Here is a 71672-nt window from a genome sequence, read left to right as displayed (position 1 = left end):
AAAGCTGGGGAACTTCTGACTAACTCCTTGCATAGCCTTGATTCAGGGTGTGAGAAGGAGCCAGGAGGGAGCCTGGGCCTGTGCCTGAGCCTCTAGGCTGACCACAGTCTGGGACTCGCAGCATGGAGCAGTGCCTTCTCCATATGGCCCTCTTGAGATTTCTTTGTGCTCCCTCTCTTAACACTGACATTTTTGGGTGTCTTTCTGAGACGGGTCTTGAACTGATCCTCCTGCCTCCACCTCCGGAGTGTGTGTGCATCTGGAATCAAACCCAGGGCTTCGTGCATACCAGGCAAGCACTCTGCCTGCTGAGCCACACCCCCAGCGCTAACAGTTATCTCCTGAGTGGCTTCTCTGAACCTCTGGCCAAAGGCTGAAAGCAGAGAGGGAATCCCCCCTCAGCAAATATACTTCTTCCTGCAGCCTCGGTGACCCTTGTGCAATGACCACTCCCACACTGAGGCCTCTCTCAGAAGTTTTGTTAGTAGTTCTGAATGGCGACATTGACTTGATAGGTAGCTGCCAGTATCCTGCCTGTCTATGTGGTGCCTGGAACCCTAAGCAGCATTCTCTCTCCCTGTTCCTGCCCAACTCAGGGAAACTTGATTGGATTTGGATGGACAGTCATTCTAGGACAGAAGCCACAGATACCTAAAGTCTGTGTCCTTGGGCCATCCCACTGGGCCAGGGCCTTTGTCTAGGCAGGGGTGAGGTAGGAACTGCTGTTGGATTATAAGGGACCAGCTGCCATTGTTCCTTGAGTAGAATTGATGAAAAAATTCCACAGCCTTCCCAGTGCCCTACTGAGAGTGTTAATAGTTGTTGTTGGCAGTGCTGGAGGTCAAACCAAGGGTCTCACACATGTTAGACAAGCACTCTGCCACCAAACCATATCCCCAGCCCAGTGGCTGCATAGTGAACGCACCACGGGACAGCCATTTGTATTATTTCTCTTACCACTGTACCTCACCCCCTTTAAAAACTACTGAATTGAAACACAGAAAAGCCACAGGTGTCCACAAGACCTCACCACCAGCAGGTAGTGAGGTCAGGAGACAACCACTAAGTAATCTGTTCTATTGTCCTTCCCAAGACGCACTCTACAACGGCCCTTCTATTTGTGGGGCCCTCAGGGGTCCTCTGAATATGTGCTCACAAAGGCCATCCAGGCAAGCTGCATTCCAAGATCAAAAGAAAAAACTTTTTCCTTTGTCACTCACAATGAGGACTTCAGCAGTTCCTTGACACTGAACTGTGAGCTCTTGTCCAGACCACACCCTCTGAAGTTCAGAGAGACAGTTGTGGGCAGCCTGGCCCCGGTCCCGCCCCTGCTTCTGCCTGCAAAGTGGAGAGTCAGGTCCACGAAGGGAAGCACGTCTTTCCTAATTGAGGTCATGGGGGCCTGGCCACTGAGCAGCAGGGACAAAGAGTTCCAATTAGGACTCAGAGAGCCACTGATGAGACCAGCTTGGAAGGCAAATGACACCGTGCAGCCGGACACTCTTTTCCCAGGGGAGGAGCTGGGCCATCTTCCCATTTTGTGAGCAGTGCTGGGCAAAGAGGAAGGGCAGGTCTCTTTCACAGTTCCTGTAGTGCGGTGGCCCCACCTGTGCCTGCTGGGGTCTCTCTACCCATTGCAATAGCCACGAGGTTCTCACTGTGCTCACGTCTTAATCAAGGAAATCTGAGATATAAAAAGAGCCTTGAGAAATCTAGAAAGCTCATTACAGGAATAACTCACAATCGTGACTCAGCTCCTCATCTGTAAAGGAAGCCAGAAGTGTCGCAAACGCAATGCTCTTTGCCCTAAATAAGTATATTAAACAAGATCCTGGCTCCTGAACTCTGCAGAAACCCTAGGCTCTGTTCTCAGACACTAGGGGTTGTGGCAGGAATACCACCGCCCCCTTTTCAGACAGCTGGGTTTGGAACTAAAAGACCTGAAGTGCTTCTGTGTATGGAGTAGTGACTAGTGCAGGCCCAGGGGTCAGCACGCTCTGGAACAGTAGTGTGTGCAGAGGTATTCCTTCGTTTCAGGAACCAGATGCAACATTGCCAACTAAAATGCATCTGCCCACTGCATAGGCCATGCGCAGTGTGATCGGTGCGTCCCTAGTCATCCCGCCACCCCCACCCCATCCCACTTGCTTTTACAAGTGCTCTAAAACATACGAGCATGAGGTGGAACTAGCAGAGAATTTGGAAGAATAGAAATAAAGTTTTTGTTCTTTTTGGTTTTGTTGTTTTGGTTTTATTCTTGTTGGTTTTGAGACACAGCCTTGCTGATCTTAAGAGATCTTCCTGCCTCGGTTTCCCAAGTGTTGGGATTACTCGCATGTGCCAGTATGCTGGGCTGTTTCGTGTTCTTAAAATAGCTTGTTTTGGCTAGATAGCTGTTTATTTTCTTCTTTCAAGTCTTTCCGAAGATGTCATACCCTCCTCACCGACACTGTAATTTTCTTAATTTTGTCCAGGCTTTACATAGAATGGGTTTCAACCCACAAAGCTCTGTCAACCTTAGGCCTACCAGCTTTGTACATCTCATTGTCCCTGACTTGCCAAAGACAACCACAGTGTGGTTTGGTCTGAAGCTGAGCTAAGAGTGTAGGAAACTCAAAAGTCAGTTCCAGAGTCCCAGGGAGGATCCAGAGCTGGGACAGAATCCAGCCCAGCTCAGGAACTCAGGGGCTCAGGGGCTGGGGGGCTCAGGAGGTATTTTTCTTTTATTATTATATATGATGTTTTCCCCCTGAGACTAGGCTAGACTAACACACACACACACACACACACACACACACACACACACACACACACACTTTTGTTTGGTGATATAATTCCTTCCTCACCCACAAACACCATTCTATAGAAAGATGATGTCACGACTCTGTGGATATCACTCTAATTTCAGCCAGCTCTACAATGTCTATTCAAACCTCTTTGTTCTGGGAACTCTCAGCTTTTGCCCAGAGCTGCCTGGAACTACACTTCCCAAGGACTGGAAATTCTGAGAACATGAGCCAGGTTCAACTATTTTTTCATTTTGGTGTTGGAAACAGTCTCATGTAGCTCACACTGGCCTCAAACTCCAGGTCCTCCTGCCTCTACTCCCCAAGTGCCGGCATTACAGACATGCACACTCATGCCCCATTCATACCTGACTTTTATGAAATGACACTTTGGCACCTGCTTTGATTAGTTCTGCTGAGATAGGGTCTCATGGGCCCAGGCTCATCTGGAACTCACCAGGTCGCTGAAGAAGATCTTGAAATCAAGATCTGCCCGTCTCAGCTCCCCAGCTCTGAACTGAGTGGGTGAGCAACAGCAGCGCCACTTGGCTTACTCATAGTTCTTTGAAAATCTACACTAAAGAGGAGCCCAATGAAGCTGATGTGGTGGGAAGACCGGGAATCCCAGCACATGGAGCTGAAAGCCCCTGAAAGATTAGGAATTCTAGGTCATCCATAGATTACTCAGGCCAGCCTGGGCTATAAGAGAGCCTGTCTCAAAAAACAAAAACAAATGACCCAAGAAGTAACCTAATGAGCATATTAATTTTATTTTCTTAAAAAATGTTATGTGTAGTGGCACGTGCCTTAAACCTCAGCACAGGGGAGGACAGAGGCAAGTAGATGAGCTCTGTGAGTTCAAGACCAGCCTGGTCTATATAGAAAGTTCTAGGTGAGCCAGGGTTACATAGTGGGACCCTGACTCAAAACACACACACACATATACACATACACACACACACACACACACAAAACTAAAAATAAATAAACAAAAACCTACATTTTATTGTTATGATGTGGGTGGGGGAGGGCACAGGCACACATGTGGAGGTCAGAGGTCAACTTTGTAGTGTTGGTTACCTTCCAGAGACCAAACTCAGGTGGACAGGCCCCCATGGCAAATAGTTACCCAATGAGCCATCGAGTCTGCCCCAGAAAACACTTTTTATAATTTTGTTTCTGTGTTCCCCCAAGCCTGAGCCAGGGTCTTATTATGTGGCCTACGCATCCTTGAACTCGCCATAATCCTCCTGCCTTACACACATGGACCACCATACCCAATACATACTTTGTTGGTTTGTTTTCCAGACAGGATTTCTCTGTGCAACAGCCCCAGGTGTCCTGGAACTGACTTTGCAGACCAGGTTGGCCTTGAACTCACAGAGATCCACCTGCCTCTGCCTCCTGAGTCCATGCTTTTAAAGTGGCTTCTATTCTAGTTGCTCTATAGGTATAGGCTTTATTTGTCCTCTATGTACATTTTCTGTATATTTTCTCATGCTGTGGTATACATTTTGTATACATGCCACGTGATTCCATTGTCCATGGCTGTGTACCAAACTACTTCTACCTTGTGAAGCCTGCCATAGCTTTTGTTTATTGTTCCTCAGGATCCTGGGGGTGGGCAGGAAGGAGTCCTCTGCCACACCTGTTACTCTGGTGGCTGTGTTCAGCGGGGCATTCAGCCGGGCACCTCTGTTCTTCTCTGTCTCATTCTAGAGTGGCTCCACACAGTAGCGGGCTAGGCAGGCATCCTGAAGGCATGGATCTTATTGTATCAGGCCTTAAGACTGGCACAGGGACTGCAGGAACCTACAAGAGGGTATGGATTCCAGGCAAAAACATCTGATTGGGCAGCATGCTAAAGGTTTATAGTTCACCACAACTTCCTTGTTATTCTAGGAGACCATTAATAGTGTGACCTTTTCCAGCACAAATATTTGAAGGCAAACTTGATGTCACAATTTTGACTTTGTGAGAGGACAAGGTTTGTTCTGGTCACCTCTAACTCACGGGCAGGAAAGGAAGTGTTCGCTGGTGAGTGAGCCACCATCCACCCTAACTCCTGTCTCTAAACAAGGCTTGGTTGGTCTCTGCTCCGCTTGACTGAGGATGGTGGTGTCATTGCCAACACATTTTCTCTTTGTGAAAAAAGAAAAAAGAAAAAGAGAGACATTATGCAAGAGATGGCTGAAAAGACATAAGAATGGACACAAGACACACAAGAGACTTCTGAAGATATGACTCTCAGTTTAAGAGACTCTATGCACACTTCTTCTCCAGAAAAGCTTCAGACATACCTGTTGCAAATACCACTGTGCCACACAATAAACATTTACTGATACCAATGATTAGAATTTAAATATTCAGGGGAAATAATTCATCCAGAGATACCCTCTGATACTTCTTTACATTGGCTGTTTGTTTCACATTCCTTTGATACAAGATCAATACTGGCTGATCTGGAACTTTCTATAGAGCTGGGCTGGCCTTGAATTTGCAGCAATCTTCCCATCTCTACCTCCTGAGTGCCCAGATTAAAGGTGTGGAAACCAAGCCTGTTTGGTTTTTGTTGTAGTTTAGATAGAATTTGCTATGTATCTCAGGCTGGCCTCGGACTCTGCATCTTTCTGTTTCTGACTCTCCAGTGCTAGGATGATAGGCAGGCAACCCCGTACTCAGCTTGAATACCTCTCAAAAAAGAGACACAGGCACTGGGCATGGTGGTTCTCCTATCTCCACTAACTATCACCAGTTACAGGTTTGTGTTGGCTTGCCCAGCTTTTAAGTGGCTGCTGGGGATTTGAACTCTAGTCTTGCTTGTATAGCAGGCACTTTGCCCACTGAGCTCTCTCTCACAGCCCCAAAAGCCTTTTATTTGGGATTCCTTTCTTTTTCTATGTTATTTGGGGGGGGGTTGTTTGTCTTATTTTTTGTTGTTGTTATTTTGCTATTTGCTTGTTTGTTTGTTTGTTTGAGACAGGGTTTCTCTGTGTAGCCCTGGCCATCCTGAAGCTTGCTCTGAAGACCAGACTGGCGTCAAACTCAGAAATCCACCTGTCTCTGTCTCCCCAGTGTTGGGGGACTGAAGGTTTGTGCCATCACCACCAGGCTTATTTGAGGCTCCTTTCTTGAAGGTTAAGCCACTAAAGAGGGCCCAAGAACACAAACAGCTCTTGAAGCAAATTTCAAATTCTAGATCTACTTCTACCAAAGCAAATTCCAAACAATTGAAGTTTTCAAAACCATAGCTGCTCTATCTTCTTCTCCTTCTTCTATAAAAGAAGATGAGTAATCCCATTTCTGGAGGTGAGAGGACTTTCTAAATTTAAAAAGCATAATCATATAAGAAAAGATTCGCCGGGAGGTGGTGGCACACACCTTTAATCCCAGCACTCGGGAGGCAGAGGCAGGTGGATCTCTGTGAGTTCGAGACCAGCCTGGTCTACAAGAGCTAGTTCCAGGACAGCCCCAAAAGCCACAGAGAAACCCTGTCTTAAAAAAAAAAAAAAAGAAAGAAAGAAAGAAAGAAAGAAAGAAAGAGAAAGAAAAGAAAAGATTCAAACCATGTTAGGTCACATTGAGCTGAATGAATAAATTGCTGTTCCTCTGTTGGCTCTGGTGTTGAATTAAAGTGCAGCTGACGAAAAGCCCAAGGACATCTCAGAAGCTGTCTTTGTGGACAGAGCATACTCTGCTTACCATACAGCTCAAAACACAGTATCATCAGTATCATGATTGAGCATTTCAATCAAGTCAAATCATATATATATATATATATATATATATATATATATATATATATATGAGAGAGAGACAGACAGACAGACAGACAGACAGACAGACAAGGCTTCACCATTAGCCCTGACTGGCCTGGAGCTTGCTGGCCTCAAATACTCGGAGATCTTCCTGCCTCTACCTTCCAAGTGCTGGGATTAAAGGTATGAGCCACAATGTCTGGTTTGATTATGCTTCTTTCTTTCTTTCTTTCTTTCTTTCTTTCTTTCTTTCTTTCTTCCTTTCTTGTTAATGTGTATTAACAAAATATGTATTTGCCTGCTTGTATTCCAGATCTTTGAGTTACAGGTAGTTGTGAGCTGCCATGTGGGTGCTGGGAATTGAACCTGGGTCCTCTGAAAGAACAGTCAATGATCTTAACTACTGAGTCATCTCTCCAGGCCCTGGTTTTCCATTTGTTAAAGAAAGTTCAGTCCAGTTTTCTCTACTTTGGAGGATATTTTATTCAAGAAAATACCTTTGCAATGAAAAAGACTTAAATTACAAGGAAAAAAAATGTATCCATGACAACAGAGAACCTTTCTGTTTCCAGGGATTTGATTGTTTATTAGTGACTGAAAAGGACTCTTTGGTAATCGTTTTATTTGTATTTTTCAGACTTTTTACCCAATGTTGAGCAGAACTGAGGGTATTGGATGAGGATCACAAAGAAGGGAAGAAGACGTGGTGTGTTGGTTTTCTTTCCTTTTCTTTTGTAGATTTATTTTATTTTGTGTGTATGAGTGCTTGGCCTGCATGTATGTCTGTGCACCACACATGTGCCTGGTATGAGAAAGTATTGAGACTCCGTGTGGCTGCTGGGAATTGAACCTGGGTCCTCTGCAAGAGCAACAAGTGCCCATAGCTCCTGAATCATCTCCAGCCCCTGCCCCCACCACTTTTTGAGATGGGTTCTTGATGGGTGAAGTGCTTCTGTGTATGTGTTTGTCTTATTGGATGATAAATAAAGTACTGTTTGGTCAATGAGGCAGCAAGTTAGGTGGGACTAGGAGGATTCTGGGAAATGTAGTAAAGAAGTAGTGATCCAGGCAAGAAGTGACATAGCAGGGAGACTCATATATAAGCAAGGGCAAGAAGGAAGTCATCCCTTTTCTCTTCCTCCTGGTTTCCGCTCTAGAGTCACCATGTGATCTGCTAGCAAGAGAGGGTGCCAGCGGAAGGCATCCTCGGTAAGATAAGTCTTATAAAATATATGGATTTATGATAATTAAGACTGAGCTAGCAGATGAGAAATCCTAGTCTTTGGCCAAGGAGCATTTGTACCTAATATGAGTCTCTGTGTGTTACTTGGGACCTTAATGTGGCAGCGGGCAGAACTCAGGCGGCCTGGCAGAAAACGCCCACGTGGAAGCAGGGCTTGGTGGCTTGGAATAAAGATTTATTGTTACAGGTTCTCATTATGAAGGTTGGCCTAGAACTTGTTAAGTAGACCAGGCTGGCCTTGAACTCAGAGAGATCTACTGGCCTCGGCCTCCCGAGTGCTGGGATTAAAGACATCTGCCACCACACGAACATTTATTAAAGACCATTTTCAAGCACCTCACCGGAAACAATGAGAATAAAAGGCACAAACTTTGCCCCCTGATGGGGTAGATAGACCAAAGAGGTGGCAGGTAATCAACACAGTGAGCCAACCGCCAGAGTGATACAGTAGGAGAAAACGATGGCCCAGAACGGTGCCTAGGGTACCATGAGAACAAAACCAACCCTGCCAAAACCTGGGACCATGCCCTGGACATGTATCCTAAGTAACTAGCTGATGACCTGGAAGGCTGCATGCCAAGTTCAGAACTAGGAGGGAGGGGAAGGAACCCTGAGTTATTAGAGGGGATACCTCCCTTTGCAAATTCCATATTTCCAGGAAGAAAAAAAAGTCTCGGTTAAGATGTACAAACATAGTGGGATTCTGGAGGAGTGTTGAATAACCATAAAGAGAGGCCAGATGATCTGTAGGCAGTCTGCCTACCCCAACTGAGCCTGGGGACAAAGGGAAGGTTGGGGAGTGAATATAGTGACCTTTGGGACAGAAACAAGACAGGTTGGTAGAAAGATTGACTACAGGTACCTGAAAGGTTTCACTCCCGACCCTCACCTCCATATCCCTTCCCAATCCCCACCCCCAGTTCTACCCCCACCCCACCCTACCCCACCCTCAACAAAGGACATTTACACATCTTATTGTATGTTACTTAATTGCCCATATTTAAAGGAAAACCTCATAAACTCACATGTTAAAATATTTCTTTTGTGTATTTTAAGCATGACAGGGACAGCTATTTCAAACATAACTTGCACCTTGAGGGTGATGGAAGTTTTGCTCCAGGGCTTCGTGAAGGGAGGGACCAAAGAGATACAGCAGTGCTCTGCTGGTCAGGATGAGCCACCATCACAGGAGCATCAAATGCAAGGGAAGGTTGTAGGGCAGAGACCCAGAGAGGCCCTGGTGGGTGGTAATTGTGCAGAGAGAGTTTTGAGAGGGACACTGTGGTGAGAAGTGTCATCAGGCTAGGGGATCAGCAGGGTGGAGACAAAGGCCAGGTAGAGACTGGCTGCCATTGTGGGGTACCCACAGCCCAATGCCAACAGCTCCTGGACCCTTTGGGGGAGATCACCTCTTACCATTTCCCTCCAGGACAGCAGAAAAGGTCAAGTCCCCGCCTCTCCTGACACTTGCCCCAGCTGGTAGGAATTGGACTGTGGTATCTACAGGCCAACAGGATGCCTAGGGATTTGGCTCCTGGGTGAGTGAGCTGAGGACACTGTGGCCAAAGGTCATCTACAAAAGCAGGTGCAGCAGATAGGGCTGCCCTATGAACAGCCTGGCCACAATCACCTCTGGTCCCCAGAGCCCTTCCAAGCCCTGTGTCTCCTGTCCATCCAGTGAGGCCTCCCTCCACCTCTATGGACTTCCACTACATTCCTTGGTGCTGAGGTTAGCCGGTCTGGTTATTGCTCATGAAGTGAGCAGCAAGTTGGCATCTACCACTTAGCTGACAAATGTTATCCTGCAGTTTGCTCTTCACACTGAGTTGTGTTTGTATTTCACCCCCATGGACTTTCTCTGTGCTTTCTCTCGTGTGGACGATTGCAACAGCTTCCTCTCCAGGCTTCCTCTGCACCCTTAACTCCTTTAAGTATCACAGACATTCCTTCCTTCCTTCCTTCCTTCCTTCCTTCCTTCCTTCCTTCCTTCCTTCCTTCCTTTTTTGGTGGGGGAGGGAGGTGGTTGAGAAAGGGTTTCTCTTGGTAACAGCTCTGACTGTCCTGGAACTTGCTTTATAGACCAGGGTGGCCTTGAACTCACAGAGATCTGCTGAGTGCTAGGATTAAGGGGTACGTCATCACCACCTGGAGACACTTTTTCTTTAAGTTTTATTTTAGTTTTAGTTATGTGTATGTGGGGGTGGGAATATATGAACCTGAGTGCTGGTGTCTGCAAAGGAGGCTCAGATGAAGTTATAGGCAGTTAGGAGCTACCCGACCTGGGTGATGGGAACCAAATTCAGGCTTTCAGTAAGAGCAGTGTATACTTGGAACCACTGAGCTATCTCTCTATCTCTGATAACACTTCTTTTTGGAGACAGGGTTTCTCTGTGTTACAGCTCTGACTGTCCTGGAACTCGCTCTGTAGACCAGGTTGGCCTCGAACTCACAGAGATCCACCTGCCTCTGCCTCCTGAGTGCTGGGGTCAAAGGCATGCACCATTACTGCCCAGTTACACTTAAAAAAAATTCAGTGATTTTACTGTTCAAGAGCCTAGTGTAACCTGGAAAAAACACCCACAATCCTAGTGCTTAGAAAGCCAAGGCAGGAAGGTCTTGAGTTCAAGGCCAGACAAGCTACTTAGTTGGGGAGATGGCTCAGTAAAAAATCTATTGCGCTTGCAGAGGACTTGGTCCCAGCCCCCACATTGGTTGTCTCACAACAGATGAATCATTCAAACACTCCCTTTCTTTGTCTCCTTCCCATGGGGTGAGAGTCCCTTGAGTTAGGTGGGGCAGGTGGGCTTGTACCACCGAACCTCAACCCTGCTTCCTGGGGCAGGAAGGCACGGACAAAGCTCTGCATGGCTGCCGCTCTGCAAGCAGGCCTAGCCCAGGACACAGTCTGGGATTCTGAGCTTCCTAGGACCTGCTGCTGTGAATCACTGTCCAGGCCACCTGTCCTCTATATTGTGTACACAGTCCAGCCCTGAATCACTCACTCTGCCCAGCTCTGGCTCTGAATTTTCTCCTCCACCAGAGCCCATGCAAGCACAGGCCTATTTGAGACAGTCACCCATTGGGCTGTCTGTCCAGCTTTCAAAGCTGTCCTTCCTTCTTGTCATTGCCCTTGATCTGTGTAGACTCAGCCAGGGTTTAGTGCAGAGCTTTTAGGAGTTAAGCATGCCCTAGTTCTTGGGCTATAATTAGACCTGTCTGAATCCTCTCCCTGGGAGGGAATATTGCAAATGTGTGGGGCTGGAGGTGTAGGGGGATTGTAAGTGCTGGACTGAGGGTGGCTACATCTCTGTTACCCTCTTGTCATCCATGAGTGTTTGACAGCTCAGTTGCACTCTCCTGCTGAGTGGCACGACACTGAGGCAGGGAGAACATAGGAAAGGCACCCTTCGGGATCAGAGCAGGTGTGTGTGTGTGTGTGTGTGTGTGTGTGTGTGTGTGTGTGTGTGTGTGTGTGTGTGTGTGTGATTCCTGAAGTCCTTCTAAGCCTTCTGGTTCACCATTGCCAATTCTAACATCCTTCCTGAAGTCATCACTGAAGGGCCAGGTTACTTTGATGCAAACAATACCCACTAAGATTTAGATTTTGTTCTGTATGCCTTTCACTGTCTCCTTTTCCTAAGCACTGGGTCTATGGGTTATGTTCAACTGTGTGTTGTTGTTTCTAAGAACAAATTGAAAACAAATCTTGTAATCATAGCATCCAGGCAACTAAGGCAAGAAGTTCTTGGATTCAGAATCACACTGGACTACATAGAAAGACTCATCCTAATAAAATGAAGATAGGGGCTGGAGAGATGGCTCAGTGGTTAAGAGCACTGACTGTTCTTGCAGAGAACCCAGGTTCCATTCCCAGCACCTACATGGTGGCTCACAATTATCTGTAGCTCCAGTTCCAGGGTTTCCAATGTCTTCTATGACCTCCGAGAGCATCAGACACGCATGTGGTACATAGATAGACACACAGGCAAAATACCCACTCACGTAAAGTAAAAATAAATCTAAAAAAATAAAAACTGAGAGTGAGGAGAGCTTTATTATTTTTATAGATGGAGGGGGAAAAAGCCATGAGTAGAGTTGTCTCTCTCTGATTTTTTTTAACTAGTGTAAAAATTCTACTATTATGTGTGGGGAATGTAACTGAAGGGTAGTGTGTGCTTAGTATGTTTAAGGCCCTGAGTTCACTCTCCAGCTACTCTCTACCTCCAGAAAAAGTTAACATAATCCTTAGCCAGAAGATGTGGTGGCTTGGGGCTGGAAAGATGGCTCAGTGGTTAAGAGCACCGACTGCTCTTCCAGAGGTCCTGAGTTCAGTTCCCAGCAACCACATGGTGGCTCACAACCATCTGTTGTGAGATCTGGTGCCCTCTTCTGGTGCGCAGATATACATGGAAGCAGAATGTTGTATACATAATAAATAAATAAAATCTTAAAAAAAAAAAGATGTGGTGGCTTATTTTACCATCCCAGCACTGGAGAGTGGGAGGTAAGAGAATCAAGAGTTCAAGGCCATCCTCAGTAATATTAGAAGTTTGAGACTCCTCTGGACTTCATGAGACAGTATCAAACAAACAAGCAAGCAAACAGGCAGGCCTTGTGTTTCATACCTATTATCCCAGACTTTGGGAGATGGAGGCAGGATAATCAAGTGTTCAAGGCCAACCTCAGCTGCATATCTAGTGTGAGGCCTGGCCTACTTGAAACTGTATTTCAAAAAACAAAGAACAATTTAAAAAACATATGTGTAACCCTTAGGTTCTGGGGTAAGTGGTTAAATATTTAGGGTTGGCTTTGATATTCTGGCTGGTTTGACAGTTTGAAATTGAAGGAGGCAGATTCTCGTATAAATGAAACAAAACTGGAGTATAAATGAAACAAAATTGCTCATGAACTCATAACTGAAATTAGAAAGGGGGTTATCTTACTGTTCTGTCCACACTGGTATGCATGTCAAGCTTTCTATATTGAAAATAGCAATGGCAAAAAGAAAACTAGAATACAGCTACCCAAAGACAATTGTTCTTGAAATCCTAAGACATCGTCACTTAAATCTGTGGTCTACCGTTTCTGTGTTTGAAAGCTGTGTTAACTTGAAGAAATGCCAGCCGCTCCCTGCCCTGGTCCCAGCCTCCTCATGTGGCCTTACCGGAGCTTCAGCCCTCACACTTTTTCTAGAACTTTTAATCAATGGGTTGTATGGAATTCATGGTGGCACAGGGTCGTAAAGGCCAGCCATGAGGGGCTGGATGCCAGCCACACTGTAAACTTACCTTTCCTCTAACTCTCCAAACTACCTGGAGATTCTTAGGGCTCCCTGGAATTCTTTCTACAAATCTTGCCTGCAAGTAATTTCTTTTGCTATGACCTGAGTTTGGATAGTAAAACAATTGAAGGACAGATAGTGTTAGATTGTGCAAATTACTTGGCACACAGTTTCCCCCTTCATATTGCTCACTGAGGGAGTGTTTATAGCTTACAGATCTCCTCACCCTGGGTCCTCAAACACCTTTAGTGCTGTAACAGGGATGAACTCTCTCTCTCTTTGCCCCTCCCACAGTGGGAGAAGGAAAGGAAGGTCTTCATAAAAAAAAAAATCCCTTTCAGGAACTGAGGAGTTAACTTAACATTTAAATGTTTATTGTGCTCCCAAAGGACCAGAGTTTAGAGTCCAGTATCTACCTCAGGTGGCTCACAACTGCCTGCAACTCCAGCTCCATGAGATCTGATGCTATCTTTTGGTGGGGGTGGGGGGTGGGGGTTGGGGGGTTGGTTTTTTGAGACAGAATTTCTCTGTGTATCCCTGGCTGTCCTAGAACTGACTCAGTAGGCTGGCCTCAAACTCAGAGATCTGCCTGTCTCTGCCTCTCAAGTGCTGGGATTAAAGGTGTGCACCACTACTGCCCAGCATGATACCGTCTTCTTGTCAAAGGTACCTGCACCCATGTTGCATATACTCACAGATAGACACATAGATCATGAATAAAAAAAAAATCTTAAAGGAGAAAAGTTCCTTTCTGCATAACTAAGGGGAGGGGACAGGGCCTCCCAGCCTTCCTAGGCATCGCCCACCACCATGGAGGCGCTAGTCACTACCCCAGCAAAGTGTGCGCCTCACTCAGGCTGTGCTGTTTCATGAACATCAGTGTTCTAGTGACCTGGATCACTGTAATAGGACCAAAGGCTGTTTCCAAGGCCTCTCAGAGATCAAACGTCTCTCAGAGATCAAACGTCTCCCTGACACGGGCCCATTATGACCCTCAGTTTCCTACCTCCTGTGAGCCTCATGGCAGCTCCTGTGGACCCACCCTGAGTGGGACAGGCATCGAGAAGCTGAGAAAATATGGGCAAAGAAGCCCTTTCCACCCTCTGCTGGAGCAAGGTCATCTTAAGTCAAGAGGGAAGACTAGAGGCCCCAAGTGTCCTGGGGATCTGGTTCCTCTGCTCTTGGGCAGCCAAGGGTAGAGGAAGGACAGTTGGCTGGAGAAGTGACTGTCAGATGCTCGTCACAGCATTAATAGACCTCTCATTAGACGCTGTCATTTGCTGAACACCTACTATGTGTCAGTCCTTCTGCAGAATTTTATTGACACCATGAGTGATATTTGGGTTTCACCGTAACTCTGCCAGCAGGGTGTCAGGGTGACTGGGATACCGAGATGACGCTAGGTTACACCTTGCTTCAGCCAGGTCAGGTTGAACCTCCCATGGGTCAGTTGCCGCCCTGGAGGCCACTCAGTCTTGGCAGTGCCAGGGGTGTGTTTGAGGTGCCTCATCCCGCTCAGGTGGGTCTGTGGAAACACTGTCTACACTTAATCACAGAGTCTCTCACTAGGGTTGCCCTGAAGCTCTGAGGAACTGGCTTTTTTTCCCCTGCTGCTGAGTTCCTGCTCAAAAGTTCCAGGGAAGGTGGACAGGCAGAAGCATGGTTCAAGAGGTACAGGGATTACATAGGGCCTTGGATTCATCCATAGCTTTGCAAAAGTTAAAACATGCATAGGTATAGACACACACACACACACACACACACACACACACACACACACACACACACGCACGCACGCACGCACGCACGCACGCACGCACGCACACGCACACACCACTCCTGAGGCAGTTCCTGAGCAGGGTGCAGAGCTGGCCTGGAGTGCCTTTAACGATAATCCTCACACTAAAGCTCAGTGTCTCAGGACTGTACCCATAGCTGTTGCAATGGCTACATGCTTATGCCCCTCTATTAGTCAGGGTTTCTATTGCTGCGATGAAAGGTCATGACCATAGAGCAAGTTGGGGAGGAAAGGGTTTATTCAGCTTACACTTCCACATTGCTGTTCACCAATGAAGGAAGTCAGGACAGGAACTCAAACAGGGCAGGATCCTGGAGGCAGGAGCTGATGCAGAGGCCATGGAGGGGAGCTGCTTATTGGCTTGCTTCCCATGGCTTTCTCAGCCGGCTTTCTTATAGAACCCAGGACCATCAGTCCAGGTGTAGTGCCACCCACCATGGGCTGGGCCCTCCCCCATTGATCACTAATTGAGAAAATGTCTTACAGCTGGATCTCATGGAGGCATTTCCTCAACTGAGGCTCCTTCCTCAAGTTGACACACAAAAACAGCTAGTAAAACCCCCAAGCTCTCAAATGATGGAATCAGGACATGGGCTTTGGGTAGGAGATTAGGTCATGGTATTAATGCTTTGTAAAGAAGGAACCAGAGAGCTAGCTCTCTCCAGGACCCAGAGGGGGAAATGGCATCTATGAACAGAAAGCAGGTCCCTACTATACACCCAAGGTACCAATTACTTATCTTCAACTTCAGCTTTCACAACTATAAGAAATGGATTTTGGTTGTTTATCTCTCTGTGGTATTTGGATGCAGGCAGCCAGAACAGTCTTGGACAGCTAAGTGGTGTGGTTTCTTATGCACTGTCACTGGGACTGAGGGCATGGCTCTGTTGCCCAGTATGTGTGGGGCCCTGGCTTATAGCCTCAGTCCCTCGGAAATGGGGCATGGATGTTTGTCACTATAATGCTGACATTAAAGAGGTGGAGGCAGGAGAGCCAGAAATTCAAGGTCCTCATCAGTTATGTGGTGAGTTAAGGACAGCCCGAGACAACCAACTATCACTTCTTCAGACACTATGAGGCAGTGTTCCAGCTTCTTCAGTAAGGGAGTTGTGACCATCGAAGTGCAGCTGAAGCCAGTTAGGGTGACACAGGCTTATGCCGCCCGCCCTCCGGCCCACCACTGCAGTGACTTAGATTAACAGCAGCAGTAGAGAGTGCCAACTGTTGAGCTCTGACTGTGCTGGCAAGGATGAGGAGGCTCACCCTGATCAGCTGAGAGCTCCGAGATGGAAGGGGCAGGGTCCGGAGCCAGCAGTGCCCCGTTGTTGCTGCTTCTCCTTAGACAAGACACTAAAGCTCTCTCTGAACTCGAGTTTCTCATTAAGGCTCTCATGATTTCATATGCCTGGAGTAGTTATGCTTTGATAAATGACACCTACGGCTCTTATTCTCTAATGGCCAATCACCTGGCACTTTGCAGTGTGAATTAACACTTGTCGGTTGCAGGTGAGATTCTAGAGGAGGTGAAACATGTTCCTGACCCTTCCTCCACGTTCCCTGTCCTGGCCAGCTCGCCCCTCTCCTCCCTTCCCACATAACTTATGTGTTCATGAATATCTGATCTTCTACTTTTGTCGTGTGTGTCCTACTGCTCTCGTCTTTAGGCTTAATGGCTGGGTAGGCAGAGGCTGCCTTCTTCTGCCTCCAGTTCATGGTATACGTCAACATGACCTTATTTTTCCATTATCTGCATCACAATAACTACCATTCCAGGAGACTCTTGCCCAGGCAAAGAACAGATTATTCATTACAAGGAATTTCCCAAAAGACCCACTGACTCTTTAATAGGACGCATCAGTGAACATTTCACACCTGTGACCTTCAAAGCCCTGGCTTTGCCCTTTCCTTCAACATGGTGCTGTTAAATCTTGCCCTAAACCCAAGGATGCCCCAGCTTTTGAAAGTCCCTTTTGTAGTTCTCAGTGAGACCTGAGCAGCCCCCCCCCCCACCCTATCCCTGCTAAGCCCTTTGCTGTCTTGGCTGGCTGGAAATGCTGCCGGGAGAACCAGTGCCCCAGATCAATGACCATGGCCAGCCATCATCTCTTTCCTCTTGAGCAGATCTGAAGCACTCCTCCCAGAGAGCTCTTATGATTGCACTGAGTCGAGCCAGGAGCCTTCTGGGGCCAGGATGGCCAGGGTCCTTTATGTTCTCTGAGCACATGGAGCTGCTCTTGGGTGTTTCGGGGACATGAGTAGGCAGCCACGTACATAGAGTCCCTCATGACACTGCCTGGCTGTGAAATACTACTCTCCGGCCCTCAGAGACTTTCATGGTAAGTCATGGTGGGCAGTCACTTCCCATTTTAGACCCAAAGAAGACCTGAAAGGAGAAAGCTCCCAGTTCCGTTGTACTTGTACACTGCACACTCACAGCTCCGGTCTCTCCTTAGCCCAGAGATCACTCTGTTTTAAGAAGAGAGCAATTGAGTGTTTGTAGACAGAAAGGTCTTTAGGGAATGGAGAGATGGCTCAGTAGTTAAGAGAACAAGCCGCTCTTGCAGAAGCCCTGAGTTCAAGTGTCAGCACCTATGTCAGACAAGTCATAATTGCCTTTAACTCCAGCTCCATAGAGATCCTGAATCTCTGACCTCCTCAGGCACCTGACACATACACAGACTCACACACACACATAGACACACGGGCAGACACATACAGAGACACACACACATACAGACACACAGAGAAACAGAGACACACAGACACACACACATAGACACAGAGAGACAGACACACACACACACATACACATACACACAGAGACACAGACAGACAGACAGATAGACAGACAGACAGACAGACAGACAGACACACACACACACACACACACACACACACACATTTTTAATTTCAGAGCTTGCCATGAAGCAGGGGCCTACTTTGGGGAGAGTGACGATGACAAAGGTAAAAAGGTAAAAAGGCATCCAAAGGAAAACAGTACCAAGAAACTTAAACCAGGCCTGGGGCACTTGCTTTTAGTACCAATGCTCAGGAAGCAGAGATGGGTGTATCTGTGAGTTTGAAATTAGTCTGGTCTACTAATGGGTTCCAAGCCAGCCAAGGCTACACAGTGAGACCTTGTCTCCAAAATCAAATGAGCAAAAGAGACAGCAAATTAAACCTAATCAGCACTGGACCATTCTCCTGAAAGAAGTCGTTCCCTGGTCCTCACAAAGTTGCTCTTGTCTCTCTGTTGTTTGTCACTTTTGTCTCACACACTCCTCTCTGTCACACTTGCATCTGTCACACTTGTGTCTTTGTCACACTGGTCTCTGTCACACTTATCTGTGTCACACTTGTCCCTGTCACATTTGTCTCTTTGTCACACTTGTTTCTGTCTGTCATATTTGTCACTCTATTGCACTCATCTCTGTCACACTTGTCCCTGTCACACTTGTCCCTGTCACACTTGTCTCTGTCACACTTGTCTTTGTCACACTTGTGTCTGTCACACTTATCTATGTCACTCTTGTCCCTGTCACATTTGTCTCTTTGTCACACTTGTCTCTTTGTCACACTTGTCTCTTTGTCACACTTGTCTCTTTGTCACACTTGTCCCTGTCACACTTGTCTCTGTCACACTTGTCTCTCTGTCACACTTGCCTCTAATTTGGGCATGCCTGGAGATGGATAGTGAGTGCTGTGAAGGTTTTAAAAGTCTGACCAGATTGTTTAATGTGGTGGCTTTGGGTGGACCTGAGCCTCAGTCAGACCACATGACTGGAAACTCCTGGAAGGAGACAAAAGCCTCACTTCCTTTATTTAGTGCCATTAAAACTCAATGCTAAAAATCTCAGGGGAGGTGAATGACAATTTGGGGCCATATTTGTGTTCCAAGTGATTACTCCATTACTGTGGCCTCCTAAGATCTCAACCCATTATGGTACAAAGTAACAATATGGTTACGTTGTTGTTTGTTGTTGTTTTTGTTTTGTTTTTTGAGACAGGGTTTCTCTGTGTAGCTTTGCAACTTGTCTTGAAACTTACTCTGTAGACCAGGCTGACCTCGAACTCAGAGAGATCATCCTGCCTCTGCCTCCCTAGTGCTGGGATTAAAGGCCACCACCTCCCAGCCAAGGTTTTACACTAAATTTTATTTTGTTTATTATTATTATGTATTTTGTTGAGGGAGGGGCACATTATGTAGCCTTCACTGGTCTAGACCAGCCTGACCTTGACCTCACAGAGAGACCCACATGCCTCTGCCTCCCAAGTACTGGGATTAAAGTAGCCACTATGTTTTTTTAAAATATTATTATTATAATGTGTGATGGGGGTGTGGGTATTTGCACGTATGGTGAGTGTGTGTAGGTCAGAGGACGTATTTGTAGAATTGGTTCTTTCCTTTCACCTTTGTGTGGGTTCAGGGGATCAAACCTAGATCATTAGCTTCTTCAGCAAGTGCTTTGCTCATTCAGCTGTCTCACTGGCTACATGCCTGCTTCTTAAATTTTTCTTTCTTTTTAAAAGACCTTTAAAAGTTACTGGACATGGCGGCCTGTAGAGGAGACTTTTCTCCTCGTAGCCCTCAGAGAAACTTGGACCAGTTTCTCTCTGCCTACCAGATCCCCAAAACCTATTATAAAATAACCACTCGGAGACTTTATATATATTTATAATTGTTTGGCCAATGGCTTAGGCTTGTTACTGACTAGCTCTCTCTCTTATAAATTAACCCATTTCTAGTAATCTGTGTATCAATCACCACATGGCTGTGGCTTACCGGTGATACCCTGCTATCTTGCCTCCCTGGTGGCTACATGGAGTCTTTGTGTCCCCGTCTTCCTTCTCTCTGTATCTTTGTTTGGAATTCCTGCCTGCCTATATTTTGCCTGTCCATTGACTGAAACAGCTTTATACATCAACCAATAAAAGCAACAGGTATTCTCAGCATACAGAAAAACATCCCACATCAGCACCCAAGCCTGAAATCCTAAAACTCAATCCGGCGGTGGCGCTCCTGTTTAATCCCAGAACTCCGGAGGCAATGGCAGGCAGATCTCGGTGAGTTTGTGGAAGCCAGCCTAGTCTACAGAGTGAGCTCCAGGACAGCTAAGGCTACACTTAGGAACCCTGTCTCAAAAAACCAACCCACACAAAAACAAGAACAAAAAAGAAAGAAGTCCTAGCACTCATAGGAAATGAGGTAGAAGGATTGCCATGAGTGGACGGCCTCAAGCTTGCTATGTAACTCAGTCTTTAGCTTCTTCCTGCTCCTCCTGCACCCACCTCCCATGCTAGCATTATAAGCATGTAGTTTAGCTGCCTTGCTTTGGGTCCTGTATGAACAGGACAAGAAGTGCTTGTCCTGGTTTGAGTGCTGACACATGTTAGCAGAGTAACACTGTCTTAGTCAGGGTTACTATTGCTATGATGAAACACCATGGCCAAAAAGCAAGATGGGGAGGAGAGGGTTCACTTGGCTTACACTTCCACATTGTAGTCTATTGTTGGAAGAAGCTAGGACAAGGAACTCAACCAGGACAAGAACCTGGAGGCAGGAGCTGGTGCACAGACCAGGAAGAGTTGCTGTTTTCTGACTTGCTCCTTATGCCTGGCTCAGCCTTTCATATAGAACAATGGGTCTCAACCTGTGGGTCTTGACGCCTTTGGCAAATCTTTACTTCCAAAAACTATTTACATTATAATTCATAACAGTAGCAAAATTACAGTTATGAAGTAGCAACAAGAATAACTTTATGGAGCCGGGTGTTGGTGGCGCACGCCTTTAATCCCAGCACTCGGGAGGCAGAGGCAGGTGGATCTCTGTGAGTTCGAGACCAGCCTGGTCTACAAGAGCTAGTTCCAGGACAGCCTCCAAAGCCACAGAGAAACCCTGTCTCGAAAAAAAAAAAAAAAAAAAAAGAATAACTTTATGGCTGGGGGTCACCACAACATGGCGAACTGTATTAAACGGTTGAAAACCACTGTTTCAGCACCCAGGACCACCATCTTTGGGGTGGCACCACCCACAATGGGCTGGGTCCTCCTTCATCAATCACTAATTAAGAAAAAGCCCTACAGCCTGGTCTTATGGAGGTATTTTTCGCCTCCTCTCTGACTCCAGCTTATGTCAAGTTGACATAAAACCGTCCAGCACAACCGTGAAGGCCAAGTTCTTGTCTGGAACTGCAGAACCTCATGCCACCTTCAAAGCACTTGAACGAGAACCCAAATTTCAACAATTTGCTTAGGCAATTCAAGTGCACGTTGTCTGAGAAGCCCTGTGCAAGCATTAATTGAGACAGGTTGCAGACTTCCTCCAGACTTATCTCTGGAATCTGCTGTCACCCACAGATATAAAAATGAACGGTGAACATGCTGTGGACGCTCCACTTAATCCCAGACTGGAAGTTATTTTTGCTCTGAACTCAGCTTGCTTTCTTGTCCCCGTCTAAGGGGTGCTAACATGGTAGATAGCTATCTGGAGCAGACGCTCCTGGTCCCCTTGCTACCCACTCTGTACTGGTAGCCCTGCCCAGAGCTCTGGTTCTCTCTCCTCCTAAGCAAGGGGCCCCGAGGCAGAGGCCTAGGCCACCTCATTTGTGTGCCTCTGGGCCGCCTGGAGAATAATTCTTCATAATGCAAACGAATGAATGAGACCGAGAGTCCCACTTCTCAGGAGGGGAACACACAGAATAGCAAGTTTCGGTTCCTGTAATGTTCCCTAACTTAAAATGTGGAAACAACCTGGATGTTTTTGTACAGGGATCAGTGTTCGGGGTTCTTCTCTGGGTGGGTTCCTAAGTGAACTTCGAGAAATCTGACCTTTCTTGTCTAACAAAACTTACCTTAGGTAGGCTAGTGAAGATGTTGGGTTTGGAGACAGGAAGAATGCACCTCCTTGCGCAGTTCTGCTTGTCATCACTTAATCACTTCCAGGAGATGAGACGTTTCAGTGTAAGCCACTCGCCTCCCCCCATCCTTCACTGTTTCCAGGCCTTAGATTGCTCAGACTGGAATTTCTTTCCTGCTTTATAGAAAAACCCTTCCTGATGGAAAAAAACCGGTCCACCTGCCCTGTCAAGCCAATGTGTCTGACTGCAGCATGAGGTACAGGCAGAATGAATGGAGGAAAAAAATTCACGGAAGTTGCCCACATGACTTTATTCCCCTCTTTCCCAGGCTCCTTTATCTTTCCCTGTCCTGACAAAACTTTGGCTTCCAGGATAAAATCAGGGGTGTGAAGGAGGGCTTTCTGTCCAAACTGTCCTGTTGGAAGCAAATTGAAGACTTTCTATGAGTTACTTCTGTTCTACAATTTTCTCTAGCCATCCAACCAACAGGCATGATGGAGACGGAGAATAAGGAACAAGGGTGAACTTCAGTCCTTCACGGGCCTAGCTACTTCAGGATTTGTGCAGGTCATGAAACTCAGTCACGTGACTCAGAAGGGGACCCTCCCTCTGCCACCATGGAGGATGATACTCCTAGCCAAGAGATGGTCTCTGAGGTCAAGGAGAGGCAGGCCACTTCCTCTTGTTCTGTTTCTCCAACCTTCCACACAGAACAAAAGCGAGCCTGTATAGGTGTCTTTTGGTTTTATGTGACGTGTTTTATGTGAGACCCTCCTGCCTCAGCCTCTCAAGTGCTGGGATTATAGGTGTGCACTAGCAGACCTGGCTTTAAAACCTAAGTAGGAAGCACTTAGGGCATCATTCCAAAATAAACAAGTTTCTACCTTTTGTTCTTTAGAACATAAGGGTCGCCAGGTGGTGGTAGCTCACACCTTTAGTCCCAGCACTCGGGAGGCAGAAGCTGGCGGATCTCTGTGAGTTCAAGCCCAGCCTGGTCTACAAAAGCTAGTTCCAGGACAGCCTCCAAAGCCACAGAGAAACCCTGTCTCGAGAAACCAAGGCAGAGTGGGGGAGTGGGGGTGGGGTGGGGGGTCCTCGTGGGGACTCACGTTTCCCACTTAGTTGAAGGAGTCTAAATCAACATTTCTGTGGTCAGCACTGAACACCTATGTTCAGGTGCTCTGGGGTAGATCCTGGGCCACCTGGCAGGGAACACAGGAGCTATCACAGTGCTTAAATCCAGATGAACCAGGGTTGCCCAGTTTGCAATAGTGCTTTTTATATATGAAAGACATTGAGGGCTGGCTCCCTTTCGGTAGAAGAGGAAGGTGACCGCCATACTTATTTGACATCGTATGTGGATCCAGACCAGGATAGTGAAGCATAGTAGCAATATTTTCTTAGCTGAAACACATTCATTTTATTTACCTATCATTCTGCATTTGACATACTGTCACCTTACTCCTTTCTCCCAAAAAACATTAAGTACCAAGCACCTAAGTGCAATTTTCACGTTACTGACTTATTGTGAAATTGACTTTGGCAGAATCATTCAGTAGAATCAGTACACTGCCCTGATGAAAAGATTTCTCTGAGCTTACTAGCCCTGAGACTACAGTTAGGCAAAACAGATGCATGGCCTTATGGTTAACAGCCTAAAGACAAGGACTTAGGTAAGTGAGCCAGCTTCCTCTCCTCAGGGTGTCCTTGCACAAGCTGTTCTCTGGCTCTCTTGCTTCCCCCGTGAAACACAGGATGTTGTACAATAGCTGTGTACTTTTTTTTCCCTAAGCACTAGATGCCTGATACTGTCTGTATTTTAGTCTTGTGCAATGTCTACAACAGCCCAGTCAATAAATAAGAAGTCTCAGAGGTTGACTGTCTGCTAGATGGCAGGAGTACTTTCCTGAGCCCATGTCCACTCTTGAGAATTTTCCCAGCTATATCAAATGAATTCAGCAGATTCCCTCTTGTCCAAACTCAGTTCAGTGACAAGTAGGGTTCTGGAACTGCTTAAATCAAGGCGAAAATGACAATAGAGCCTTCAGTGACAGGCCAGGTGGTTTGTTGGTACCCCAGCCCAAGGCTGGCATTTCCTGTCACCCTAGCAGCCTCCCACCCACACAGGGGTTGGAGGGCGGCAAAGCTTTGCTGGGGAAAGGCTGGGCTTACGTGAGGAGCTGCTCTGGGCTTCCTTAGCTGACTGGGCATCACCCCCTCAGCTCTCAACCTCCAGGAACAAGCTACTCTCAAAATAGAAAATGAGCAGGACAATGCTGTCTGTAAAAATCTGTTTAATAAATATACATCTTAGAAGTACCAAAATAATTACCAACAAAATACACCATATACAACATTTACAAGAGGGTAACAAAAACCTCAGTCGGGAGTGACTAGCACATACCACTCAACACCTGGTTCTACATGTGAGGACATACCAGGCTCAGCTACCAGATCTACCGTTCAGTCAAAAGCACAATAAATAGAATGTGGTCCCTTTCATCAGTCTGGAAAACCACCTCCCAAAACCTCACGAATGTGAGCTTTAAAAGACATTTTCTTTGAATTCCAATGATCTGTTTCCCCATTTCACAAAAATAACAATCTGCCATCACCAGAGTAAGATGCTTGGGGGCAGGCTGTGTGCAGTGTGGTGGTAAGTATATCCCTTTCTTTCTTTTTTTTCTTCTTTTCTTTCTTTTTAGAAAAATAAAACTCTTGTTTTATACAAATATACAAGTCCATGTTCTTTTTGACACTTTCCACTCATAATGTCAGACGTTGGCCTCCAAATACACAGTCATCATAGGGCAGCTAAAACAAGAGGGGAAAAAAAAAAGGCATATTAAATTCCTAGAACTTTGCCAAGACATTGGGATGAGGGGAGGGGACTGCTTCTGCAAATAACTCACAATCTTGGACTCTTTCCTCCTTAACCCAAATAGAATGAATCCCCCATGCTGTCGGAGTTTTCCTTCATTGATTCTCTCCCTTAAAAACAATCTAAGCTACGGCAGGAGGTGTAGTTCAATGGCAGAACACATGCCTGTTACCACGTGTTAAGGCCTGGGTTCAAACTCCAGAACCTCCCTTCACCTCCAAGGGTTAAAACAAATCAGAGAGACAAGTTCTTGGGATACTGGTTTTGCAAGCTGCGTTTCGTTAAATAATTATGTTGAGATCCCTATAATAAAGACTAGTTCTGCTCTAGGGACGGGAGAGGGGTGAGGGAGAATGGACCATTCTGGTAGTGACGAACACTCACCTCATCCTCCGTGAATTCTGACTCTGTGTCGTAGCTCTCCTCATCCTCACTCTCGGGCAGCATCTGAAGATTTTCCCGGGTCAGCTGGCCCAGCTGCTGCTGTATCCGGGTACTTGGTCGGCCCCAGGTGAGCTGATAGGGGGAGTAGCCTTGGTAGGTCACTCTATTGACGTCAGCACCACACTTCAACAGGAGCGACACCAGTTCAGGGTTCTGCAGGTCCACTGCCAGGTGGAGGGCTGTCCGGCCATTGCAGGGCTCCTGAAACCAAAGCAATCAGACATGTTTAAGGCCACATCTGGAAATCCACTTGCAGTAAGAACAAGTCTGGAAGAGTTCAGGAGGAACCTGACTGGCTCCAACTAGAAGGGAACTGCACTCACCTGGGCATTGACATCGGCACCCAAAGACACCAAATGCTCCACGATGCCCAGGTAGCCATGGATGGAGGCGAGGTGCAGACACGTGTGGCCTAGAGGAATAAGAGACAAAAAATATAACTACTTGTTTCAATTGTCACACAACTCGTGCCCTATTTTCTTATGGGACAACCACAAATATCCTCAATTCTTAAGAACTCAGAATTTGAGTTTTGACTGAACATTATTATAAGGACATCAAGAAGGGATTTTTTTTAAAGTCCATATTGTCTGAACGTTTTATGTTGAGAGTTTAGGCTCTAGCCTAGACTCAAGTGGGCCCACCTCTCCCTTCTCTGTGTCCTGGGATGGACTGATAGACCTACCATTGTAGTTGGTGGCCTGCAGGATGGAGTGGAGATGCTGAGGTGTGCACGTCTGTGTCAGGACTCCTACACTGGCCAGGCAGCCCTGCTCACAGGCAAGATGTAGAGGGGTATTTCCTCGAAAGTCTCGGAGCTCAGGATCACAGCCAGCTTCCAAAAGTGCCTCAGCAATTCCTGGCTGGTTGGTGATCACAGCCAAGTGAAGTGGAGTCTACAAACGGAAGAGGAAACAGAACGGGGATAAGTCATGGAGCAAATCCATAGTCTTGAGTTTCCTGAACCCCAGACAACTCCTTGTGAATTCTGCTCCTCCCTGATGGCTACAGGGGACCAGGCAAACATGAAGCCCCAGTTGGGTCGTAAAGACCTCACCAAACCCCTGGGATTTTCTTCAAGCTCTAAGATGTTGGCTAATTTGAATGTAAAAGGCCAGGGCAGATAAGGGCTCAGTGACTATTAATTTAGAAACACTTTGGGGGCGACTGAGCTAACATCCAACTCCACCACCAGGTCAAAGAGGGCACGGCTGGGGCAGCGCGCACCTGCTGCAGGTTGTTCTGGAAGTTGAGGAAGGCCAGGTCTCCCTTCACCTGCCGAATCACTTCCATGGTCAGAGTCTTCTCTTCATGGATGATTGCCAAGTGCAGGAACCTGAGGGATGACAGGGAAAGCCCCCGAGGGGCGGTGAGCGCACTGCGTGGGGGCCCCCAAGAGGCGCGGGCTGCGGGGGATTGCGCAAGGCCGGGGTTTCTGGAGGCCGCGGCCGCGGTGTTTTCCGCGAGGTTATTATGAGCTGAGTGTTCCTGGCAGGGGCCCAGGGACTTTCCGTGCCCCACCCCCTCCGGGCGGGCGCCGGCCAGACCGGCCCGCCCTCCGCCGCCCGGAACGCCCTGTACTTCCCCTCGCGGCCGCGCGGCGCCCGGCGGCTGCGCGCACAACTGCCAGGCCGGGACTTGGCGTCCCCGCGGCCGCCCCGCCCCGCCCCCGGCCTGCGCTCGGCTACGCCGGGTCCCTGGCAGGGGAGGAGAAGGGGGATGGGATGGGGAGGCAGGCGACCTGGGCGCTCGCCATCCCCGGGAGCCCCGTCGTGCTCCCTCCGTGCAGAGCCCCGAGCGCGCTGCAGGTCCCCACCGCACCCCACCCCAGGCCTCCCGCGCGCGACCCCGCCGCCCGTGCCCGCCGCCACTTACGAGTCTCCGTCCTCCGTGAGCTGCTGCTTCCAGGGCTCGGCGGCCAGCGGCGCCTCCTGCGGCTGCAGGCGGATCTCCTGCAGCTCCTTCACCATCTGCTCGTACTCCTCGTCCTTCATGGAGTCCAGGCCGCTGTCGTGGCGATCGTCCACCAGCCGCTCCTTCTTGAGAGCGTCCCGCGGGCCCTCCATGGCCCAGTCCTGGCCGTGGCCGGCTGGCTGAAACATGGCTGCGCGGGGCTGCGTGCGGGGCTGCGAGCTGCAAGCTGCTGGCGGCTGGGCGGCGAGTTGCGACTGTTGTGGGCTCGCCAGCGCCGCCGCGCCGCCCTATAAACGCTGGCAGGGGATTTCTCAGGGGCGGGGTCAGGCTCGGGGAATTTCCAAGCCAGTCAGACTAGAAAAAGAACTGGCTCGTCCTCGACTGAGAAGCCTAAACCCAGGGCCGGGGTTCATTGGAGAAACTCCCTGCGATGAGCCACTGGGGTCATGCACAGGGAACTTTTTGATGAGCCCTGAGTGGCTGGAAAGTCCTCCGGACCAGGCCCCCTCCCTCTAGGTACTTCCCTGCAGCCTGCACTCAGTAACCCCAGGCCTCTGCAAGAACCCTGCTTTCCCTGGGGTTTCCCACCGTTGTCGATTGGATGTGGGGTCCTCAGCTGTTGAGATCCCAAGGACGCAGACCCGCTGGGCGGTTCCTCTTAGCGATTTGCCAATTTGCAGGTCCTTTCCGGTTTTTGATCTTTTGAAAACCCACGAGTGGAAATGCTGGCTGACTGCAGGGATTCGCTTCTCATAAATTTCTTCGAGGAAGGAGACATGAGTGTCACTAGGCCGTCTGTGTTTTGCCCATTCCAGGCTCTAGGCACTGCAGGGACATTTGGCCGTCCCTCACCCCCACCCCATGAAGCTGGGAAGCTTTGACATTAAAAACACCCAAGCGCTTGGAGAACCCCTAGAATATTAAATAGGGTTCGATAATCTTGTCTCCTGGGGGAGGGCGAACTCTAGCTATGTATGGAAAAAGTGTTAAATAGAAACCACATTTTTTTTTTTAAAAAAAGTAGAGCAAGGTGTAGTAGTGTTTGCAGTAGAAGTTGTAGCTTCCTAGCAACAGTAACTGTTGAGTTCTTGTGTCAGATTTACCACTTGCTGCAGAGAATGGAGTCTGAGTTTATGGTGAGTGCCTAGCGGAGCAACTGGCTTAGTACTTTAGCCAAGGCTGGCCCTTAATTATAGCTAAGAAAGTAGCTGCAAGGCATCCTGTAGGATGCTCAAGGCAGTCCTCACATTGACCACATCTGAACCCTGCTGGCTCTTCCAGGGTCCTTGCTCCCCAGGGAAGGCAGCATTGTGGGTAGCTACTCCCCAGAGAAAGGGATTTGGTCCTGTGATGCACTAGTTTTACCTGCAGAAATAGAATATCTGCTTTCACCCCTTCTCCACTTAGGAGCCTGCAATCTGTCAACTCCCTCTAGAATTAGCTCAGGAGAAGTAAGGCACCTTGGGTCAGACTTTGTCAGAAACAGACCCAAGAGGCCTCTGTAGTTCCTCAGATTTCTGGTGAGACTTGATCTTTTTCTTGATGAGCCATATACCAACTCTCCTTTCTCTTCATAATTCCATCCCCTTCCCCAGTATATGGATGTGAGGACACTGGGGGAAAGATGTAAAATCCATGAAAAAACAAAACAAAACCTCCAGATAGTAAGGATCCCATGTTAAAATGAAACTTTCCCAGTGAGTTCTGTTCATCAACCCTGCAGGCTTGCTCTGCACATATACAATTATTGAGGCCAAGTGAGACTGATTGTAAGTAGGAGATCTCAATTCCAGGCTCTGTCTTTCATTAAATACATTAGTGGGAGAAGCCATTTGCCTTTTTGTGTGTATGTGGTATGCTTGCTTTTATAGTAGTGGGGTTGGATTTGTGCCCATGAGATAATTAGAGCCAGGGTTCACATTGTAGCCCCAGGTTGGTCTGAAACCTGGTTGTCCAGGTTAATCTGTTGGTAAGACTTCTGCCTCAGCACCCCCCAGTGCTGGGATTGCAGCTGTAGACTGTCAGTCCTGACATATTTGAGATACTCTGTGGCTTCAAAATTGTATCATTTGTCTACAAATACATGCCCCGCTCTGCTTTGGAAGTATGAGCATGGGCTTTTGGAAAATCACAGTATAAATTTTTGGAGGAATCCCAGCCCTTTATGCATCACACTGTTAGTTCTCAGAATTAATATTGTAAGCTAGGTATTGTTTCCATTTCCCTAAAGAGAAAGACAAAATACCTAGAAATTTACCCAGGCACCCAATGACAGCTTGTCTAATTTCTACCACAATATAGTAATCATTTTGCTAAAGTGGATGTCATGTTAACACTTGGAAACACCTTGTAAAAATGAGACCAAATATAGTATAATTTGGAATATACTCAAAGTATTTAGCTGAGTTCAAGGCCAATGTGGGCAACATAAGACTCTGTCTCGAAAAGCCCTTTCCCCTCCTCCCAGGCCTCCAAAAAAGTATTTTCTCTTCCACCTGGGATGTAAAGTAGAGGGTACATGTTTTTCCATCTGGAGATTAGTTCTTCAAAATGTATAGCAGGAGCCAGGTGGTGGTGTTGGCAGTGGCATCAGAGTGGCTGGGAGGTAGGAGCAGGCAGATCTCCAAATTTGAGGCCAGCCTGTTCTACAGAGTGAGTTCCAGGACAGACAGAGATACACAGAGAAACCCTGTCTCAAAAAACCAAAAAGAAAAAAAATGGATAGCAAGGGCTGGAGCAATGCCTCAGCGCAACTAAGAGCACTGGCAACTTTTGTAGAGGACCTGAGTTTGATTCCCAGCACCTACAAGGTGGCTCACAGTAGCCTGCAAATCCAGTACCAGGGGATCCAACACCTTTTAGCACCAGGCAACAAATGTGGTATACATACATACATGCAGGCAAAACATCCATGCACATATATTTTTTAAATAATAAAAAATTTGAACAATGTATCCTATTTTAATGTTTAATTTTAAACAATGTATCCTCAAATTTAATTAAATTTTATATTATTTTAAACAATGTATCCTAAATTAAACTTTGTAAAAAAATTTTTTTTACCCCATTGTGAACTCAAAGCCCCGGCTATAAAAGGTACATCAGAGGATGATCTGGGGCTGTAAGTGTAAAAATGAAGGAGTATGTGTGTTTATGTGTCCTTTGAGATTTCCTGTCCCCACCACCTGAGGCCTTGTGATCTACCTCTGTATTGTTTAGTGTGACACCTAGTGGTGGAAGTCAGGCTCAGGCCCTTCTGGGTTTTGGCAAAACCCTTTGAAACTTTGGGAGGTGCTGAGCCTGGATGACTTGTCCCTCCCTGGGAATTCCCAAGGAGGTACCTTTTGTTTACCTGCATCCCAGGGAGATGGTGTTGAATAAAGTGAGCCGACAGGTATTCTCCCCAGCAAGTACAGCTCAAGATAGCTTAAGTCAACAAAGGTTACAACTCGGGGGAAAAGAATATCAGACTCATAAGCAGGTTTGGGTGTGGACACACAAAAGGGGAAGATACTAGTCAATGAAAGTGTCTGGCTTTTACAGCACTGAATTTGTGGACCCTTCTGCACCTCAGTTTTCTCTCATTGTCAAACATTTTATCTAAGTTTAACAACTTTTAAGATGTTAATACTTTATATAATTTTTTTTTTTTTTTTTTTTGAGATGAGGTCTCACCATGGGGCTCTAGCTGGGCTCTAGGCTCTTGCCTTGGCCTCCTGGGTGCTGGAATTGCAATTGTATGCCACTAAGCCCAGCCCTGGCTCTGTGTTTGTGGGTACAGTGCTAGGAAATGACCCCAGGATTCCTTGAAAAGATAACAAACACATACTTCACACTTTTTTTTCTTTTTAATGCAGAATGCAAAGATAATAAGTTGTACCTTGTAGCAACTTAGTGCTTTAGGCCAGGATGCAGCCTCAGGAGGTGACCAGTGACGCACTGGGACTTGTGGACTGAGCAACCCCATAGGTAAGGGGCATTGTCCAGGCAGATGAGACTTCTCGAATCCTCCCAGGTGAGACTCAATCTTCTATCTTCATGGGGTTTCTTCACAAGTTCAACCAGGGCCTCCAACCTTTCTCTTCTTCTGTGCCGCCCCCCTCCCTACTATGGGCAGGCTGGCAAGTGTCAGTTGGCCAATTAGTCCTAAATTGTCCTCAGACAGTAGAACTCCTGAATGAGACTATCCCTCCGCAGAGCCGCTGGGCTGGAGGATAGAGGGGCAGGAGACCTAAAGAGCAAGCATGGCAGGCATGCTCTATGCCCAGCGCTGCTGTGGCCGTATGAATGCAAACGTGCCTTCTGTTTCTAACCCAGACTTCTGTGGTCAGACGCTGGAAACCCCACCCCACCCTCACCCCCACCCCCACCCCTACATCCCCACCCCACCCCCAGCCAAGTATCTTTTCCCACAGAAAGGCAGCTGTCAGGACTTCCATTTGCACTGAGATAAAAATAAACAGCCAAAACCTCAGTGGGCTTCCTTTGCTTCAGATCCTGAATTGTAATGGAGATCAAAGCCTTGGAGGATGTCAGCCTCCAGCACCTACCCACGGAGGCCAGGCAGGTCTCACAGGAGGGTCCGGAAGGTGGGTCGCACCTCCTTTACTTCACTCACTTTGAGGTTAGGCCATGGTCCTCTGTTGTACTGGCTGTTCAGTTTGTCTCCCATTTGTTGAAGAAAGAAACAAACAACCAAAAAATAACCCCGAATATGGATGTGCAGTTTTCCAGGGTTTTTTTGTTTGTTTGTTTTGTTTTTTGTTTTTTTTTCGAGACAGGGTTTCTCTGTGACTTTGGAGGCTGTTCTATCTAGGCTGGCTTCAAACTCACAGAGATCTGCCTGCCTCTGCCTCCTGAGTGCTGGGATTAAAGGCGTGTGCCACCAACGCCCGGCTTTAGTTTTCCAGTTTTTAAGACACCACACAGCCAGGTCTGGTGGCATGGGCTTGTAATTCCAGCTACTCAAGAGGCCCAAAGAAGGAAGATCAAAAGTTCAAGACCTGCTTGGACTACCATTGAGTTCATGGCCAGCCTGGACTAGTGAGACCCTGCATCAGAATAATAAGTAAAAAGGTGCCTGGGAATATAACTCACAGATAAGGCACTGGCCTACCATGTGTAATAATTCAAAATCACACTGAATTGAAGCTGATTTAATCCCAGCACTCAGAGGTAGAGGCATGCAGATCTCTGAATTTGAGGCTAGCCTAGTTTACAGAGTGAATTCCTGGATAGCCAGGGCTACACAGAGAAATCCTGTCTCCAAAAACACAAAATGAATGAATGAATGAATGAATCAATCAATCAATCAATCAGTTCCAGCACTGAGAGGGGAAGGGGACACCAGGTCCCAGCCTCAACCAAGAAACTTTTTGCAATCAGTTCCTGCTGGCAAAGGGAAAATCAGTTTTCTTCAATGGAGTGTCACTGGTATGTTAGCCACACTCCAGGGCAGGAGTAGTTGGTCAACACAAAACAAAGTCTCTGTTTTGTTTTTGTTTTATTTTCATTGTATGTATATGGGTGTTTTGCCTGAATGTATGTCTGTGTGCGCCACGGTGTATGCACTGCCTACAGAGGCCAGAAGAGGGCATCAGATCCCCTTTGGGACTGGAGTTGAGCTGTCTGTGGGAGCTGGGGATGGAACTCAGGTGCTTTGGAACCATCTCTCCAGTCCCCATGTTTTTGTTTTGTTGTTGTTATTTGTGTGTGAGAAAGGTTTTTGTTTCACTTTGTTTTGGCATTTTTTGTCCTATTGTTTTTCATTGAGACAGAATAGTTATTCTTAAAAAAAAAAAAAAAAAAAAAAAAAAAAGACTGAAATGGCTATGTGGCCTGGAAGGTGTTACGTTTCCTTTAAGAGAAACCTCCAAACTCCAGTGCAGAGTGGTGCCTTCCAGCCAGCAGCCTGAATTGCAGCTGCCCCCAGCCTATTCAGAGTTGGTGAGTTAGGGACCTTTTCATTTTAACCATTCTCTTAGGTGTATAATGGGATCATGTGTAGCTTTAGTTTGTACATCTGTAATGACTACAGCTTTTTTTTTAAAGATTTTATTTATTTATTATGTATACAGTCTTCTGCCTGCATGCCAGCAGAGAGTACCAGATCTCATTCAAAGTGGTTGTGAGCCACCATGTGGTTGCCGGGAATTGAACTCAAGACCTCTGGAAAAACTGTCAGTGCTCTTAACTACTGAGCCATCTGCCCAGCCCCTCAAACAGCTTTTTATAAGCTTATTTGCTATCTGGATATCTTTCTAGATAGTTTCATACATATATATGATGTAGTGTAATTATAGAAAGATTATAAAAACCAAACAACATCTTTTGGCTAAGTTAGTGCATAGACCCTGAGGTAGCCTCTTTATTTAGCAATGGTATGATGTGAATGATTGTTTGGGGGAGACAATAACTTTTACTCCTGTGTCTGCTTCTGTGTGTGTGTGTGTGTGTGTGTGTGTGTGTGTGTGTGTATGTACATGAATTTTTTTTTGTGTGTATGTGTGTGTGTGTGTGCATTCGTGTGTTTGTACATTGGTGTGTGTTTGTACACATGTGTGCATGTGTGTGTGTGTGCACATATGTGTGTATGTGTGCCTGGCAGGCAAGGTTAGAACTAAAGTCTCTGAGTCCTGAAAAGTGTTCTCCCTCCCCCTAAGCAGCCTTTAAATCTTGCACTGTAAAAGAGGACAATTGCAACATTTGTTCTGATTTTCTCAAGAGAACCACTTGTATCTACTTTAAGGTCTCCGATGCCCGCCCGGGCATGGCTTCTCTCACCCGGGGTAGTTGCTGCAGGGGTGGGAGGAGGTCTGCAGTGTCAGTCCTGGCCAGAACTGGTTCTCTCTTCTCTGCTTGTTGACTGTAACCCGGCAACAGGTACGGTTATGTAGGGTGGTTCACCTCTGTTGTGTTCCAGAAGGAGTGCTGGGGTCAGGAATGCCCAGGGGCTTTCACAGCACGGGGCTTTGTCACGTGCAGGTGCCTCATTCTGAGTTTAGTCAGGGGAGGAGGAGGCTTAGTAGGAAAGTGGATCCAGAAGAGGAGCCTGGTACCTGCCAGCTCTAGTGTAGACAGAGGTCCCTGTGTATGGGCCGCAGGGGCCTATTGCTTCTTCTCAGCTCCAGGGGCATAAACCCCGTCCACCACTGGAAACTGCTTGGAAAGTCTGCCCCTCCCATGCTCCAAGTTTGGGGAATGGTTTGGACAAAGAAACAGGATGGAGGTTGCTGACAGGTTGTTTTAGATTACAGAGTAATGGGACCTTGGCCTCAGCATGGTCGTGTGAGTGGCTCCAGGCCTCTCTTGCCACACTGTTTTCTGAAGCTGGCCTTCCCATCGCTGGGTAAGCAGTAGTCTTGTCTCTAAAGCTACGGTGGGGAGGGGCACCTGTGTAAACAGAGAGTCTGAAAGTAATGGTTAGTTAATTTTTACACACTCAAGGCAAGGTGCAGGCAGAATAAGAAGAGTCATAGCTGGAAGATATGAGCAAGGAAGGCATACCTCGGCCTGGAATGTTTTTTCTTTGTTGTGAGGCCTCTGCTGTTGGAGTCCAGTCTCATGACTGTCATATTCTCTCTGGATAAGTCATTTAGCTTAGCTCAGGGATGCTCATCATTTCCTATGGACTAGGGCAGCTTCTACGCTGAAGTTCAGGGAATACTTTTATTAAAACATTGACATTTTTAGAAATACAGGTGAACTGGGATGTCTGTCATTAAGTCACTTGATGCTAATATTTGAAAATGGAGCCAATTTGCCAGACTTGGAGAAACAGAAAGCAATAACTGAAACTCCAAGAGGTCATGAGGAAGCTGGGTGGGGTTGTCAACATGGGCATGGATCTTGACAAATAATTTTTGTGAATTAAAATGTGAAGAGAGAGCAGCAGGGGAGACCTGTAGAATCTGGTTCCCATGCTGATACTGCCAACTTGAAGGACTCAGGTTCACCCTCAGGGTGTCAGGACATCTAGAGAGCACCAAGTTGAACCTGAGGGTTGGGAGCACGGGGGACACAGGAGGAAGAACATTTACATGAGGAGCAGAATCATGGCTTTCCAGAGAGGGCAGAGAGCCAGGGTGAAATTCAGGCGCCAAGAGGCTCACAGTGCAATGGTGCTGTCTGCAGCGACATCTTCTGTTCATTTGTGGAATAACCTTTCTTTGAGGCACGGAAGGGATTGGGGTCCGGCTGGATAGAGGATGCGACTCTAGGCCAGATACCTGGTTGAGAGAATGCTGTATTTATCGTAAACCGAAGAAAATATCTCGTTTTGCCTGAGACACTCTCCCTTCAGCTTGTAGCCAGCCATCCCAGGCCACTGACTATTTTGAAATGGCACCGAAACATCATCTCTATCTGTTTCCACTTCCCTGCTTGACAGGGCTGTCCGTATGTAACCCAGGCTGCCCTGGAACTTGTTTCTCTTGCTACAGCTTGCCGGAATTGGAATTACAACACTTGGGGTGACAGGTGACAGGAATAAGTTATCATGCTTAGCGCCCCCCCCCCCGTGTGTGTGTGTGTGTGTGTGTGTGTGTGTGTGTGTGTGTGTGTGTGTGTTTTAATTTGTTGTTGGCTTGTTTTCAGTTTTGTTGAGTCAGGGTCTATTTCTATACACTAAGTTGGGCTGGAACCCACTATGTACCCCAGGCTGGCCTCAGACTCACAGCAACCCTCCAGTCTCCGTTTTCTAAGTGCTTGGATTAAGGTGTGAACCACCGTGACCAGCTCATTTTTTTTTCCTGTTTTAAAGGAAATAGTTGAGAACTCACAGGCATCGCTAAGAGATCTCAGGTCCAGTGTTCAAGTCCATCCCTGGTATTGCCGTTCCTATGGTTTCCCTCCAAGACCTACAGAAGCTGGTGTTGTTGCTATTTTATTTGTTGGTTTATTTGTTTTTGTGAGTCTCCCTGTATAACCCCAGCTAGGTGGAACTCACCTCAAACAGAGATCCACGGGCCATTATTTCCTCCACCCTGAGTGCAGTGACAAGAGGATCTAGCCACTATATTCCAGTTATAATGTCCTTTATTATTTTTATATCAAAGGTATTTTGATTTTTTTTTTTTTTTGAGAAAGGGTTTCTCCTGGCTGTCCTGGAACTCACTCTGTAGACCAGGCTGGACTCGAACTTGGATATACCACTGCCTCTGCCTCTGAGTGCATATTTTGATCATTTTAAAATTCAGGTTTTGGGGGCTGGAGAGATGGCTCAGAGGTTAAAAGCACTGACTGCTCTTCCAGGGTCCTGAGTTCAATTCCCAGCAACCACATGGTGGCTCACAACCATCTATAATGAGATCTGGTGCCCTCTCCAGGCCTGCAGGCAAACATGCAGGCAGAATATTGTATCCATAATAAATAAAATGTTAAAAAAATAAAATTCAGGTTTTGTGTAAACATAACACCTGTATGTGGTTGAAAACTTCAGATGGGGAGGTTGAGGATGTGGCTCAGCTGGTAGAGTGACCATCCAGCATGCACAGATTCGGGGTCAGTCCCCAGCATGGCATAAAATCAGATGCAACGGTGCACAGGTATAACCCAGCACATGGGAGGCAGAGGCAGGATAAGCAGAAGTTCAAGGCCATGGTCATCTACATAGTGAATTGAAGGCCAACCTCGGGGTGTCTGAGACCCTGCTTTAAATGAATTAATTAGGTGGTACGAAAAGTTGCAATTATTAAATGGAATTTATTGGGGCTGGCAGTGTACTTAGTGGGAAGTCACTGGGTTCAATTCCTTAGTGGGAGGTCCTGGGTTCAATTCCTAGTAATCTAAGAAAATAGGAATGCATTTACTACTGTTTTTTTTTTATTTAATTTTATTCATTTATTATGTATACAGTCTTCTGCCTGCATGCCAGCAGAGGGCACCAGATCTCATTCAAGGTGGTTGTGAGCCACCAAGTGGTTGCTGGGAATTGAACTCTTGGACCTCTGGAAGAACAGTCACTGCTCTTAACCACTGAGCCATCTCAACAGCCCTACTACTGTTTTTTCTTTTTTTCTTTCTTCTTTTTTTTTTTAATTGAGCTTTACATTTCCTCCAATCCCTGTCCCTCCTTCCCTCTCCCCTTCCATTTACTACTGTTTCTAACACACATTTTCATCTTATCATTTCCTGGGCAAGAACATGCGGTGAACTGCAGGCTTCTGGAACAGTGTGGCCTCCTCAGTCCACACTCAAAGATCTCCAGTTTAGCCACTGCCCGTTGCTCCCCAGCAGCAACACTGGGGCCCAGCTCTGGCCTCACACGGGACTAAGAGTACAAGTGCCACCTCAGCTCCCTTCTAGGACCTTTCCAAGACTCCCGCCCTGCTGCTTCTCCTGGGGTGTGCAGCCCTCTTCCAGGTCCCCTAGTTCCTGAAGTCTGTTTTGTACGTCAGTCCTGTGTTGCCCCGAGCAACTTAGTTACAGCTTGTGAGCTATTTTGACCACATTAGGTGCTTCAGGGTATAGAGTGGTTTCTGTTGGGTGGGGAGAATGTTCTGAAGGCTCCAGTATCTCTTCTTTCATTATGCCTGTCATGACTCTTCCTTGCCTGCCATCTATCATCCAATCAACTCTCCATCTCCGCCCGGAAGTTACCTGCAGGGGTTTTCTGGCCTGCTTCTGCCGTCAAGTGAGTGGATTGTCACCATGACCACAGTCACCACAACATGAGGAACTATTAAAGGGTCACAGCATTAGGAAGGTTGAAACCACTGCTCTAGAGGTGAACCCTGCTAGCTCCCTTCCCCTTTCCTTTTCTGTGGCATGAGAGTCACTTCCCAAAAGGATCTGGAGAGACTCTTGGGGGACTTAAGGTGGTGTCCCTTCTTGATGCTTTCTGGGACAAGAGAGAGACGTGGAAAGATGGCTTCATGTTTAAGAGCACTTGCTGGTTTTGCAGAGGACCCAGATTTGGTTCCCAGCGCCCACATGGCCGCTGACAACCATCCCTAACTCTAGTTCTCAGGCATCTGTTGCCCTCTTCCAGCCTCTATAAACACTGAGCACACAAGTGGTGCACATACATACACACACTCAGGCAAAACACACACACACACACACACACACACACACACACACACACACACACATATATATAGTAAATAAAATCAAACTCTGCTTTAAAGAAACAAGAACATGGTTTATTCTGAGCCAAATGTAAGAGCAAGGCACAGCCAGGTGGTAGGCCATTTGTCTAACATACAGGAGGCTTTGGGTTCAGCCCCTAGTACTGCCAAACAACACAAAATTCCTATTGAAATATGAGTAACAATGGCTAAAGAACACATTTAGCCAAATGACACTTCCACCATGGAAATGGGTGCATGAACTTTTTTTTTTTTAAAAGCAAATTAACTTAAAAAATATCCATTGTTTATTTTGTGTGCATTGGTATTTTGCCTGCATGAATATCTGTATGAAGATTTTGGGCTCCCTGGTACTGAAGTTACAGACAGTTGTAAGCCACCATGTGGGTGCTGGGAATTGAAGCCCAGTCCTTAGGAAGAACAGTCAATGCTCTTAACCATTGAGCCACCTCTCCAGCTTCTGGAATCAACATTTTTAGTCACAGGAAAGAAAGTTGTGAATGAGTGTTTCCAAAGCACATGTGTGGAGTCTTCAGAGGTTACAGCAAAGCAGGTAGACAAGTGTTGCCCTTCAAACGCTCTTAGCTTTAGACAGGGGAGAGGTGAGGGCTGTCAGGCTGAGCATTACTTTCCAAGGGTTTTAGGAAAAGCCTAGAGGGGACTGGAGCTATAGCTCGGAGAGCTTGCCTAGCCCTCTCAGGGCCCTGGGTTCAACTTCTAACAGAAAGGAAAAGGGAAAAGCCAAAGGGTGTTATGCCAGACACAAATTGAGGGCAAACGGCTATAAAAGGATCTAACGATGACTCTCGATGACGTGATGTTGGCTTTGGACTGACGGCTTTCCTCTTCTCAACAATGACTCAGCCAGGGTCTGGGAGTCAGCAGGATCTTGATACAGTTGCGTGCAGTGGCTTCAGCGAACCTCACTTTGCAGGGAGAAACTCTATTTTATAATTATTCTTGTTGATTTTTTTTACATTTTAGACAGATTCTTGTTATGTAGCCCAGGCTGGCCCCAAACTCAAGATTCTCTCCTTTCCCCCTCCCTCATGCTGGGTTACAGGTGTGCACCACTGTGTCCCCCTGGTGGAGGTTCTAGAATGTGTTCTCAGTGGTAGAGATGCTTTGAGGACAGAGCATGCTGCTAAGGAGGGGGCAGACCTCAGATTAGGTTGATTGGGGAGAGGCCAGGTCGCTGCATAGTCACAGCTCCTGTCACGGGCCATGTACATCGAGCTGGTGAGGTCCACCAGCCAGCCTTCCAGGTGCTTGTTGCTGCTTTTCGAAGCAGGGGCATGTCTAACACAATCCACCAGGCTTCAACACTGTGACCTGATTTAAAAGCACACACAGATAAATGCACTTAGAATTCCAAGCGAGGAGCCTGATGGTGTATGAAGAATGGTTTTGGCTTTCTAGTTAGATAAGATCTACAACGATTTGTTTCCTACATAGGCTTCCCGGCAGAGGAAATCCCAGGGAAAAGGGCCCCAACTTGATCACCTTTGCCCCACAGGAAAAAGGTCAAGGTGACAATGAGTTAGGTGCTTTTCCCCCCATCCCCGCTTCCCTGCTGCAGGCTGTCCCTCTGGGTGAATTCTTTTTCTTAGTTCAAGTACCATGCCTATCCCTAACTGCCTGAAGCTGAGTTTTGCCAAGGGACTGGGGAGAAGGAAGAGAATGTGTACATAAAGTCCTAAGTTGCTCTTCAACACAGCCTCCAGGTGTGTGCTTGTGTGTGCTTGTGTGTGTGCTTGTGTGTGTGTGTGTGTGTGTGTGTGTGTGTGTGTGTGTGTATTCATATGCGTGCATGCACTCCCATTTGCATGTAACAGTACTTTACAGTCAGGACCACCAGCAGGCAAATAATGACACAGAAACTTATTATTAATTATGAAAGCTTGGCCTTACCTTAGGCTTGTTTCCAACTTGCTCTTATAACTTAAATTAACCCATTTCTGTTGATCTGTGTTCTGTCTCATACCACCCAGCCTGCTTCCTCCGTGTCTCCTGGTGTCTCTCTCCAGCACCCAGATTCCTCTCCGTTTTTCTCTCTCTACCTGGAAGTCCCTCCTAAACCTCCTTCCTGGCTATTGGCCGTTCAGTTTTCATTACACCAGTCACAGCAACACATCTTCACACAGTGTACGTGAATATCCTACAACATTTCCCTCTTTTGTCTAAATGAAAAGAAAAGGCTTTAACTCCAATACAGTAAAACTATCTACAGTAAGAACAATCATTAGTTAAGAATTACATTTACAATGCTTAGTCCATATGCATTTGGCAAATTCAAAGAAAATACTGTATTATCTAGCCTGTCTTAGTGAGTCCAAAGTTTGTGCTTACTCTACTTTCTATCCTAACTTGTATTACCAACTCAAAACTATCTTTTTAGAGCTCAAAACATTTTCTTAGATAAACAACTTAAGCTTTTATGTGTCTCAACCTTATACACTTAAATCCCTTTTGTGAGTTTTTTTAAAAACTTGGTAATAAGAACAATTGAAAATATAACTATCTAGTCTTCAACCCTGAGTATACAGAAAGTTCAGAGCAAGCAACTTCTAAAACTATAGAAATGACAGAAACAGCTGGCTGACTGGGCAGTCACCTCAGGTTCCTCTGTAACATTGAGGCCATCCATTTTTGTCCTACAGGCCTAGAATACCTGACAGACTTTTCTGTGAAGCAGGAATTTTGAAGGATTGTCCTATCTTGTTTTGGCAGTCACCTTCCTTTGTATCCTGGTTGTCTAATTTGGACAGCATCCTGTTAGCAGTCTAGAAAAGGACAGTTTCTTGTCCAGTGGCTAGCTTTGCCACAATGAAAGCAAACTCCATATAGAGGTTCTTTGATGCCCATCATCCTTTTATGAAGTAGATTGGTGCTGCCAGGAATAGATGTGTCTGAGTTTCATGAAAAGCCTTATGTTATTAAAACATCTTAAATTCCATATTCTGTAGGTCTCTGAAGTGTTTGAAAATCACCTGTCTAAAAATATGTCTCTGTTTAACCTTGAAAAAAATACCTAACATGACTACAAGTTTGATTATTGTAGATGACTACCTACTAACCTGTATTTCTTTTTTTTTATTATTATTAATTCAAGTTAGGGAACAGGCTTGTTTCACATGTAAGTCCCCCCTCCCTCTCCCTCCCCTCACTCCCATCCCTCCTCCCCCCTAACCTGTATTTCTTAATTATACATTACATTTTAAAATGAGCTACATAGGTACAATACCTTAAACAAGAGAAGAAACAAATATACAGTATAACAAAAATAATCTTAAATTGTATCAATATACAAAAATATCCTAAGCAAGAGTAGAGGCATATATAGAATATGTTCTTTAAAAAACCTTAAATTTGTATCAATATACAAAAATCCATACCACTGTAAAATATTTGAGACCAGTAGTTGCTTTTTAGTCTAAAAACAGATTCAATAATCTACCCTATTATCCTACCTTTACCATATCCCCCTTTTTCTTTTCAGAATAAGATCCCTGGATCTAATCTCTTTTGCTTAGTTTCCTCCCTGACTATGACCAATAACAACTTGCAACCAACTGCCCTAAACAGAGACAAACATCCATAACCCACCGAGTGACCAAAAACCACCCATCCTACCTCTTGGGAATTTGGGCATCATATTCTTAAAATTACTTTCTGTTGTCTGGGGACAAAGGCACCTTTAGGGGACCCTGAGAAAAATAAGAGAGTGGTTGGGAGAGCTAGCTGTATTATTTGTTGTTTAGTGTATGATGGAAAAGTATAGAGCTTATCTGAAGTCTTGGCTGGAGTAGTCTATGAAGCTGGACCATCTCAGCTAGGATCTTTGAAGTTGTTCTGGATGTAGAAACTGCAACAGAAGCATTCTGTGAGGCTGGATCACCTGGGCTACTTGTCTTTATTGGTATCCTTTTGTTCTGAAAACGTACAAACTTTTAAAGGTAACGTATATATCTGAATTAACTCAAGTGTGGAATGTGTGGTGTGCACAATTCAGTTAAAGATGATTTTTTGTTCTATGTTTGAGCAAGTAAAAGAAATCTGTTACTTTTATAAGTTCTTCTGGACTATATAACTGTAATATAAATCTCTATCTATGCCATATCAAAGGATGGCATATAATAACAGGTCATGAGGATTCTGTAGCCAACAAGATTTATTATGTCTCAGCCTGGTGTTGGTGGCACTCGCCTTTAATCCCAGAACTCTGGAGGCAGAGGCAGGCCAATCTCTGTGAGTTTGAGGCCAGCCTAGTCTCCAGAGCTAGTGCCAGGATAGGCTCCAAAGCTACACAGAGAAACCCTGTCTCGAAAAACCAAAAAAAAAAAAAAAAAAAAAAAACCAAAAAAAAAAAAAAAAAAAGGATTTATCATGTTTCATTCAGTCTCAGAGCTGTTCCCATGCAGAGGGATCAGCTTATACATCACCTGTCCTATAGTCTTTCATGACTTTTTTCTCATGACTGTAGACCTCAGGAGGTCTCCCCATCAAATTTGATCTCGATTAACTTTGAAGGAATTCATAGCTTTTTGTTTCCAATGGAAACAAAAGCACAACCTCTCCCCCAACACAACAAATTGCCTGCCTTCCATTCTGAAGCCAAGACATCCCTAAAGTATATAGACTAGTTTAATTCAGAAGTCCCTTCCAAAATCCACTGTGTCTCAGGGGCTGTCAGGTTTTTTGTTCATTAGCATTCAAAAAATTCAAAATTAACAAAGCACCATATATGGTCCAAAAATCCCTGTTATAATATTTTCCATCCTTATGTGGCTTAGTTTTTTTTTATATTACTTTATTCTTTAAAAAAACTTTACTATTATTTGAAACTTATTTTTTTCTATGACTCTATATACCCAGTTTCTTTTTTTTTCTTTAGCATCTAAGTACACTTTAAAGCATACTCTACCTGTTCAGAGGTTTTTTTTTTTTTTTCCAATCTGGACCTGGCTTTTTGCACATCTGCAGCCTTCTTGGACAATGTGAGTCAAACCTTAACTGGTTAGCCCCCACAGTTCTGATAACTGGCTCCACGCCTTCCTCTGTTTGGTGAAAGCTGGCCTCATGTCTGAGAGCCCTGACCTGGAGAGGCATTTACCACCCCACCTCTGGGAAATTGCTGAGATGCAGCAGGCATTTGTACCCAGTGCTTGCTGCTCAAGTACTCAGCTGCACAGTAGGGCTTCTTAAAAGAGCTGCACCTCTGTACCCTGAGCCTACCTGAGAGATCTTTCTCAGGCCCTATGTATATATTCAAGCCCCACGTTGAGCACCATATGTAACAATACTGTTGGGACCACCAGCCAGCAATTAACGACACAGTGACTTACTAATTATGAAAGCTTAGCCTTAGCTTAGGCTTGTTCCCAACTATCTCTTATAACTTAACCCATTAATCTGTTAATCTATATTCTGTCACTTACCATCCGTCCTGCTTCCTCCATGTCTGCTTGAGTCTCTCTCATGAGTCGAGATTCCTCCTCTGAGTTTCTCTCTCTGGCAGGAAGTCCTACCTATACCCCCTGCCTTGCTATTGGCCGTTCAGCTTTTTAGTATACTAATCACAGCAATACATCTTCACACACTGTACAAATATCCTATAACATTTGTGTGTGTGTGTGTGTGTGTGTGTGTGTGTGGGTGTGTATAAGTTTGTGTGTGAGGAAAATTCTAGCAGGCCTCTAGTGGAGCACACAGGTGTGGACCAGTGCTTCCCCAGGGCTTGGCAGAGGGAGGTATATGACAGTGCAGGAAAGATATGGTACATATTCCTGGTGCCAAATGGAGGTGCTGGGACTGTACCACAGGGGGTCACAGAAGGCCACCACCAAGAGGGTTCCAATGGTGGCCGTGGTCATGCAAAATATCACATTACCTGTATTAAAAAAAAAACAAAAACACTTGGTGGCCAACTTGGAGGATAACTTTCTATACCCCATCTCTCTATAACAGGCACCATATCTCTGTCCCACCCTTAAGAAGACATCACTTGCAGGGTACTTCCTAGATCTGAAACCCTTGGGGCAGGGATATTTTTCCATTGTTGTTGCCTAGAATTTAAACTAGGAACCGGAAGTCCTCCTGGTGTGCCTTCAGCATCCCTGCCAGGTGTGCAGGCCTGTCTATAACAACACTCCTAGGGGTTGCACTTCTTACCCAGTGAGCCTCGAGACCCTAATTCCGTTTGCTGAGCAACGCCTCTGTAGAAGGTGAGTTTGGGTGTGGCTGTGTTTAGTTTAAATTAAGAGAGGAATGGAGGCCGACCGATGCCTCTTTTTATTTGCCAAGTGAGAAAACACCGAGGGTGGAGACTCAGGAGTATCTGGGGCAGGGCTAAATGGGTCAACGCCTTACACTCTCATCTTCCACCCTAATGAAAACACCCTTTTAAATGTCTGACTACAATAGCAAACTCGTTGTTAGTGTTACTCTGGGGACAGTCAGCCATCACTCCTTGTCTTCACCAACACAATGAATTTTACGGCCCAGTCTTTACACGAGTTGCTCTGTGAAAATGATAGCACACATAATAACTGCAGACAGCTGCAATTATCTAAATGTCTCCCTATTAGCCATTGGATTGGCTAAGGCCTTTTAATCAGATCAGAGTGAATGCTAATTGAAATCTAATAGGGCATACATCCGTGTGAGTAGGTATCAGAATTTGATTTCAATATTGTTAAATTACATACAGATGGGACCCATCAAGCCACACTAAAAAGAAGAAAAAAAAAAATGTAACTTCAATAGCGAAAAAAGATGGATGTTTCCAATAAAGAAATCATCCAGGATCTCATTGGTATTGTGCTATCGCCACCTACTGGCGCCTCATGGGACTGCAGGGACAATCTTTCTCAGATGTTCACACCTACCAGTTGGTTTTTCTGACACAGAAGGGAGTTTCTTGCATTTGCTGGTCTTCCAGAAGAACCCATTTTGGTTCCCAGCATCCATATGGTCTCTCACAACTGCCTTTTACTCCAGTTCCAGGTGATCCAATACCTTTTTCCGGCCTCCGCAGGCACCAGACACACAGGAGGTACACAGGCAAAACACCAAATTCACGTCAAGAATAAGAATATATCTATGTATCTACATGTATATATGCATGTATATCAATGATATGTGTCTGCATATCAAGAAGTTTATAGGAGGTTCATAGTCACCTACTTCAGAAGCCACACACAAAGGGTTAGAACCGCCCCAGGGTTGAGATACAGTAACAGGGTAGTAGGTGACTTTAATGGGATTGAAATGGATCTGGGTCACAGAGTACTGGTGAGTAATGACTATTGATAAGACGGTCGCCATTCCCACCCACCTGACCTTGCTCTTTCTCTGGGTTCTGCTGATGGAAAACTCATTTCTTGTTTGTAATACATCTTGTAAATAACATTTATTGACTGTTTCCCCTGTATGAGCACCCTGGATGTCAGTTGAAAGTATAAACGTGACCCTCCTTAGAGATTAAAGAAAAAATTTTAAGCTTTATGTTTTTAAATTTCTTTTGTTTTCTTTTTGAGACAGATTTTCTCTGTGTAGTGCCAGCTGTCCTGAAACTTACTCTGTAGACCAGGCTGGCCTTGAACTCAAAGATCTGCCTGCCTCTGCCTCCTGAGTGCTGGGATTAAAGGCATGAGTCACCTCTGCCTCGATTTAAGCTTTATTTATTTATTTATTTTGTGTGTGTGTGTGTGTGTGTGTGTGTGTGTGTGTGTGTGTGTACACCTGTGTACCTATATATGAGTGTGTGTTGCATCCCTTCAGAGGATTTGTTAGTTTATTGTTAGCTCAGTAGTGACAGTAGAAACAAATTCGAGGTAGCTTGTACTAGTAAGGAAGGTTTGCCTTTTGCTTTTCGGTCTCTTCTCATGGGCCTGCATCGGAACTCCTCTCGGATTTTGCCTTTATTCTGTGCTCATGCTTAAGACAGTGTAACTCTCTCACTTGTTAAGTGTATGAAACTCCAGTCCTGGGATGTGAAAAGCGGTGTAGGTGTGGTCACTGTGTTAGCTCATTTACTAACTACATAGAACTTAAAGTTAATATGTCTGCATACCGGATAGGGCTTGAATTAACCCTGTGCTTGTTTCTTTTTCTTTCTATTTCTTTTAAGACTTTATTTATTTATTATGTATACAACATTCTGCTTCCATGTATATCTGCACACCAGAAGAGGGCACCAGATCTTATAACCGATGGTTGTGAGCTACCATGCGGTTGCTGGGAATTGAACTCAAGACCTCTGGAAGAGCAGTCAGAGCTCTTAACCGCTGAGCCATCTCTCCAGCCCCTTCTTTCTATTTGTATTGCAGTTTTCTTATTTTACTTTTCAAAAATATTTATTTTAATTTATGTGTGTACGCGTGTGCACACCGCGCACGCGCACCCAGACCCACAAACACACGTATGCACACAGCATACACACCCGAACATATGTCTGTACACTGTGTGTGTGTGTGTGTGTGTGTGTGTGTGTGTGTGTGTGTGTGTGTGTGTTTGCTGCCATGGAAGCCAGAAGAGGTTGTCTGATGTCCTGGGATTAGAATTATAGACAGTTATGAGCCATCATGTGGGTGCTGGGAATCAATCCCCACCTCTGCAAGTGCAGCCAGGGATCTTAACTGTGGGCCATCTCTCCAGGCCATCCTTCCTTCCTTCCTTCCTTCCTTCCTTCCTTCCTTCCTTCCTTCCTTTCTTTTCTCCTTCCTTCCTTCTTTCTTTAAAAAACAGCAACCCTCCCCCCCCAAAAAATCAAAGAATAACAACAACTGCACCCCCCTCCCCAACCGGTGTCTTACTATGTGGTCTGGAACTCATAGTGTAGCTCAGGCTGTCCTGGAACACTCCATCCCTAAACTTCCTGAAGGGTTGGGATTACCGGTATGTGGCACTGCTTTGGCTCATGTTGTGTGTTCTTAAGCTACACTGAACTATGAATGAACACAGCAAGAATAAAATAAAACCGTTTCAACAGGGTTGATAGGAAAAGCAAAGGTCAGGAGAAATATTTAACAAGCACACCCGAAGTGATAATTTTAATGAAAGCATTCTGGCTTGTGCTGGGTGGAACAGCCCCCTACCCTCACCCCACCCCCACCCCCTCCCAGTGGCTGAGTCCTAATACTAGGAACTAGTGACTATGTTAGGTCACATGGCAAAGGGGAATGAAGGCTGAAGATGGAATTCAAGTTTCTAATCCTGTGACCTTGAGTTGGATCCAGTATCCCAAATGATTCAGACTGGCCCGATGCAATCACTAGGGTACTTACAGATGAAGGGGGAGGGGCAGGAGAAAGATGGGTAGTGTAGGTGTGATGTTGCTGATTCAAAGATGGAAGAAAAAAAGCCATACAGCAAGGTAGGGTCATCCAGATAGGTCCCCAGAACTTTAGGAAGCATGGCTTTGCTGACACCATGGCTTCATCTTAGTGAGACTCATTTTTGGACATCTGACAGTTCTACCAGTCTTATTTGAAGATGCTCAGGATATGGTATTTGCTGTGGTAGCACCTGGAAAGTGACTGGAGGGATAGGGAACATGAGAAGGCATGGGGCTGCACACTGGCGAAAAGTGATGCATGCAGGAGACTGGAAGACAGTCGGTACAAATCCTTTGCCCAGGCCTTTGGTGAGCCCTGGATGTGTTTTGTGTTGTTGGCACCTGACTGGGTATTTGCTCACAGCATGTACACAGGCAGCCAAAACGCATCCAGGAAGCCACACAGATGAAAACTAAATTCGAATTATGCATACAACAGGGCTGTAAGAGGATATTTAGTGGGATCTACCTCCTCTAGTCACAGTTCAGGCGAAGGGGTTCCTGCCTCACAGGTGACAGGCCTCACCCCCCAGAGAGTGGAAACAGACTAGGTTAGTGTGGTTACTCTGGACATCTCAATCAGCAACAGTAGGTTAGTAGGATTAAATCTGCCTATCAATCATGATTATCGGTTGCCAATTAGTCCTTTATTAAATTTTGAGTATTATTTATATCTAGAGCCCCAGAATATGAGGTATGGCTCTCATGTTTGCAATTCGGGTTTTCTCCATGGGAATCCTTTATGAGCAATTATCTAGGTTTGGGTTTTTATTGCTGAGATGAGACACCATGACCACAGCATCTCTTATAAAGGAAAACATTTACTTGGTATGGCTTACAGTTTAGTCCACTATAATCATGGCAGGATATGGTGCTGGAGAAAGAGCTGAGAATAGTACATCTTGATCGGAAGGCAACAGGATGTGACTTGAGACATTGACTGTGACTTAAACTTATGTGAGATCTCAAAGGCCACCCCCAGAGTGACAAACTTCCTCCAAGGCCACACCCATTCCAACAAAGTCACACCTCCTAATAGTGCCACACTCAAACTATCACAGCTTCTTTTTTCCAATTGAAAGTCAAAGCCTGAAGCAGTGGTGTAAGCCTATTATCACAGGGCTTGGGAGGCAGAGGCAGGAGGATCAGGAGTTCAAGAACAACCTTGTACATCATTTGAGCAATACCTATGGAGCTTGTCGAATCCATGCTTCCTACTCATTGTTCTTGGTTTTTGCGACACAGTCCTATGGAATTTTCCCAAGCATAGATTTGTATATACAATGGTCACAGTACAGAATTGTGCCCTCACACTTGGCTTGCCTCTCAAAATCATACCCTCCTTGTCCCTGAACCCTGGTAAGGATTGATCTGTCTTCTATCACAGACTTTCTTCCCATGGGCATAATGTACTTGAAATCTGCCTAAGGTCTTGTTACTACTTCCTTTTTATTAATGGGCAGTGTCTTAGTTAGGGTCACTGTTACTGTGAGAAACACCATGACTAAAAACAACATGGGGAGGAAAGGATTTATTTGGCTTATACTTCCATATCCCTGTTTGTCTTAGTGCTCTATTGCAGTGAAGAGACACCATGACCAAGGCAACTCTTTTTGTTTTTGTTTTTGTTTTTCGAGACAGGGTTTCTCTGTATTGCTTTGGAGCCTGTCCTGGAACTAGCTCTGTAGACCAGGCTGGCCTCGAACTCACAGAGATCTGCCTGTCCCAAGGCAACTCTTAAAAGGAAAGACATTTGATTGGGGCTTGCTTACAGTTTCAGAGGCTTAGACCATTATGGTGGCTGGGAGCATGGCAGCACAGAGGCAGGCATGGTGCTGGAGAAGTAGCTGAGGGTTTTACATCATGATTGCCAGGCAGCAGGAAGAGAAAGGTACTGGTCCTGGTATGGACTTTTGAAACCTCAAAGCCCACCCCGAGTAGCACACCTCCTCCAATAAGACTACACCTCCTAGTCCTTCTGGAACCATTTGAGGACTAAGCATGCAAATATATGAGCCTATAGGGCCATTCTCATTCAGACCACTAGGCTGTTTATCATCAAAGGAAATCAGGATAGGAACTCAAATGGGGCAGGAACCTGGAGGCAGGAGCTGATGCAGAGGCCATGGAGGGTGCTGCTTACTGGTTTTCTCCTTCTGGCTAGGTCAGCCTGCTTTCTTATAGAAGCCAGGATCATCAGTCCAGAGCTGTCCTACCCACATGGGCTGGGCTCTTCCACATCAATCACTAGTTAAGAAAATGTCTTGGGCGGTGGTGGTGCACGCCTTTAATCCCAGCACTCGGGAGGCAGAGGCAGGCAGATCTCTGTGAGTTAGAGGCCAGCCTGGTCGCCAGAGCAAGTTCCAGGACAAGCTCCAATACAGAGAGAACCCTGTCTCAAAAAAAACACACCACCACCACCACCAACAGCAAAAAAGAGGAAAAAGCCCAGAGGCAAAAGATAGACGGGATAATTTAAGAAAAGCTGGCTAGAAACAAGCCAAGCTAAGGTGGTGTATTCATAAGTAATAATAAGCCTCTGTGTGTTTATTTGGGAGATGTGGGGGAGGGTCCCCAAAAGAGCCAAAGAGTTAAAAAAAACAACAATGTTGCTGGGCAGTGGTGGCACACGCCTTTAATCCCAGAATTTGGGTGGCAGAAGCAGGTGGATCTCACTGAGTTCAAGGCCAGCCTGATCTACAAAGTGAGTTCCAGGTCAGCCAGGACTATTACACAGAGAAACCCTGTCTCGAAAAACCAACACAAAACCAAACCAAACCAACCAAACAACAAACAAAAAACACTAGCATCTTAGCATTCCTACTTGGGGCTAGAGTAAAAGGAAATCCAACTACAGTCTTAGGACATTGGGAGTGCACCAGTCTCTGGAGAAGAGAAGGGTAAGAAGACAGATGGACAAAGAAAGAAAGGCCATTTAGCCAACAGATATTTATCAGGGCCTTATTTTGTGTCCTGTGTTGTAGGAGCTGGCAACAGAGTCCCTGCATCCCGAAGCATCTAATCTAGAGGAGTGAAAGACCACACACAAGTCAGTAGATAAATAATACCAGGTAGCGAACCAACAGAAACAGGGAAAGAGACTGCAGAGGCATTTAAGAAGTTGTTTTAGAAGGAACAGTCAGGGAGGCCTCTCTAAGAGGCGAGGATTTAGACATTTTGGGGGGTGGTAATGAGACCAAAGAAAGGTAAGCGTTGAGCCAGGATTTGGTTGAGAGGAAGTTTCTGGAGATACCATATACATTCCCAAGAAGGAGGAAGTCTTTTTTTTTTTTCTTGAAAGGTTTATTTATTTATTATGTATACAGTGTTCTGCCTGCATGTCTGCCTGCACACTAGAAGAGGGCACCAGATCTCATTATAAATGGTTGTGAGCCACTATTCGGGTGCTGGGAATTGAACTCATGACCTCTGGAAGAGCAGCCAGTGCTCTTAACCTGTGAGCCCCCTCTCCAGCCCAGGACGAAGCCCTTGTGAAATCCATGGACAACAGGACAGTCTTGTTGTGGCAGTGTCCTGTGCTCTTACACAGAAGCAGCTTGCAAAAGGAAAGTGCTGTTGGAAGTGAGTGGGTGGAATTGCTGATGGTTTTGTGACTCCCATTGTGCCACTCAGACACCAGGATGACAAAATACATCCATGATCTTAGCATTACCTTTTCATCAAATGCTATCATCATCATCATCATCGTCATCGTCATCATCATCATCGTCACTATCATCACCACCACTACTACTGCATTGTGATGGTTAATCTTCATTGTCAACTTGACAAGATTTAGAATCACGGAGAAAAGATGCTCTGGGCATGTCTGTAAGGTTTTCTAGTTAGCTGAGCTGGGAAAACCCACTCTCAATGGGCTGCAGTCTCAGACTGCATGCAAAGGTAGAAAGGAAGCTGAGCTTTACATGGATTCCTCTCTGCTTCTCAACTGTGGACACCATGCGACCAAGTACCTCAAGCTCCTGCAGCCAGACTTCTTCGCTGCAGGGGGCGGTGTCCTGACTCCACCTCTTTAAGTTGCTTTTGTCTGGTATTTTGTTGCAGTACCAAGTAGCTAAAGCATCCACATAGGTAGTTACTGACGTGAGTTAGCTTAGACGGTCAAGAAACGGAAAACTAATGAGCTAGATCGCCTCCTTCTGGCTTCACGTGCTGCACTGAGAGGGATGGGTTCCCCGACAAGCTCACCGGTTCACCGACCCCTCTCTTTCCCAGAGTAAGCAGGTAGGGTATTGGAAAGGTGTAGCATGAGTTCTAATTGGTCTTAATAATAAAAACCTGGAGTCAGATATTAGGGGGTGAAAGCTGAAAGATCAGAGAAGCAGAGCCGGCAGCCACTAGAGCTCTTGCCTCTATGAAATTCTCAGACTGTCTCTTCCAGTCTTATACTCCTCTCTCCACCCAGCCATATCACTTCCGGTCTGTTTGTACAGACCTCCGGATCTCTATGGTTAATTAGTGGCTAGCTCTGCCCTCTGATCTTCAGGTAAGCTTTATCCGTTAGAGTACAATCAAGACATCACCACAGAAAGGAGTGAGCTTTAGGGCAGTTTTAGGTGGGGAGTTGGAGACGTAGCTCAGTTGGTAGAGTGCTTGCCTAGCGTGTGTGAAGCCCTGGATTTGATCCCTAGTACCACAGAGACTGGGCATGGTGGCACATGCCTTTAATCCCTGCACGTGGGATGTAGAACAGGAGGATCAATAGTTCAAGGTCATCCTCCAATATGTAGTGAGTTCAAAGCCAGCCTTGGATACAAAACACACACACCAAAAGAAGAAGAAAAAAGCAGGGGGCAATAGGGTGATGATGGCATGTGTCTGTAATAAGGAGGATCTCAGAAAACAAATGTGTGTGTGCATATATGTGTGTGTGCATGTGTATGAGTGTATATGCATATGTGTGTGTATGTGTGTGTGTGTGTGTGTGTGCATCCATGGGAGAGTGTGTGGGTGTTCATGTGTCTGCGTGTGATTGTGCATCTGCAAACAACAGATACTGTCACTGCCCAAGGTTCACAGGGACAGCATACTGAATGCTTCCTTTTACAACATGCTGCTGCCCACCTCGTTATGATTCGACATTTATTCAAAGTGTGCAGTACCCTTGGGTTCTAACATTACATCACTTAGGGTCTTAACAAAGCTTGTCTAGCCGGGTGTGGTGACACACATATTTAATCCCAGCAGTCGGGAGGCACTCTTGGAGGATTAGACCAAAACCAAACAAATCAAAACCAAAACTTGTCCAGACCGTTGCTCAGAACCTAGCTGTATTTTCTGTCTTTTTTGTTTGTTTTGTTTTTTCAAAACAGGATTTCTCTGTAACAGCTCCAGCTCTCCTGGAACTCTCTGTGGAGACTCGTCTGGCCTCAAACTCATAGAGATCCACTTGCCTCTGCCTCCTGAGTGCTGGGATTAAAGGTATGTACTACCACTTGCCTCCTGGCTTCCTTCCTTCCTTCCTTCCTTCCTTCCTTCTTTCCTTAAGACATTTTTTTTAAACATTTGGGCTAGTTTACAATGGCTTTCATTATGTCATATTCATTAAACATTATTGTCGTTCCTCCCCCCATCTCTCTCCCATTCTCCATACTCCTTCCCCTTGAGCAGCTCCCCTCCAAGTAATCCCCTTCTCTCTGCTTGCATGTATCCCAATCCTGTTTCTAGTTCCCCCTCCTCTAGATCCTCTTCTCCAGCAGCACTTTCCATTCTTTGCATCCTTCTGTCTGCTCAGGGACCACCTGGGACCTTGTGGTCCTGTGGATTATGTGTAATGGTGGCCCCGAGCTCTGTCTCAGCCTCAGTGAGCTCTCCATCCCTCTTGGTGAGGGCAATGCTGAAGGGAGGATTAAGGAAGTCTACGAATGCCCGAATAAGGGAATGACAGATATTTCTTTGGGGAGCACTCAAGCAATGAAGGTAAAATAGCCGCCACAGTCTTCTGCCCCTGGAGGTGCAGGATCTGTGATGCTGGATGCTCAGACTAAAGCCCGACCACCCAAGCGAGGCCTCTCCTCTTCCTTATAAGAGATCAAGTCTGCACACCAAAGCCACACCCTAAGGCTGTTATTCAATTCTATTGCAGAACAAGATGCCACTACACAATGTCTGCTCTGCTCAACACCACACACGAGCACATCTGCTCCCCACACTCTTAACTCTTAACCACACCTTCTTAATTAATTAAAAATAAAAATTTTATCTTATGCATATGGGCTTTGCCTGCATGTGTGTCTGTGGGCGTGTGTGTGCATGCAGAGCCTGCAGAGGCAGCAGAGGCAGGCAGATCCTGTGGTTGTTAATTAATAGGTAGAAAATGAACACAGGCCCTCCAGAAGAGCAGTCAATGCTCTTAACTGATGAGTCATTTCTTCAATCCTCAGCTTTCTTAAAATTTTAAATAGTATTTGCTGTCATAAAAACTTCCATTTTAATGTACTTGAGTTTATTTGTTTTTTTTTAAAGATTTTTTTAAAGATTTTAAAGATTTTTATTTTTTATGTATGTAACATTCTGCCTGCATGTATGCCTGCAGGCCAGAAGAGGGCACCAGATCTCATTATAGATGGTTGTGAGCCACCATGTGGTTGCTGGTAACTGAACTCAGGACCTCTGGAAGAGCAGCAAGTTGCTCTTAACCTCTGAGTAATCTCTCTAGCCCAAGTTTATTTGTTTTTAAATCATTAAAAAATACACATTATATTGGGTGGTGGTGGCTCATGGGACCACTCCAGCCAGCACTTGGGAGGCAGAGGCAGGTGGATCTCTGTGAGTTCTAGGCCAGCCTGGTCTACAAAGCAAATTTAAGGACAGTCAGAGCTGTTACACAAAGAAACCTGTCTGGAAAAACCAGAGAGAGAGAGAGAGAGAGAGAGAGAGAGAGAGAGAGAGAGAGAGAGAGAGAGAGAGAATCACATTAATTGTGTTTGTGTGTATGCATGGAGGGCAGCAGACAAATTTTCAGAGTTGGTTCTTTCTTTCTACCATGTGGGTCTCAGGGATTGAACTCAGGCCTTGGCAGCAAGACCTTTACCCACTGAGTCAGCTTTTTGGCTCTGTACTTGATTTAATTTTTTTTTTTTTTGCAGTGTACTTTTGTCTTATTGGTATACAGGTGTTATAAAGAATCTCTTGATATATCTTTCCCTAATTTTTAAATATGGAGAGAACAAAAGAGAGAAAGGGAGTATCGAATGCCAGGGGTAAAAATCAGGGCAAGAAGGGTGCCATAGAGCAGTCTGTCTGTCTGTCTGTCTGTCTGTCTGTCTGTCTGTCTGTGTCTGTCTGTCTGTCTGTCTGTCTGTCTGTTTGTGTCTCTCTGTGTGTGTATGTGTGTGTGTGTGTGTTTGTGAGACTCTCCAGGATCTGACTGTGTACCCAGGCTGGTTTTCACTCACTTTGAAATGTAATTCTTTTGCCTTATGTTCCCGAGTACTGAGATTATAAAATAGGTGAGATTCAAATATTGTAGTGATTTTTTTTTCTGACCTGCCCTTGGCAAGCAGGTAGAACGCATATCCGATTTATTTATTTAGATGCGGTATGGCCTGGAGCTCACCCTGTAGATCAGGCTGGCCTGTAACTCACAGAGATCCACGCAGCTCTGCCTCTTCAGTGCTCGGATTAAATCTGACACTGCCACACCCCACTCTTGTCAGCTGTTATGGAAAGTCTGAACAGATCCTCTCTTGCTTCCTAAGTGTATGTGTGATGGATTGTCATGCCGCTGTGTGGGAATGCTCTGATGGGACACAGCTGGGTGTGGACAGCTTCTGAAGGATGCGTGCAGATTCACTGCAGCAGGCAGGGTCGGAAAAGTGCAAATGCTTGAGACAAGTGCACAGCTCAAATTCTAGCAGCTAGAGGTGGGTTTTCGCTTTCAAATTTTTGTTTTATTTTATTGTGTGTGCATGAGTGTATGTATGTGCACTACATGTGTGCAGGTGCCTGTGGAGGCCAGTAGAAGGCCTTAGATCTCCTGGAACTGGAGTTACAGACGGCTGTGAACTGTGTGCCACATGGGTGCTGAGAACCGAACCTGTGCAAGAACAGCAAGTGTTCCTACCTGCTAAGCCATCTCTTCAGCTTCTAGAGAGTTTTAGTTTCACATGTGGTCTAGGAAGATGTCTCAGCTGGTGTTTGAGTCCCAGAACCCATTTGAAAAAAAAAAAAAAGCCAGATGTGGTGATGGATTCTCATAATTCCAGTACTGGAGAGGCATGAACAGGTGGTCCTCGGGGCTCACTGGTCAGCCAGCCTACTTTTTGCATTCTAGCCTCTTAGATAGAACCTAAGGAATGACACCCAAAGTTATCTTTTCGTCTCCATACACATACATGCATGTGTATGAGCACAACCCCATACACACAGGAACACTCAAGCTCGCCTGCACGCACGCGCGCGTGTGCACACACACACACACACACACACACACACACACACACACACACACACAGGAATACTCTAACACATGGATGTGGCATGTATAAACACACACAGAAACACTTTAGCACATGGGGTGGCATGTACACACACTCACAGAGGAATATTCTAGCACATGAATGTGGCATGTACACACACACACACACATACACACACACACACACACACACACACACACTCTCTCTCACGGTTTTCTTCAGTTAAAGATTGACAGGAAGCCAAGATGATGCTTCCTCTGGTGGTTTGAAGTGCTGTGTGTTTTACAAGGTTATTATTTTGGTGCATGACAGAAGCTGTTGCACATGAGTCCTGTTTAATAGATGGCCATGTCACTGTACTATTTTTTAAATGTATTACTTGGAGATATGGGCTTTATAGTATAAATTACAAGAAAGCAGGTTTGGGAATGTAATCTGTATTTCACCAGGAAAGAACGTCTTCTGTCTGGTTGATTCTGGGCATCACTGGTGTTCTGGACAACATCCATCCTAGCACTAGCTGAGTGTGAGTCTGTGCAAGTCAACGACTAACTTTGGAAGCAGGGGATTCGGACTTGTACAGGAAAAGCCGAGACCATGATATCCACATAGGACAGAAGGAGCAGTTTGTCAAGTCTGCCCTCCTGCTATTTGAATATTAACAAGTTCAGGGCAGGTGAGATGGCTCAGTTGGTAAAGGAGCTGACTGCCGAGCTTAACAGCTACAATTCATTCCTGGAATCCACGTGGTGGAGGGAAGGAACCAGCTCCAGTAGCCTGGGCTCTGACTGGCACATATGTATTCCCACCAAACTCAGTGCTTAGGCTGAGGCGATGTGATCATGGGCTTGAGGCCAGCCTGGTCTGCATAGCAAATTTCATGCCATCCTGGTCTACATACCAAATGAAAAACCAGAAATAAAAAGGAAAGGGACATGGCTGCTCCTGGGCTTGGTGGAAGAGGCTTATTGTAGATAAAAGGAGAGTGTAGGCAGAGACAGGAACATCTGGGAGAGCCCTGAGTGGACATGACCCTGAGCCACATGAGGAGAGGGGGAGGGGAAGAAAGAGGGGGACCAGGTGCAGCAGCCAGGAGGCCCAAAGAATAGAAGAAAGGGCCAGGTAGCCAAAATGGCTTGATTATATAGGGAGGGGCAGCTGGCAGAAGAGTAACCCAGCCTCTGGGCTGAGGAGTTCAGGGTAGGGGCAGGATATGCCAACCAGGAGGTCCTATAACACATAAGAACTGTGGGTTGCAGGGAGAAGGTGGTCGCCAGGTCGGCTTTGATATGTTAAATAGGCACCTCAGCCAGTTTGTTCCAGGTTTGAAACCTAACAACAATTTGTAACCTTCTTGCTACAAATTCAAACAAACTCTACAACTGTGGTGTTTCTGAAATGTTTGCCACCATACACTTTGCACATTAATGTTAGTCATAGGTCTTTCTTCCCTCCTCTCCACCCTTGCCCTCCCCTCCCCCCTTCTTTCCTCTCTTCCTCCTCCTCCCCTCCCTCACTGAGGCAGGTCTTACAATGTAACTTGTAACCCACGCTGGCCTTGAAGGATGGATTCTCCCGCCACCACCTTCCAAGTGCCACAATGCCTTCGGCCCAGGTTTTCATTTAATTTACTTTGGGTTAAATTCACTTCAAAAAACCACCGTGAGGGCCAGGTGCGATGGTGCAGGGGCATCTCTATTAGCCTGTAGCCTCCACAGTGAGTCCCAGGCCAGCCAGGACTAAAAAGTGAGATCCTGTCTCAACAAACAAACAAACAAACAAAAAACACGGCCGCTGACAAAAACTGTGGAGATGGGACAAGGCTCAGCAGACACAGGGCTTTCTGTGCAAACATGGAGATTTGAATTTGATCCCCAGCACTCAGATCAAATGCTGAAGTGGAGGCAGCAACTTCACTTGTGATCCCAGCACTGATGGGGTAGAGATGGACGATCTCTGGGGCTTGCTGGCCAGCCAGGGTAGCTGATTCTGTGGACTCCAGAGTCAGTAAAGAGACCCTGTCTCAAAAAAAAATAAAATAAAATGGAAAGGGACTGAGGAAGATATTCAAAGTCTACATCTGACAGCCATATGCAGGCTCACACGGCTCTTGTTAACACGTTCATGCACACACATGGTACTTCTGCGAACACAACTAGTTTGCTTCGTTAACTTCTAAGCGCACAATGATGAAAATGACACAGTCATTGCCTTGGCTCCTTCCTGTCAGTTTGTCCTTGACTTATAAGCACAGCCAGCCCGGCCTGTGTAATTTTAGTCTACCACCCATATGGGGATGGGGTCGCTAGACACGTCCTGCCCAATTCTTACCTTAGATAAAGTGAACATAAAGTCCTGGGTCTTATGTCAGGGCTGTAAGCCCGAGGTATTCCTAGGCCATTCTGGAACTGGCAAAGGCGTCACAATGAGGTAGGTTAGGTGTGAGGTGCCTGTTGGTTTATGGAACTCGCAGAAGACAGTGGAAGCCATCGTTATAACTGTACCATAATTTGTTGAAAGCCTGGCCAAGAGTTTTCCTGGCTTCAGAGTGGTGCTACAGGGTCCCCAGCTGCTGGTGACTGGACAGTTGCGTCTCACCCCACTCCCTTCTCCCCTCTCTGCCCTGCATGGCCCCCCTGTCATTGGTGTCCAGTTCTCCTTGCACTTTTGTTTTGTTTTTGCCTGGCTTCATCAAAGCCTGGTGATAAAATGCCTGGGGGTGTGGTTTTGTCACAATGGAAATCCAATGAAGCTACAGGTGATTTGGTTTTAATTATCATTCACTGAAACAATCAATGTAGAGGATTGAGTCATTCAAATGGTTAATGGCGGGACATTTAGGTAATTACAACTGGTGGATGCTCTCTCTCCTGCTAATTGTTTTTATTGAACAAGATTTATGTGTAGGTCTTGAGGAGAAGTGGTTGCGGCCGTGGGTACCTCTGGTCACATTTTGGAAGGAAGTGGTGGAGGGAGAGCTGAGCCTTAGGATGGCCCCATTTTTTTCCCTTTTTCATAGTTACTTCGTGTCTAGAGTTTCAAAATGTGATGTAAGTCGACATCCTGTGGCCATTCTCACAATGTGTGTTTTTTATTTTCCTTTCTTTTAAAACCACAGCTCTGTGGTTACTTGCCATAGAGTGCTCTCTCTCTTTCTCCTGTCTGTCTGTCTCTCTGTCTGTCTCTCCCTCCCTCGCCTCCCCATCCATATGCATGCATGGGTGTATATGTGTACACATGCAAGCAGAGGCCAGGAAGTGTCTTTTTGATAACTCCCTAACTTATATTTTAAGGCAGTCTCCTGCTGAACCATGAGTGGGCTATTTTGGGTAGTCTGGCTAGGCAGCTAGCTTTGAGGAGCCCCTGCCTCTGCCTTCCTCCTGCTGGGATTACAGGAGAGCTGCACACTCACAGGCTTTTACATGGGTTTTGAGCCAAACTCTGGTCCTCACATTTGCACAGAAAGCATGTTCCCAACAATGTGTGGTGAGATGGCTCTATGGTTAGGAGCACCTGCTGCTTTTCCAGAGGACCTGGGTTCAATTCCCAGCAGCTACGTGATGACTCACAACCATCTATAGTGGGATCTGATGCCCTCTTCTGGCATGCAGGTGTACATACAAATAGAACACTATATACAAGAAGAAGAAGAAGAAGAAGAAGAAGAAGAAGAAGAAGAAGAAGAAGAAGAAGAAGAAGGAAGAAGAAGAAGAAGGAAGAAGAAGAAGAAAGAAGAAGAAGAAGAAGAAGAAAGAAGAAGAAAGAAGAAGAAGAAGAAGAAGAAGAAGAAGAAGAAGAAGAAGAAGAAGAAGAAGAAGAAGAAGAAGAAGAAGAAGAAGAAGAAGAAGAAGAAGCAAAAAACTCATACAGATAAAATGAAACAATAAAATTAAAAACATTCTTAAAGAATGTGTAAAATAAAGGTTGAAGGGTTGGAGGTGTGGCCCAGCAGTACTGTACTTGAGGTCTTCCAAAAAAAAAAAAAAGTGAACAAAACCAGAACCATGAAATAGTTGCTCTAATGAAGTGTCCTGGATGTAATTTTGTAATATTTATTTGACTTTGCAATGGTGTCTTGCTATGTAACCCAGGCTGGTCTTAAACTTGAAAGCCTACCTTGGCCTCCTTCCTAAGTGCTGGGATTAAGCATGTCTGGCCATCTGCTTTCAACTTCTTACATAGCCACGGGATTTTATACCTCCGATTTTACAGTACATCGTGTTGGCCTTCTTAGGTCCAAGGAGTGAGGTCTATCAACCTTAACAGGTAAGCAGGAAAAACAGTGTGTGATTTATTTACTTGCCTGAGACTTCATACACATGAAGTGCAAAGTAGTAGCTGGATGCTTTTCTGCCCTTCTTAACAAAGCCAAAAGTGTGTTGGCTTCAACCAATGACAAGTCACAGGGAAGTGGCTGGGAAATCCACGAAGGAAATCAATGGAAGATAAGGGTTGGTTACTTTTTGCAGACTCACTTTGGTGCGACAGCTCTGTTAAAGGAATCGTTCTCTTCTTGGTATAGAGTTAACCTTCCCCAGAGGAGCATTTATGCCTGTCTTGAGCAGATGAGATGAGGGGAGGACAAAGGCCTGTTTACGTCTATTGTTTCTTCATTGCCTTTAGCTCAGAACAGTCTTTATATCACAGCTGTATGGTTTGATTCCCTTCAGTGCCATCTCCTCACTGTGGAGAAACTGAGGGAAGATCTGAGGTCTGGAGGCATAGCTGAGTGGTAGAGCATTTGTCTAGCATGGTGAGGACATGAGTCCAGTGGGGGTGGTGGTGGTGGGGTGTCATGTGGAGCTAGTGAGAGAAAAGGATTTGTGTTTGAGTTAGAAGGAGAATTCCTATTCTCTGACCCTGAATCTCATGTTGCCTTCTCTTGTCTGAAGGCTGCTGCTGGAGGGGTTGGGAGCTAAAGCACAACTCAGGGGCACAGTCAAGTCTGCCTTAGACAAGCGAGTGTTTTCAGTCTCAATAGTTTTAGCACCTAGTTACACTGAAGATTTGCATCCCCACTCCCACTCACTCATTCATCTAACGACATTATTGTACATGCAAGTGTATTTGTGTGTGTGTGTGTGTGTGTGTGTGTGTGTGTGTGTGTGTGTGTGTGTGTGCACATGCCTGCCTGTGTGCCCACAAGTGCATAGCACATGTGTGGAGGCCAGAGAGCAACTTTCATGAGTGGATTCTTTCCATGTATCTTGTGGGTCCTGAGGATCTAACTCAGGTTGTTAGCAGGTCTTAGCGGCAAGGCCTTTGCCCACTGAGCCATCTTGCCAGCCCTCTTTCTGTTTTTCTGAGACACAGTTATACTCTGTAGCCCAAGCTGACCTCAAACTCATGACAATTCATTCCTACTCCAACTTCCCAGGTGTTGAGATTACAGGCTTCAACAATTATGCCCAGGGTGGTAGTTTGAGAGAAAATAGACCCCAAAGGGAGTGGCACTATTGGAAAGTGTGGCCTTGTTGGAGATAGTGTGTCACTGTGGGGGTGGGCTTTGAAGTCTCCAATGCTCAAGCTGTATCCATTGAGACAGCTCACTTCCTGTCACCTTCAGATCAAGATGTAGCTCCTTCTCCACAGTCAGCTCCTTCTCCAGCACCATGTCTGCCTGCATGCCACCATGCCCCACCATGATGACAATGGACTAAACCTCTGAAACTATAATCCAGCCCCAGTCAAATGTTTTCCTTTGTAAGAGTTACCGTGGTCATATTGTCTCTTCACAGCAATAGAAACCCTAAGTAAGATACCCAGCCTTTTCCTTTTTTCTTTATTGAAAGAGGCAATGCAAAATAAAAACAACTTTTAGAATCTCACAGTTCTGTACAAATACAATTCACATCTAAATAGATATTTTAGGCAGGTGATGGTGTTGCATACCTTTAATCCAGGGCTCTACAACTGTGTCTCTATAGCCTTTCATGCAGGGTTTTAGAAAATAAGTTTTCTTCCTTCCTTCCTTCTTTCCTTCCTTCCTTCTTTCTTTCCTTTCTTTCTTTCTTTCTTTCTTTCTTTCTTTCTTTCTTTCTTTCTTTCTTTTTTCTTCCTTTCTTCCTTTCTTTCTTTTTGAATAATTTATTCAACTTTATGTGCATTGGTGTGTAGGTATCAGATCCCCTGGAAATAGAGTTACAGACAGTTGTGATGCCACATGGGTGCTGGGAATTGAACCCAGATCCTCTAGAAGAACAGTCCATTCTCTTAATGGTTGAGTCATCTCTCCAGCCCCTATCTATTTAATTTTTAAACATTTTTTGTTTTGTTTGTTTCTCTGTGTAGCTTTGGAACCTATCCTGGCACTTGCTCTGTAGACCAGGCTGGCCTTGAACTCACAGAGAACCACCTGCCTCTGCTTCCAGAGTGCTGGGATTAAAGGCATGCACCACCAATGCCTGGCTTTTTAAAAACATTTTTAAACTTTAAAAATTTATTTTATGGGGCTGGAGAGATGGCTCAGTGGTTGGGAGCACTGCCTGCTCTTCCAAAGGTCTTGAGTTCGGTTCCCAGCAAACACATGGTGGCTCACAACCATCTGTAATGGTGCCTTCTTCTGGCCTGCAGGCATACATGCAGGCAGAACACTGTATACATAATAAATAAAAAGTTATTTTATTTTATATGTATGAGTGTTGTGTCTATACATGTATCTACGTACTTCTTGTGTGCCCAGAGCTAGCAGAGGCCAGAAGACGGCATCAGATCCCTGGAACTGGAGTTACAGATGATTGTGAACCCCTATGTGAGTGCTGGAAGTCAAATTAGGGTCTTCTGCAAGAGCAGTGCTTTAGCTAGTATTTCTATTGATGTGAAGAGACACCATGACCATGGCAACTCTTATAAGGAAAACATTTCATTGGGGTGGCTCACTTACAGTTTCAGAGGTTTAATCCATTATCATCATGATGGAGAGCATGGCTGTGTTCAGGCAGACACGTGCTGGCTACATCTTAATCAGAAGGCTACAAAAGTGGGCTCAGACACTGGGTGGTGTCTTCAGCATAGGAAACCTCAAAGTCCACCTGCTCAGTGGACACACTTCCTCCAACAAGATCACACCTACTCCAACAAAGCCACACCTACTCCAACAAAGCCATATCTCCTAATAGTGCCACTCCCCATGATCTATGGGGCCAATTACATTCAAACTATTACAGGCAGCAAATGTTCTCCCTACCTCTACCCCTGAGACAACGTTTTTCTGTGTAGCTGTGGAGCCTGTCCTGGAACTCGCTCTGTAGACCAGGCTGGCCTCGAACTCACAGAGATCCAGCTGTCTCTGCCTCCCTAGTGCTGGGATTAAAGGTGTGCATCATTAACACCCAGCTGCAGCAAGTGTTCTTAACCACTGAACCATCTCTCCATCCAATTTGCTTATTTGCTCTCTCCCCTCCCCCACGTGTGCTCAAGTGTAGATGGTTGTACTTGCCACGGTGTGCACCCAGAGGACAACTTGTGGGAGTTAATCCTTGCCTTCCACCACGTAGAATTGAACTCAGGTCATCAGGCGTGGCCGCAGGTGACGTTACCAGCTGAGCCCTTTTTTTTTTTTTTTCAGTATTATAGATAATGCTATATTGAATGCTCCCATACTTTGATGAGATAAATTATTTGGAATAGGGCTGGGAGATGATTCATTGAATAAATCCCTTGTTATGTGTGTTGGTTGGAATGAGAATGGCACCTACTGGCTCATATATTTGAATGTTTGGTTTCCACTTGGTGGACTGTTAAAGAAGGATTAGGAGGTGTGGCTTTTGGAGGATCTGTGTATTGGGAATAGTTTTTTAGGTTTCAAAAGCCCAAACCAGACCCAATGGCTCTTTCTGCTATGAGCTTGTGGATCAGATGTGAGCTCTCAGCTCCTCCAGCACCATGCCTGCCTGTCTTCCGCCATGTCCTCCGCCATGATGGTCATAGGCCAACTCTCTGAAGCTATAAGCAAGCCCACAATTAAATGTTTTCTTTTATAAGTTGCCTTGGTCGGGCTGGAGAGATGGCTCAGTGATTAAGATCAATGCATGCTCTTCCAAAGTTCCTGAGTTCAATTCCCAGCAACCATATGATGGCTCACAACCATCTGTAATGAGATCTGGTGTCCTATAGGCTTACATGTAGGCAGAATGCTGTATAAATAAATAAATCCTTAAAAAAAAAGTTGCATTGGTCATGGTGTCTCTTCACAGCAATAGAAAGGTAACTAAGATCTATGCAAGGGTAAGTACCTGGAGTGACAGCCCTAGAATCCATGTAAAATCTAGATTAATGAGTATCTGCTGTCTTAGCATTCCTGTGGGAGGATAAGAAGTGATGAGTCAGTGGAAGTTCATTGGACAGGTAGCCCAGAGCACACAGTGGAGAACCTGTCTCCAGGTAGAACAATTCCACAGTCTCACCTGGCACGCATGTACCTGAATCCACACACATGAATACATGTTTATACACATACACACTTAATTACACACATCAGAAACAGAAATGTTGAGTTGTTTTGTTTTTGTTTTTGTGTTGGTTTGGTTTGCTCTGGCTTGAGGCAGGATCTCACTTGTATAGTCCAGGCTAGCCTTGAACTCTCAGCAATCCTCCTGCCTCAAGTTCCCAAGTACTGAGGTTGGCAACTCATTTTTTGTTGTTGTGTTATTGTTGTGTGTTCATTTTGTTTTTAAATTTTTTAAAATTTATTTATTTTTGTTTTATGTGCATTGGTGTTTAGTCTGTATGTATGTCATTGTGAGGGTGTCATATCTTGGAGTTACAGACAATTGTGAGCTGGCATATGGTTGCTGGGAGTTGAACCCAGGTCCTTTGGAAGAACAGCCAGTGCTCTTAAACATTGAACCATCTCTCCAGTCCCCCAAACAGAAATGTTAAGTTAAAGGAGATGAACAAATAATGCAATGAAAATTGGTGCATTTCCCTCAAGTGAAAGTTGAACTAATTAATAATCTGAACAAAAGATTTTGTTCTTCCTTTTTCTTTTCTTCTCTTTTCTTTTTCTTTCTTTTTTTCTTTTTCTTTTTCTTTTCTTTTTTTTTTTCTTGAGATGGGGTTTCTCTGTGTAGTTCTGGCTGTCCTGGAATTCATTCTGTAGACCAGGCTGGCCTTGAATTCAGAGATCCACCTGCCTCTGACTCCTGAGTGCTGAGATTAAAGGCCTGTCTACATCAACGCTTGGCCTATTGTTTGGTGTTTTTAATTGTGTTCTCTTGCCCTTATCCAGCCCATTCCTCCTTTTTCAGTCAGGGGCTGGGATTGAACTCTGGCCATTGCTAAGCTACATCCCCAGCCCTTTGGTCAACCCTGAATATACTTAGTGTGTAAGTCTTCGTCAATATGACATAATCATGCTATTTTTTAAATTTTTATTTGCTTAATTGTAAGGGAAGTTGAGTATCTCTTAGCATTTTGGTTGTGTGTGTGTGTGTGTGTGTGTGTGTGTGTGTGTGTGTGTGTGTGTGTGTGTTTGTGTGTGTGTTCATACTCTTTGCCCATGGGTCTATTGAGTTACTTTAATTTTCTTACTCCTTTTTAGATAATTAGAAAATTTTGTCTTGAAAGAATTATTTTTGGTTCCCATTTTTAAAATCAATCTTTTTCCTTCCCTGCCCCAGAAACCCGTTCTCCCTGATTCATCCCGTGCTAAGAGCTTCCAAGCCATTTAGTTAATGAAACCGTTTCCTCTGAAGAGGGCCTGGCCTGCGATCATCCAGAGGGTAATAGCACCCTGCTTCCATTTCCTCTGGAGCCGCCATCCTCTTTTTCTCTTGCCTTAATTGCTTTGTGTTTTCCCGAGTGATGCATTTGATCTTAGGTTTTTCCTGTAGTTCTTCTTACTAAAATCCAGCTGCATTCTCTCAGAAAATTAATTCCTTTGGTTTTTGGAATCATTGTATAAGGTAACTCTGTTGCATCCTACTTCAAGACTTTTCTAATTTTTTTCTTTTTTTTTTTTTTGCCAAAGGGTTTCCTTTGGATTAGCTTTCATGCTCTGGAGCCAACTGGTGCTGAGTGTTTTTGACACTCGAGATAAGGACCTTCTGTAAAGGCCCACGACAGCCATCATCCGGGAGACCTGCCTGACTGCGGCTTAGCCGACCATGTGCCGCTTTCCCGAGCTGCCGGTAGTGGGCGCCCTCTTCCGCGCCACATTCCAATGGCCATCCTGGGTCTCTGCTTAAGGAAGGCACTCTGCCCCCGAAGCAACCGTGGTGACCTGTGGGCTGGATTGAAGAATTAATGAAGCCCCGAGGGATCTTTCACAAAAGAAGAGGTGTCTTAAATGGGGGACTCCCGGGGGAGTAGAAAACCAACCAAGGATGGAAAAATGCTGCCACAGCTGCTGTGAGTTATGTGAGGTGGAGTGTTGACAAAAAGCAAACAAAAAAACAATAACAACTGGTTTTCACATTGATGTTCAAACAGCATACTTAAAGCCATTTGTTTTGCGGCGAGGGCTGGGGTGATTGTGCGGCCAGCAGCAGCTTTGTTACCAGTGTGGGACAAACCAGGCATTCTTGAACCCTCTCAGCTCCCAGATGGCTGACAAGCTTCATTTGGCCAGGAGCTGGGTTGTGATTATGTCATTGAAGAGTGTGGGTGACGGGTGGTGACCTCCTCATAGTGCATAGGTGGAGTACACCTTCAGGTAACCTTGTCTCTATGCTTTAACACCTTCTGAGTCCATGAGCAGCTGGGACAGAATTCTATGTATCTGGGGACAGGCAGGTGGGGAATCTTAGATGACCCTCCCAGTCCCTCCTCCAAAGGCCCAGTCTTGCTGAGATTCATGGCTCTTTGATTAAGATAATGTAGTAATTGTATATTAATGGTTGCTATGCTTGAACAGGGGCCCAACTAACAAGAAATTGCCTTGGCTGTGCCTTTGACAATGAAGAAGATGAAGGCTTTTGTTGTTATTGGTTTTTTATTTTTTATTTTTATTTTAGATTTATTTTATGTTTACAAGCGGTTTGCCTGCATGTATGTATGTATACCATGTTCATGCCTGGTGCCTTTGAAGGTCACAAAAAAGTATCATATTCCATGGACCTTCTGTAGCCCAGGTTGGTCTCAAAGTTAGGGCAGTCCTCCTGGCCCACCCTCTCATGCCCATTTCTGGGATTACAGGCAGGAGCCACCATGCCTTGCCAAAATGTCCTTTTTAGGAGTGAGTATGACAGAGTGCTCACGCCCTGGTCCTCATGTGCTAGGGTCTTGCTTCTGGTCAGTCGTGTCCCTGGGCCGTTAAAGACTTCAGCTCTGATTTGTTCACTGCCTTTTTTGATATTCTGATGCTACGGCCTTGGATTGGCATGCTCTTTTCTCGGGGTCTTACATAAAACGAGTTTTTAAATCACATGCTTTATTCTTGCTACTGAAAGAAAAATCTGAAAAAGTGTAGAAGGATTAAAACCAGCCTCATTCTTTTTTTTTGTTTGTTTGTTTTTTTTCGAGACAGGGTTTCTCTGTGTAGCTTTGGAGCCTATCCTGGCACTGGCTCTGGAGACCAGGCTGGCCTCGAACTCACAGAGATCCGCCTGCCTCTGCCTCCCGAGTGCTAGGATTAAAAGCCTGTGCCACCAATGCCCAGCTAGCCTCATTCTTAACAAGGATAATCACTACTCATATGATGTATATCTTCTTGTATTGTATACATATTCAAGGGCTGGGATAGAGATAAGCAGCAGTGCACTTGCCTGTCAGATATATTTATATGCACTGGGATCTCATTGCTTTCAAGGTTTTCTGTTGGTATTATAGGTAATAATGGCTTAATGAATGCAATCGTGGCTGGTGGGGAAGTACAGGGCTAGGATACTGTGAGCTGCCGATCGAAACATTTTCTAAACTCGTCTACAAGTAACCTTAATTTATGCATGTTTCTGTTTAAAGACACTAATGTTGTTAATTTGCTCACTTTGAACATGTCCAACAGCAGTATAATTCGGACCTGAGGGAAATGACTTGGGCGATTCTCAGGACAGCTCATCTCAAGCCTTTTGTGCATAGGAACACTAGACAACACGCCGGCATTACATTGGGGTGAATTTAAATATCGACATCACCAAGAAAAGCAGAAAAATATGAAATGCATGATAGGAAATGAACCATGAATAGGTTCATTGTGTGAACTTGTTCATTATGTGAGAGCTGGAGCAAGAAGGCGAACCATGTCTTTTCAACTTCAACTTGGAATGTGCAAATCCTAACATTCAAAAGTGATGCAAATATTGTGGGTTTTTGTTTTCCAAGACAGGATTTCTCTGTGTAGCCCTGGCTGGTCTTTGTAGATCAGGCTGGTCTCAAACTCACAGAGATCCGCCTGCCTCTTGAGTGCTGGGATTAAAGGCGTGCGCCACCGCAGTCCTGTGCTTTTATTAGCTTCAAAGAAATGGGCTACAAGTACTGATACTTTAATTCCGCAAATAAGTTCTTTTTTCACAAATAAGTTGTAATAAGTAGGTAAACACATAAACACAGAACTCGTGAATAATGAGGACCAACTGTTTCTTAACATTTGTTTCTTACCGACATGCATGTATGTGTGTGTGTGTGTGTGTGTGTGTGTGTGTGTGTGTGTGTGTGTGTGACGAGTATGTGGTTGGTGGGGTGTGTGCATAGGTGTGGAAGTCAGCGGGTATCCTGCTCTCTCACCCTCTGCCTCCTTCCCTTGAGACAGGCTCTCACTGAACCAACCTGGAGGTAGCTTGTGGTGGCCAGTAAGCCCCAGCGACCCTCCTGTCCTAAACATCAGCAGTGGGGTTTCAGGTGTTTGACACTGTACCTGGCTTTTAAATCTGGTACTGGTGATCTAAACTCTAGCTTTTTTTTTCTTTTCAAGTGAGACAGGGTTTCTTGGTGTAACAGTTCCGGCTGTCTGGGAACTCTGTAGACCAGGCTGGCCTCAAACTCAGAGATCTGCCTGTCTCTGCCTGTGATTAAACAAGTGCACCGAGGCTGCCGCCACCACCTGGGCCACTTGTTTCATGTCTTCACGCTTGCACAGCAAGACTCATTTCTTCCTCCCAACTTATGCATTTTTTTATAGGATATTGCTAAAATCCTTTGGGTGGGGGAGATGTAAGTAACACCTACCCCTTCTCCAAAGATCACAGCAGACAAACTGAGCCACACTTCACTCTTGGGAACCAATGAGTTTATTGGGTTTCCTTGTAGAGTACAGGTGAGGGCCTACTTACAGGAGTGTGCCAGCTCCTCCACACAATGGACTGCACTTGAAAAGCCTCGCCCATACAGCAGGGATAGTGATGATGGTGGTGTGTGTGTGTGTGTGTGTGTGTGTGTGTGTGTGTGTTTGTAATATTCCTTTACACTGTGTCACTGTGACTGGTTTAATAAAGAAGATGACTGGCCAATAGCTGAATAGAATAAGGTTAGGAGGAAGAAAGGGCAGAGTCAGAGGAGTGGAAAGCAGCGGCAGAGAGAAGGAAGATAGGCAAGCTGTGGTGAGAAAAGGTAGCAAGCCACATGGCAAAGCAGAGAAGAGAAATATGTGTTACCTTAAATGTAAGAGTTAGTTAGTAATAGTTCAGCATTTATAATTAACATTAAACTTGTGTGTGGTTACTTGAAAGTGGCTTGTGGTACAGAAACTTCTGCCTACGTGTGTGTTATACTATAACACACACACACACACACACACACACACACACACACACACACACGGTATTTTACTTTGGATTCAAGAGGTCTCAAGGGCAACTGGCTACACTACCCTTGACTTGGGCATTGCATTCTATTTTTAGAAGCCAGTCCTTACCAGTTCCAAGAGTTAGTAATAGTTCAGCATTTATAATTAACATTAAACTTGTGTGTGGTTACTTGAAAGTGGCTTGTGGTACAGAAACTTCTGCCTACGTGTGTGTTATAGTATAACACACACACACACACACACACACACACACACACACACACACACACACACACACGGTATTTTACTTTGGATTCAAGAGGTCTCAAGGGCAACTGGCTACACTACCCTTGACTTGGGCATTGCATTCTATTTTTAGAAGCCAGTCCTTACCAGTTCCAAGTCTACTATTGAACATCTTTTTAAATGCTTAGCAGCCATTTGGATTTCTTCCCCTGTGATTTGTCCACTCTGGCTCCTTTCTTTACTAAGCTGTTCTTGAATGTGGAAACAGTGAGCCCATTCACACAGACACAAAGGAAATCAAATGTTTATTTCTCTGGTGGTGCATGGAGCTTAGTGCTTTCTGTATGGTTCGTGGTTTGCTTTGTCTAAGTAATCCCTAAAATTGCTCACCCCTCAGGAATACCAGCTTTCTCCAACTTGTACTTCTCCTATGCCATGCCTCTATTTTTAAGTCAGGTCAAACCCACCCTCCATCTCTCTCAGGGCTTTTTTTTTTTTTTTTTTTCTAGGTAAAACTTTCACTAAGTTTAGTTGACTTTTCTTTCCTTAATGATATGCATTTCCTTGCTATGACCACTTTGCAAAATCGGGTCTGTAGAAGTCACATGTGATTGCTATAACTGATCCCCAAATCCAGTAACTTCTACCCATAAATTCACTTTTGCAGATGCCAGATTAATCTGCAGAAAGCTCTGATTTTTTTTTTGTTGCATCATATTTTTGCTCAAAATCTTCCAAGATTTTCCTTAGGTTTTCTTATTAGACATGGCCCTTGGGGGCCATGCTTGGGGATACAGTAGTTGGTTTTCCTTGGAGTCACTCCAAGATCAAGATGTGGAGCACACCTTCTATCCCAGCACTTGGGAGGCAGAGGTGGGTGAATCTCTGTGAGTTCAAGGCCAGCTTGGTCTACAGAGTGAGTTCCAGGGCAGCCAGTGCTACACAGAGAAACCCTGTCTCAAAAAAAAAGTTTTTTTTTTTTTTTTGAAATAGAACTCATTTGCCTCTGTATGGTCAGCCCAGATGTGCTGAGTCAGGAAGGAGACAGTTATGACCATGGGGGTTGAAGGGCTGGTCAATGACAAAGGCTAGTTTGGTTGGGAGGTTTGAAAGCACATGGGTTCTCTGCTGGTCAAGTTTGAGGAGAGCTGTCTGGATGACAGGGCCATTTCTAATGAATGTCATGCTGGCAGCATGATGTCATACGCAAGTTTGCTTCGTGAGGCTTCATTCTGTACTGGACTCCTGGTCTTCACTGTGAATTCAGGTGATATTCTGGTTTTCCCAAGTTCTTTCAAGGGAAATTTGCCAAAGGGATCTGTGTAAGGCAGGCTGCAAGTTGTGATGGACCTGTGATGCGTTGCCTGTGGTGGAATATTGCAAGGTTACTAGTGGACCAGTGTGCCCTCATAATCCCCAGCCTGGACTTTAATGGCTGGTACATTCCTGCTGTTTAGTGTCTTTGGTATCCCAGGTCCCAGTAATGTGACTGAAGAGGACTTAGGATGAATCCCAAAGGAGAGGGAAATAGTCCTTTTAGCCATTTTTGGGTCCCTGCTGGGCCTGAAAGCTCAACTAACAGAGACAGGTTAGTAAGACAAAAGTGCACATGTTTTATGTGATTCAGGAATTTCCATAAGGAAGTAAAGACACAAGGAAACAGAAGAGCCTCAGATTTTACACCAGCCTAGATGAAGCATGGAGAGTAATGAATGGGGAATGTGAAATCTTCTACTGGGGTGACACGGGGTCCCTGACACTCACTTCCAGTTGAGGTTTAGTCTTCTGTTTGATCTGGTGGGGCTGGGGGGTAAGGTTGGGAGGCACACTCTAGGATTGTTCAGAGCTTGGGTTAGTACTGAGAATTTGGTCTCAACCAGGAACTATAATTATTTTCCCAGTGTGTATTCCCAGAAGGAACACCTGGATGACGTTA

At 45.6% G+C, this 71672-nt stretch overlaps 1 protein-coding gene across 1 annotated transcript; it reads right to left on the bottom strand.

Annotated features, from left to right (window-relative positions):
* Positions 1-24000: 24000 nt before the first annotated feature.
* Nfkbia (NFKB inhibitor alpha) lies at positions 24001-27230 on the bottom strand. The gene is made up of 6 exons (XM_027419690.2): positions 26924-27230; positions 26276-26384; positions 25734-25944; positions 25372-25460; positions 24989-25249; positions 24001-24537 (listed from the first exon to the last, which is right to left on the bottom strand). The coding sequence occupies exons 1-6, from the start codon at positions 27148-27150 to the stop codon at positions 24490-24492; spliced, it is 945 nt and encodes a 314-aa protein (XP_027275491.1). The 5' UTR covers positions 27151-27230; the 3' UTR covers positions 24001-24489.
* Between the last annotated feature and the right edge of the window lie 44442 nt (positions 27231-71672).

The sequence above is a fragment of the Cricetulus griseus genome, chromosome 5 (assembly GCF_003668045.3).
Source record: "Cricetulus griseus strain 17A/GY chromosome 5, alternate assembly CriGri-PICRH-1.0, whole genome shotgun sequence".
NCBI classification, from domain to species: Eukaryota; Metazoa; Chordata; class Mammalia; order Rodentia; family Cricetidae; genus Cricetulus; species Cricetulus griseus.
This window is presented reverse-complemented; position numbering and strand designations above follow the sequence as displayed.

What these genes read in the sequence shown, in the direction of transcription:
- Nfkbia (XM_027419690.2), bottom strand. Translation starts at nt 27,150, where the DNA reads ATGTTTCAGCCAGCCGGCCACGGCCAGGACTGGGCCATGGAGGGCCCG. An exon ending in TCCAGAACAACCTGCAGCAG is followed by an intron (nt 25,945 to 26,275) that starts GTGCGCGCTGCC and finishes TTCCGTTTGTAG; the next exon opens with ACTCCACTTCACTTGGCTGT. An exon ending in GTGCCGATGTCAATGCCCAG is followed by an intron (nt 25,250 to 25,371) that starts GTGAGTGCAGTT and finishes CTTTGGTTTCAG; the next exon opens with GAGCCCTGCAATGGCCGGAC.